Source organism: Balaenoptera borealis, assembly GCF_965194805.1.
Source record: "Balaenoptera borealis genome assembly, chromosome: 15".
Lineage (NCBI taxonomy): Eukaryota > Metazoa > Chordata > Mammalia > Artiodactyla > Balaenopteridae > Balaenoptera > Balaenoptera borealis.
Window position 1 is genome coordinate 28,754,996 of NC_138871.1, and position 64,587 is coordinate 28,819,582.

Consider the following 64,587-nt stretch of genomic DNA (forward strand, 5'->3'; position numbering starts at 1 on the left):
CTAACCAAATATATACAAGATCTATATGAGGGAAACTACAAAACTCTGGCAAAAGAAATCAAAAAGGAACTAATTAAATGGATAGATAGTCCATGTTCATGGTTAGAAAGACTCAATACTGTCAACGTCAGTTCCTCCCAACCTGGTGTATAGATTCAATACAATTCCAATCAAAATCCAAGCAAATTATTTTGTGGATATTGACAAACTGGTTCTAAAGTTTATATGAAGAGTCAAAGTACCCAGCATAGCCAGCACAAAATTGAAGAAGCCAAAGTGGGAGGACTGATACTACTTGACTTAAAGACTTACTATAAATATAAAGCTACAGCAATCAAGAGTGTGGTATTGGTGAAAGACTAGACAAACAGATCACTGTAACACAACAGAGTCCAGAAATAGACCCACATAAAGACAACTGATAATTGACAAAGGAACAAAGGCAACGTAATGGAGCAAAGACAGTCTTTTCAACAAATTATGCTGGAATAACTGGACATCCACGTGCAAAAAGTGAATCTAGACACAGATCTTACCCCTTTCACAAAACTTAACTCAAAATGGATCATAGATGTAAATGTAGAATGCAAAACTATAAAAACTATAAACACCTAGAAGATAATATAGGAGAAAACTTAGATCACCTTGGCTAGTGTGATCACTTTTTAGGTACAACACGAAAGGCAAAATCCCTGAAATAACTGATAAGCTGCACTCATCAAAATTAAAAACCTTTGTTCTGTGAAAGACAATGTCAAGAGAATGAGAAAACAAGCCACAGACTGGGAGAAGATATTTCTAATAGACATACCTGATAAGGACTGTTAACCAAAACATACAAAGAACTCTTAAAACTCAACAATATGAAAACAAACAACTTGGTTAGAAAATGGGCAACAGACCACCAAAGAAGATATACAACTGGAATAAGCATATGAAAAGATGCTGAGTATCATTTATCATTAGGGAACTGTAAAGTAAAACAATGAGACACTACTACCTACCTACTAGAATAGCCAAAATCCAAAACACTGACAACAAATGCTGCCGAGGATATGGAACAACAGGAACTCTCATTCACTGCTGAATGATGGTGGAAAAGCAAAATGGTACAGTCACTTTGTAAGACAATTTGGCAGTTTCTTATAAAACTAAACATATTATTAGCATACAATCTAGTAATCAAACTCCTTGGTACTGGCCCAAATGGATTGAAAAGATATGTCTACACAAAAATCTGCACATGGATGTTTAGAGCAGCTTTACTCATAACTGCCAAAACTTGAAAGCAACTAAAATATCCTTTAGTAGGTGAATGGATAAGATAAACTGTGGTACATCTAGGCAACGTAGTATTATTCAGCACTAAAAAGAAATGAGCTACCAAGTCATGAAAAGACACAGAGAAACTATATTGTATTATAATGGTGGATACATGCCATTATACGTTTGTCAAAAACCATAGAATGTACAATACCAAAAGTGAGCCCTAATGTAAACTCTGGCTTTGGATGTCAATGTAGATTCACTGTAACAAACATACTACACTCTGATGTGGGATACTGACAGTGGAGAAGGCTGTGCATGTGTGGGGGCAGGAGGTGGATGGGAAATCTCTGTACTATCTGATCAATTTTTCTTTGAACCTAAAACTGCTCTAAAAAATGGTCTGTTGAGGGAATTCCCCAGGGTGGTCCAGTGGTTAGGATTCCGTGCTTTCACTGCCAAAGGCACGGGTTCGATCCCTGGTTGGGGAATTAAGATCCCACAAGCTGCGGGGTGCAGCAAAAGAAAAAACAAACAAACAAACAACAACATAGTCTATTGAAAAACAACCAAAACAAAAAAAGCTCTGGTCCAGCATGCAAGGAGTTAGGAAGTCATCACTCCCATCCCCACAAAAAGAAAAAAAGCTGAACAAATTGAAAATCAACAACTCTTCTTACATCCGCCAGAGAACTGAAGTGAAGGGCAAACTACACAGTCCCCCAAATTAGAAAGACAAACAGATACAGAAAATCACAACTTAATGGAACAGAATCCCAGAGCAGACACCACCATGGGGACCTGTACTAGGGTAGGAAAGCCTTAAATTGTAATTGACAAATTGCTAGAGGCTCAGGGTAGACAACCCTGAGATTTAAAAATTCCTGGGAAACAATCTTAGAGGGGCTCCCACACTTTATGAGTTTTACCTCCAGGAACTGTACCAGGTTCCACAGTTAAGATCAGAGAAAAATTTCCTCTTGCTCTGGCAGGGGGAGGGCAAAAGTAGCCATTTTGAAATAAGCCTAGAGCATTCTGTTTTTAACAAGACCTGCCCTCAAAAGAAACTATTTTACCAGAGCCTGGGGTTTTACCAGAGACTAAGTGATGTAGGGGAAGGGAAATACCCAACTCCAGCCCCCTTCTAGCTTTCCTGTCTCACCTAAGGGGAAAACAATGAGAAACCCTAGTGAAGATCACAGCCCAGGGAAAGTCCTAATAATAGGACTATAAAACACTTACCCTCCACCCACACCTTACCACTACATCAACAGGGCTCCTGATAATGATGGTATATGAATGAAAGAACAGCACAACTCATACCTTACTTAAGAAGTCCTTAGAGGGACTTCCCTGGTGGCACAGTGGTTAAGAATCTGCCTGCCAACACAGAGGACACGGGTTCAAGCCCTGATCCAGGAAGATTCCACATGCCACGGAGCAACAAAACCCATGCACCACAACTACTGAGCCTGCACTCTGGAGTCTGCAAGCCGCAACTGCTGAGTCCATGTGCCACAACTAATGAAGCCCGCGTGCCTGGAGCCACCCCAACAAGAAGCCTGCACACCACAACAAAGAGCAGCCCCCACTTGCCGCAACTAGAGAAAGCCCGTGCACAGCAACAAAGACCCAACACAGCCAAAAATAAATAAATAAAAATAAATAAATTTATTTTTTAATTCCATACTAAAAAAAAAAAAAAGAAGTCCTTAGAGAAATCCAAAGACAACAGGGGGAACAAAAACAAGGTCACCAGAGGAAATTTTAGCCTTTGACACCTACAGCTACAGCAAACAATAAACACAAAACCACCTCTAACCAGATAAACTTAAAAAACTTCACATTAAAGGTCTATTTACTTCAGTTCCTTTCATATCATATTCATTCAGTACATGCCTGGCTTTCAACAAAAAAAACTACGACATACAAGACAAAAACAAAACTAGTTTGAAGACACAGAGCAAGCATCAGAACCAGAATCAGATAAGGCAGACATATTCGAGTTTCAGTTTGTAAAGATGAAGACGTTCTGGAGATGGATGGTAGTGAAGATTACAAAACAGTGTGAATGTACTTAATGCCACATAAAAATGGTTAAAATGGAGAAATTCCCTGGTGGTCCAGTGGTTAGGACTCAGTGCTTTCACTGCTGGGGCCATGGCTTCAATCCCTGGTCGAGGAGCTGAGATCCTGCAAGCCACGCAGCATGGCCAAAATAATAATTTTTTTAAAAGGTTAAAATGGTAAATTTTATGTTATGTATATTTTACCACAATTTTTAAAAAAAGAAAAAGAAATCAAGTTGGAAAAAAAGAAATGAGCTACCAAACCATGAAAACACATGGAGGAACCTTAAATGCATACTGCTAAGTGAAAGAAGCCATTCTAAAAAGGCTACATAGGGACTTTCCTGGTGGCACAGTGGTTAAGAATCCGCCTGCCAATGCAGGGGACACAGGTTCAAGCCCTGGTCTGGGAAGATCCCATATGCCGCAGAGCAACTAAGCCTGTGCACCACAACTACTGAGCCTGGGCTCTACAGCCCGCAAGCTACAACTACTGAGCCTGTGTGCTGCAATTACTGAAGCCCACGCACCTAGAGCCCATGCTCCGCAATAAGAGAAGCCACCGCAATGAGAAGCTCGCACACCAAAACGAAGATTAGCCCCGGCTCACCGCAAGCAGAAAAAAAGCCCACGCGCAGCAACAAAGACACAACACAGTCAAAAATAAATAAATTTATTTTAAAAATAAATAAATAATAAAAAAATAAAAAGGCTACATACTGTATGATTCAAACTATATGACTTTCTGGAAAAGGCAAAACTATGGAGACAGTAAAAATAGCAGCAGCTGCCAGGGTTTCAGAGGAAGAAAGGGAGGGATAAACAGGTAGAGCACAGGGATTTTTTTAGGCAGTGAAACTGTTCTGTGTGATACTGTAATAGTGGATATATGTCATTATATATTTGTCAAAACCCACAGAATGTACGAAAAGTGGACTCTGATAAAAACATGCACTTTAATTAATAATGTATCAATATCGGCTTACCGATTGTAACAAATGTGCCACCCTAATACAAGATGCTAATAATAGAGAAAACAGGGGAGGAAAAAGAGGTACATGAGAATTCTGTACTTTCTGCTAAACATAAATCTGCTCCCAAAAAAGTCTATTAATTAAACTGAAAAAAAAAGGACAGCTACCTGTGACAAGACCAACAAGGAAATATAAGATGTGAATACTCTGTAAACAAACTACATCTATGGATATTATAGAACACTCCATCTTAGAGTAGCAGAATACACCTTCTCAGCATACATGGAACAACTCCAGGACAGACCACATGTTAGGCCACAAAACAAGCCTCAAATTTTTTTTTAATTTTATTTTATTGAAGTATAGGTGATTTACAATGTTGTGTTAATTTCTGCTGTACAGCACAGTGACTCAGTTATAAACATAAGCCTCAAATTTTTTAAATAATTGAAATCATGGAAAGTATATTCTCCAACCAAAATGGAATGAAATTAGAAATCAATAACAGAAGGAAATTGAGGAAATTCACAAATACATGGAAATCAAGCAACAGACTCCTAAATAACCAACGGGTCAAAAAAAGAAATCACAAAGAGAATTTTCAAACATTTTGAGATAGACAACAGGCAGAAAACAACCCAAATGTCCATCAATTGATGAATGGATAAAAAAATGTAGTATATCCATACAATGGACTATTATTAAGTCATAGAAAGGAATGAAAAATTGATGTTATATACATGGATGTTTCCTAAAAACATTATGCTAAGTGAGAGTCCAGTCATAAGACCACATATTGGAATTCACTGGTGGTCCAGTGGTTAGGACTCAGTGCTCTCATTGCCAGGGCCCTGGGTTCGATCACTGCTGAGGGAACTAAGATCCTGAAAGCTGTACGGCATGCACCACATATTATATGATTCCATTTATATTAAAGGCCCAGAATAGGCAAATCTAAAGAGAGAGAAAGTAGATTAATGGTTGCTTAGCAGAATGGAAGCTAGAGGGGTGACAGCTAAAGTATACAGGGTTTCTTTTTGAGGTAATGAAAAAATTGTTCTAAAATTGTGGTGATGGCTGCACATATCCATTAATTTACTGAAACTACTGAATTGTGCATTAAAATTCAGGGTAAATTGTATGGTATTTGAATTATATCTCAACAAAACTGTTAAAAATGTTTTTAAATAAGCCAGGTAAGCATTCAGCACATTAAGTAAAATTAAATAAAATAAATCTAGGGAAATAGTAAAAGATGAGAACTGAAATTAATGAATTAAATGATGAAAAGCAATAGAATTAAACTTAGATTTAAGAGCTGTTTCCTTGGATGAAAACAATTAACAAAACAAATCCATAGCTAGTCGGATCAAGAGAAGAATAAAACATAATTATATAAAATCAGGAATGAGAAATGGAAATAACCACAGATGCAATAGAAAAAAATAAAGAATACTATGTAACACTCCATTATAATTAACTAGAAACCCTTGCTGAAATGATTTTCTAGAAAAATCATAAATTACAAAATTAACCCAAGAAAAGTGAGAGAGTATATACAGATTATAACCCTGAAAGGAATCCAGAGGCACAGTTTCACAAGTGATTATTTTTCAAACATGCAAGAAAATCTTACATTATTTAAACTGTTCCAAGACACAGAAAAATAAAAATCTTCCCAGTACCTTGCAGAAAAACGGCATAATTCTGATTCCAAACTTGACAAAGAAAGGTCAAGAAAACACTTTTTTAAAAACTTAAACCATTATCATTTATCAAATATCTCCAAATAAAATCCAGCACTTCCTTAAGAGAAAAACACACAATAACTGATAGTTTTTATCCTAGGAGCACAAGAAAGGATTAATACTAAGAATAAAATCTGTATTAACAGGTCAAAAAAGATTAAGAATTGTACAGTGTAGATAAATTTGGAGATAGGGAGCAGGAAGGTGTAGGGGTTCAGGCCTGTGTTCTCTCCTTCTATGAAATGGTAACCTGTTGATAGGAGAATGCTGAACATTGGGTGAAATCTAGAGGATAAGAGTGAAAAAGCCAAAGAAGCTGAAGGAGGAAACATAAAAAGATTTCCAAGCACTGTTGATGACCCATTTAAAAGTTGGAGACCAGACTTCCCTGGTGGTGCAGTGGTTAAGAATCTGCCTGCCAATGCAGGGGACGCAGGTTCGATCCCTGGTCCAGGAAGATCCCACATGCCATGGAGCAACTAAGCTCATGCACCACAACTACTGAGCCTACATGCTGCAACTACTGAAGCCCATGCACTCTAGGGCCTGCGTGCCACAACCACTGAGCCCGCGTGCTGCAACTACTGAAGCACGTGCGCCTAGAGCCCAGTGCTCCACAACAAGAGAAGCCACCGCAATGAGAAGCCCTCTCACTGCAATGAAGAGTAGCTCCCACTCGCCACAACTAGAGAAAGCCCGCACACAGCAATGAAGACTCAACGCAGCCAAAAAAAAAAAAAAGTTGGAGTCCAAGTAGTTAAAAGGTACAAACTTCCAGTTATAAGTAAGTACTAGGGATGCAATGCACAACATGATAAATATAATTAACACTGCTGTATGTTATATACGAAAATTGTTAAGAGTAAATCCTAAGAGTTCTCAACACCAGAAAAAAATATTTTTTCTTTTTCTTTAATTTTCTAGCTATATGAGATGACTTATTGTGATAACCGTTTCATGATGTATATAAGTCAAATCATTATGCTGTATACCTTAAACTTATACAGTGCTTTATGTCAATTATACTCAATAAAACTGGAAGAAAAGAAAATAAACAATAAAACTAAAAACTAAAAAAAAAAAAAAAGTTGAAGACCAAGAATTTCTATGATACCAATCCACAGAACTGAATTATTTTCCCTAGCACAGTTCAGAAATTGAGGTTTAGGAATTACAAGTAGAGGTGTTTGAAATGGTCCATGTTGAATGGTCTGCAGAACCAGCATAAGACCAATAAAGCAAAGGCTCACTTCCCTGAACTCAAAAATAATTGGTTGTAAGGCTGGTCATATTTTGCATTGAACTTAGAACAGTTCCACGCCTTAGCTCAGCTTCATTAATAGGACTTGCAAACTTAATCAACACCTTACAGATCCCCACTAGAACATCCTAATTGCCTACTAAGAGAGATACATGAGAGTGAATCAAATATTACAATTTTGTCATTTAACTTGAGACTAGACTGAATGAAATTAATGTTTCCTATCATTTGGTGTCTTCCTTTGAATACACTGAATTAAATACTACACAACAAACTCATCTTCAAAAATTTTATAGTTCAGGGCTTCCCTGGTGGCGCAGTGGTTAAGAATCTGCCTGCCAACACAAGGGACACGGGTTCGAGCCCTGGCCCGGGAAGATCCCACATGCCGCGGAGCAACTAAGCCCGTGCACCACAACGACTGAGCCTGAACTCTAGAGCCCGCAAGCCACAACAACTGAGCCCATGTGCCACAACTACTGAAGTCTGTGCGCCTACAGCCCATGCTTCGCAACAAGAGAAGCCACCGCAAAGAAAAGCCGGCGCACCGCAACGAAGAGTAGCCCCCGCTCACCGCAACTAGAGAAAGCCCACGTACAGCAACGAAGACCCAACACAGCCAAAAATAAATTACTTAATTAAAAAAAAATTTTATAGTTCATTAATTTCTAGCAAGAAACATATTAAAGTTTCTCCTTTAAACATTTTCCAACTTACACCAGTAAATCTTAATATGTTAGTGAACAAAAAATTATCTTAATACTCTTTATATCATCTTAAAACTGCCTTTAATACAGCACATCACCCACACCTTCATATACCCTCCAAGGTAAATAGGACAATATCTGATTTCTCTCAAAAACAGAAACAAAACACCTCTACGGAAAAAACACTCTGGGCTCTAAGAAGCGATATCTTCTATTACACATAGATAGATCACTGTTAGACAGGATAATAATTTTTTCACACTGGCTGTAATAAGAGGTAAAGTGGTTTAATTAAAATCTTCTAGGAATATTAAATTTATATATTAATAGTTATTCAAACAAGAAGTCATGGAACAAAATTAAAGTTAGGAGACCTCATCCACAAGTGTGGCTTTAATTATGGTCCATATGTAGATAACTTAACAACTTGAAATGTCCAGCCCAGACCCCTCCTCTGATCTCTAAAACCAAACCCATAATCTTAACACCCATCCCAACCATCCCATCACCCCACCCCATGGCCACCAACCCTACCATAAACCTGGCCATATTTCAACCATTTATCCAATAACCTGACACCTTCTTGCCCTTGTGTTCCACATCTAATCCATTATTAGTGTAATAATAATGTAAAATTAGTGTATCAGTGTGATTACTTTACCTCTTAAATCTCTCTCGAATCAGTCTACGTTTTTCTATATCCACCAACACTTCCCTATTCCAAAATATCATCATCATCATTTGCCTGGCAATACTGCAATGACCTCCTAATTAGCATCCCTGACTTATTATTGCAGCTCCCCACCCCAACCTGCTGTCAAAGCTGTTCTCTACTGTGCTACAAAGTGATCTTTCTGAAACAGAAATCTTATCCTATACCCCTTTGTTTAAAACATTTTCAATGACTTCCCGGGATAAAGCTTCCAAATTCCTTGCATAGCACACAAAGCCTTGAAGTGTCTGCTCAACCCATATTGGCTTTTGGTTCCTTGAAAATGCCACGCTCTCTCTTACCGACAGTACCTTTCCATGTGCCCTTTCCCTCAGCTGCAAAGCTCCTTCCTTTTCCCTTCACCTAGTTAACTGTAACCTGTCTTCAGATCTCAGCTTGTCATAACTTCCTCAGGGAAGCTTTCCCCAGCTTCGCTGACAAGATCAGATTCCCTTACTGAATGTTTTCAAAGCATGTTAGCACATATCAATTTTACTTTTATTTTTGTGACCCAACTGAATTTTGTCTGCCTCCCTCTCTAGACTGCGTACACTAGAAAAGCAGAGACAACAAATGTTTGGGTTCACCAAGGTTCCACAGCATCCAGCACAATGTGTGGCCCATGAAGAATGCTCAATAATACATGTTCAATGAATTCAGCACCGATTGGAATATTTACCAGGCAAAACAACAACTACTACTCTTTAATGATCAACAGTCTACAGCATCAATGTCCAGTAGAACTTTCTGTAGTGATGAAATTATTCTGTATCTGCACTGTCCAATTACATAGCCACTAGTCAAGTGCGACTACTGAGCACTGTTCGTACAACAGAGGCACTGAATTTTTAATTTTATTTAATTTCAACAAATTAAGATGTAAGGAGCCACACGCTGCTATGACTACTGTATTGACGGCACAGGTCTATATAGTCTTTCCTCTGTCTTTTCAATTGTTGTACCTTGTTGTTTTACTCTGCACAGTTGACATCTTGTCTAAGGAGCAGTCCTAGACAATAAACCTTAGGTTTCTTTTTGTCCCCACAATGTACCTTTCACAGAATAAAAATTTAATAAATGTCTGATGACTAGATACCCGAATTGTATAGCAAACCTTTCCTCTGTCCCTGAAAAGGAATCAACTAAATGCAGTTATTTTCAAAATGATCTTCAGGAGCCAACCATAAAATCAGCTCTTTCTAGTTTTCCAGACTGTTGGGAGCTGCAGCATAAGCCTCCTGCGTTTCTAAGCCCCTCCTACCGGCTGGGGACCCCTTTATTGCTACAAACGAGAGGTCAGAGAAGCACAATTGGCAAGAAGCCTCTAGAGACTAACTACTCAAAGGGTGCACAGAATCCACTCTGCTCCCTCAAGGGGAGTCCCGCCCTTTAGGCAAACTAATCTCCTAATTGTCTCCCCCACAAGATAGTCCCTGGGCAACCACTCTCTCCACTCCTACAACGCCCTTTTCCCCTCCCTCAGGGTATAAGGCCCACCTCCTCCCAAAAGCGTTTCTTAACCACAATATTGGCTCCTCTGAACATCTGGAGTAATTTAAAAAGCCCAGGGGAGAGAGGGAGGGTGGGGAGGAAACAAGAGAGATCTTTGCCTGAAAGAACAGGAGACTTGGAGTAGTCGGCCGGAAGCCTGGGCAAGAGTCGGAGCCTAGGAGACGAAATGGCCCTACAAGCCTTTAAAAGCACGCGTACTATTTGTCAGGCACCGTGACAGGCAGAGAGCAAGAGGCAGCCCGCAAGGGAGAGGAGGCAAAGCGCTCAGGGACCACCCGTCACCCTGCCCGACGACGGCCCATACCCCTCCCCGACCCGGCTCACCTTCCCCGGGCTGGTCAGCTCGCCCACCGAGTAGCGGTGCCTCGGGAGCGACGGCTGAGGCAAAGTCCCGGCGGGGTGCGCCTGCAGCCAGGCCTTGGCCTCCTCATCCTCCTCGTCGTCCGTACTCTCCCGACGCTGGCTCTCGTAGTTAAAATCCGCGTCCGGCTCCCGCCCCTCCTCTTCCTCCATCTCCTCCACCATCACCACCTCGTACTCGTCCAAGTTCTCCGCCTCCTCCTCCTCCTCCTCCACCTCCTCCTCGAGCTCTCCTGGCCAAGGCATGTCCTCTGGCTCCATATTGGCTTCTAGTTCTAGGAGGCTGAAGAGGAGGAAAGGGGAGGGGGGAGGGAAGGGAGGGGAAGAGAGCCTACTGGCGGTTGTGGCCGCGCGCAGGCGCGGAGACCGCCGACGCCTCGCGCCGGCGTCGCGCGGACTGCTCGGGGCGGGGAGTGTGCGTGCATGTTGCTAAGGGTGCCCGGCGGCGGCAGCGGGAAGGCCAGAGGGGCGGAGCTGCTGACAGGCGACGCCGACGCCTCGCCCCTGTCACGAGATGGGATCTTGCTCACAGTACTGTAAGCTCGCAATAAACCCGGACTGGGCCCCTGTCGGAAGCGGGGAGAATTTATAGTCCTCGGCTGGGCCGGGCCAAAATTGAATTTTGTCCCTGCACAGAGGGACGATCAGACCCTCGGACAAACCCAAAATAATCAAACCTGCAAATTATAAATTTTTAAACGTTGAGTGCCTAATGTATGACAGGCTGTATCATGGGCACTTGAACCTAACAGTGGAAAAGTGTCAGAGGCAGTAGAGGGTTAATTAAGAACTGGGCTCTGGTATCAGAAAGATGGGACTTTGAATCCAAACATGGCCACTTAACAGCAGTGAGACTAAGCCTCTATGAAATGCGGTAATAGGCCCTCGCATAGGATGGTTGTGATAATTAAGGGAGATAACCAATATGAAGAACTCAGTGGTAGGTATTATTTGTTGATTATTGTACAGTAACATTAAATGCTTACAGTTCTGTGAGACAAGTATTATTACCATTTTGTATTTGAAGAATCTAAGGCTCAGAAAAATAACTTGCCCAATGTCTCTTACCTCGTAAGGGGCTGGCAATGCCATCCCAGGCCTTCTGTAAGTCCAGTAGTTGCCCTCGCCCAGACCTATCAGCTAATAAAGGATAAAAGAGCAAATATTTATACTGATAGTACCTACATTTGGGGGTTAGTCAATGATTTCAAAATGCTTTAAAAACAAAGATTTCCCTATCACCTAAGAACCCCTATGAAATGAATGGCAAATTAAAGAACCTTGAGATCCTTTGCTATTATCTAAGGAGATAGCCACAATTAAAGTGGAGTCCAGCAAAAAATTCTTCACGGTATTACCCACAAAAGCAGAGATAAATTGGCAACCAACATTGGTGGCATAAATTAGGGGTATTGCCAAGGATGTAGGTCCTATCTGCCAATGACTCAATCCTGGCAAAACTATAAAGATAGAATATGGACTGGAGCCCAAAGCCTCAGTGCTCCTTTGAACACCTCGAAATGAACTATGAGTACATACAAATACAATTCTTTTTTATGGTAGATTGAAGATTTTCCCTGCTGGAGAGCTATGGCTGTAATGGTGGGAAAAAAATTGCTTGATTTTATATTTCTGACTTGAGAAATTCCAATGTACCTCTCCAGTAACAGGGTCACACATTTCACTGACACTATCATTAAGTAATTCTGTAAAGCTTTACCATTTACTTAGAAACCCCACTCTCCTTATCATCCACAAATGTCAGGAAAAATAAAGGGAACTAATGGAATTATAAAACTAATTATCAAAGCTCTCAGAAACCCTCAAACTTCCAAGGCCCAAAGAACTTCTATTTACCTTGATAGCAATAACATGAACCATTCTAGGATATACATATCTCCTTCTGAGTTAATAATAGGCTGCCTCATGTATTTGGGAATTACTTCCAATACTAGATTCTACCTTGATGCAAGCTAATATGACTAATTACTGCAGGGGGCCCACACAATAACTACTGCTTTATGAACAATAGGTAGGGGCTGCATTTCCAAAGCACCCACCTAAGCAACCTTTGCATGACCTCAAAGCTGGAGATTTGATCTTTCTGAAAAAACATCAGAAGAAAACTTCCCATGAACCTCAATGGAAAAGACCTTATTAGGCACTGCTAACAACTGACTCAGCAGTAAAATTCCAAGGCATTGATCTTGGGTTCACGTTTCCCAGCCAAAAATACATGCATCATTTTTGCCTGACTACTGGACGTCCATTCCTTTGGAAGACTGAAGATCCTTGGGAATTCTCCAGAAGCTGCTGATTATAGAAATGGACAGCTTGTGCCCATGACAACAGAAAAAGATTAATTTTCTGATTCTTCAGCATCCTTTACCCTACCACTAATCTTGCCTATTATTGTACTTTAACAACTAACAAAATGATTTCTCAGTATGATCTCCCTTATCTTCATCCTGTTACGTTTGACTCCCTGTGCTCTTCTGCTGCTTAAGAAAAAGAAGCCTCGTGGTGTATTTTTCTCAAACCATAGCTACTGCTCTTAATTAAACTATTGACAAAATTCAGTAGCTGCACTTTTAAACACTTCATAATGTAGATTTTCATCTGTAGGTCCCTTCTGGTTCTTAAGCTTTTCTCACGTGATTAATCCCAAAATTCAATCTTATAGAAATTGGACCTTGATCCACACCTCAACAAAATGTTTCTCTGAGGGTATCACAACCTTATCAGAAAAACCTAGCCCTTCAGGAATAGCAACTAATATTGGGGCTATCCTTGCTCCAATAGTCAGTTTGTTCTCTTCAGAAACACTGCAGCCCACTTTGCAGAAGCCTATTTTACTTAAACAAGAAATCTGCCCATCTTGAGGACAAAATACTGGCTTGCTCCTGATATACTTAATAATATTTATACTCCCAGTATAGTCTGTACCCCACTAGAGTACTACTTCTTACATAAACATCAGGCTTACACCCTCCTACTAACTTACCCTGTATATTGAATCTAATTGTTAGAGGTTTTCAGGAGCTTAAAATTACCATTCCTCCAGTGGCTCATATTTCTCTGAGAACAATACCCACAAACCAAAGAAAATGAGGCAAGCACAGACTCACAGACTACTTGGGAGAACTCCCAGGAGGGATAACTGACTTTCTCTGCATATGTACTCTGAATGAAATTCAGTCCCACAACAAAAGTAACACAACTGAAAAAGACGCTCCAAACTCTTTTCTCTGACTTTAGCAAACATTATAAATATCACAACTGGGCTTCCCTGGTGGCACAGTGGTTGAGAATCTGCCTGCCAATGCAGGGGACATGGGTTCGAGCCCTGGTCTGGGAAGATCCCACATGCCGCGGAGCAACTGGGCCCGTGAGCCACAACTACTGAGCCTGCGCATCTGGAGCCTGTGCTCCGCAACAAGAGAGGCCACGATAGTGAGAGGCCTGCGCACTGCGATGAAGAGGGGCCCCCACCTGCCGCAACTGGAGAAAGCCCTCGCACAGAAATGAAGACCCAACACAGCCATAAATAAATAATTAAAAAAAAAAAAAAAGGTCCTGTTCCTAAATTTTAAAAAATAAAAATAAATAAATATCACAACTTCTGCTTTAGAAGTTCAGCCAATTAAATTTGAGTTCATTAGCCAGAGTTTTCATGAACAATCACATAGGCCTTGATTTCTGTTTAGCTAGCCACAGGGGAGTTTGTGTTTAGCAATACTTATTGCTGCATCTGTATCCTTCAGGGTAGTAGAACATGAGTAGGCTAAAAGATGATAAAACCACCTAGCTTTCTAAAACAGACCCAGCTGGATTATTCTGGGGTATTTTTTCATTGCAGGGTTTTATAATCTGGGCCCCTGGCTTCCAGACGTACTGCAAAGGTGAATAATCATTTTGTTTCTGGTAATTGTTTTTTTGGCAGTTGGTCACTGTACCCTGTCCAGAGTACTAAATGTTACTACACAGTCATTGTCATGGCGTATGATTCAACAACTTATCCTACAGCTGGAGGACAAGGAAAGATTAACCCTAGTCCAACTACAGTCCATTCTCTGAGTCAGCAGGAACCCAGCAATAGTAAAAAAAAAAAAAAAATCTGAATATCACGGATTAACATTCCATGGCCTAACTTTGCCTTTGACCAAAAGTGTTGGGGTTGGGGGACTAAGAAAATAAACCTCTGGCATCTGGAAACTGGCCTGACACTAAGAACTAAGCCTCAGTGTTGCTAGGAGCTGGCCTGGCAGTCGGAGCTATGCCATGATATTTTCCTATCGAGCATAAGCAATCTCATAGAACACCAGCATCACACAGGGTCACTCTGTGACTGTGATGAATGGAGACAAAAAACAAGACCGCTTCATAGTCTTGTCTAAGCACAGACAGAAACAGTGTTACTGTGCAAACCATAAGCATACTAAACATCTCCCTCTTCCAACTAATTTGAGCGACTGCTGCCGCTTTATCAGTTATAGCTCTAGCATCGCTCCGTTCTTCCCTTCTTCTAGATAAGATTCATTAAGGTACTCAATCATAGAATTATCCCCCTTGATATCATCCAACTCAGTAAAGCCCTGCTTCTCTGAACCTTCCTCAAAATCACTTAACACAAGCCCAAATTCTGTAAGTCCTAACAACATCCTCTTACTGAGATACTCCACAATTTCCCATTATGTGTGCTCTCCCTTGTTGCAACAAATAATAAATCCAACTTTGCTTAACTATAGGAATGTTCCCAGTGATCACTGGCTGGAGAGCATTGACATATTAAACTAAAGGAACTATGTAAGTTCTATGCTAGTTTTAAATTTACTGTGAGTGGAGTGCATTTTCAGTTACTAGAATTCTGGTTTCTGCTCTGAAGCACAATACCTCCTGATCAAAGATTGATTGCTTTGTACGTTCAAGGCACTGTGCTAGGAAGTAGGAATGCCATCTCCTGGCACCAATCTTTCTATGGCTAAGCAAGCGCCCCTGTTGATATTTCCTTCTAGCAGTAGTAGTAGCTGGTGTTAAAGACGGCGCTGCCACAAGAGGACAGGACAGGAGCTGAGGATCCTTTTTCCCTGAGAGCACGGAGAAACCTGGCCACCCACTATAGTAAGATTAAACCCAGGCCTCATCATTCAGACTCTTCCTATTCCCTGGGTTCTCCATACTATTTCCCTGCTGTTATCTCTTTGGGGAGTTCAGCTTTTGCCCAAATCAGGATTCAGGCCTTCCTGTTTCTCTAGGAAGGAAGAAACTGGGCAAGGATGCACTCAATGCAGGAACAGAGAGCTTTAGTCACCAAAAGAGAGTGGTGACTCTGAGTACACTGCGCTTGGAGACATCAAAAACCACACACACATACACTTTTACCACCCATAATACATTGTAGTGGCTCCAGCTCTGGCAAAGAGTGCTGTGCAAATGTTGTTTACAGATTTATTTATTTATTTATTTATTTTTTGGCTGTGTTGGGTCCTCGTTGCTGTGCACGGGCTTTCTCTAGTTGTGGCGAGCGGCAGCTACTCTTTGTTGTGGCGCGCGGGCTTCTCATTGCAGTGGCTTCTTTTGTTGCGGAGCATGGGCTCTAGGCATGCGGGCTCGGTCATTGTGGCTCGTGGGCTCTAGAGCATAGGCTTCAGTACTTGTGGCGCACGGGTTTAGTCGCTCCACGGTATGTGGGATCTTCCCGGACCAGGGCTCGACCCCGTGTCCCCTGCATTGGCAGGCGGATTCTTAACCACTTAACCCTGTTTATAGATTAAGTACATAGATACATCAATGAATAATAAGTTTACCTTGCATACTGCCTGAGATTATGGCAAAGGGTCCTAGCTAAAAACGTTAAGCATAAATTAGGTACTGATACTGCACTCAGGAAAAAAAATTACTGTTATCTGTGATAGCCATCTATTGAGGCAGGGGCCCAAAGGATGGGAAAAGACAGGTGGAGAACGATGGGGAGGGTGAGACCTACCCATACACCTTGAACAGAGGGTCTGACGACTGAGACTTACAGTGAAGTTTCCTGGCTATCCCTTCCTATAGCAGGACTACACCTAAATGAGTGCATAGAAAGTTGAAGTTTGCCAATTCAAAATGGTATAGAGTCCCATACCACATATCTAATGTGCCCACAGAACTGAGAGGCTGCTCAGACTAGACCTGCCCACTCATGGGGCATGCCCACTCCTTCATCTAGGAGCCAGGAGATAGTGAAACAGGGGTAAGAGCTTCACGCCCTCCGTTCCCCCTCCCACATCCATTGTCGTTGCCTCACCCTCCTCCACCTCCTTTCTTCTTCCCCCTCTCCTTTTCTGGGTAAACAGAGATGAGGAAAGCAAAAAGCTGTCTATTAGGAAGGAAAGAAATCTTAATTGGGTTTTTGAAGTTCAAATGTAGAGCAAAAGGCAGATTTCAGTAAAAAGTGAAGGATCTGATCCACTAAAACCATAAAACACTAGATCACATGCAAACTACTACAAGGTCTTTGCACTTGCTGTCCCCCCAGATAACCCCTGTTGCTCACTCTTTTACTTTATTAAGGTTTCTGATCAAACGTCAGAGGTCTTCTCTGATCACCTGGTCTAAGACGGCATCCCTATCCCCCGCCTCCTCCTTCATTCTCTAACCCATCACTCTGCTTTATTTTTCTTCATACATTTATCATTAGCTGACATTGTATATGTTTATTTTCTATTTCTACCCACTAGAATATAAACTTCATGAAAGCAGAGACCCTATCTTTTTCACAACTTTAACACCTGGAATTATGCCTGCTATATAGTTGCCCTCAATATTTGTCCAGTGAATGAATAAATGAATGCTATTTTGGTAATCCTCTCACAAAAGGAATTTAAAAGGAGCAAGAGGCGTTCTCACCCATTCTAACATAGATGTCTGGAAAATCAGATGTGAGGGCTTCCAGACTTTGGTGGTGAGGTCCAGAGATGCCCAAGGCAGCTTTGATGCCCACTGAAGACCACAGGGCCTATCAGGCAATAGCAGAAGCAATTATAGAGTCTAGTGGAGGAACTAGTGCTCCAGAGGTGAACAACCTAGGAGAAACTACAGCCGTTTCCAGATGAGGCCAGTGTGACCATGGGAGAAGCTGTCCACTGCTGGAGTGGCAACAATGCCACCCATCACATGACAGCTAGCTGGGCTTCTTGGGAAAGTCATGAATGACAGACTGACAACTTCCAGAAAAATCTGGAGGCAGGGCCGATACTCATCTGATGTGCACAGGTACAGCCATATTGGCTGTTAAAATATTGAGATATTTCCATATTCATTGGTAATTAGCCAATGCCTCAAGCACCCTTTCCGTCTCCACTCCCATTACTTTCTGGTACCCCAGACCTACCTCCCTAGGATAGAAAAACTAAAGGGTTAATGCCTGTTATAGCTTGAGCCTCTGGTTTGATTGGCCTATGCCCTTGCCATTCCAGTTGTTAAATATTTTAATATCACCACTACCTGGAGGCAAGGGGGAGATGAGGCACTATTTGAAGAAAGAACAGAACCAATGAATTGGGAGATTACTATTAACTTGGGACTTATCTGAAGCCAGAGGCTGGTGAAGTTTTAGTTTGGAAAAACATTATGAATCTCCAGCTTGCCAGAGCTGTGCTAAGGGAAATCCATGGAAAAAGTCTCCGACGACCTTTGAGCCAGAACATGTGAAGCATGTGGGCCCTGTATGGCAGTGACAGGAGTCATTAAATTGAGCCTACTGCCTGTGAAAGATGAAACTCAGGGGGCTACTTCAAATTGCAGGGTCAGCTGGCTTTCTCCCATCAAAAGATTCACTTTTCAAACTGAAGCCTTTAAAGGTTCAGGCTTTTGTTTTTCAATGGGAAAAGAGTGTACATAGGCAGATTACCCCAGATAGTCAGGTTACAACCAGCTAATCAAGTTACATCCCTCTTTATCTACCTGTCAGGCCTGAGGCTGTGCCTTGTCACCTTGGCATCTCTGGGTCAGCCCCAAGTCTCCAATGGCATTTACTCAACAAATATTTATTGACCAACTACTAAATGCCAGTCACTTTGCCAGATACTAGAGCAACAGAGATTGAATGACACTTTCTCTGCCTTCAGAAGAGTTACAATCTATGGGGCGACGTAGCCAGGCTTGACCCTTAGAAATCAATGTCCAGTCTTGCTTGTATCTCATTTCCAAAGAATCACTGGACTCCACCATGGTGATATTTTTCATGAAGCCACTAATAAAATTATGAATTGAGGAACTTCAGTAATCCTTGTAATAGAGTTAACCATAGTATACTGTATACTTGAAAATTTGAGAGGGTAGATTTTATGTTATGTGGTTCTTACTACAATTTTTTTTTAGAGTCATTTTAATTGCTGTTGCTCTCAATAGTGTATGAACCAAGGCTGGGACTGGTCAATATGGCAGAGCTCTCATTGAGTCCTTCTGCTGTGATTGCATACTGTGACTTTCTCCAAAGATGACTCTTCAAGAATGTATAAAGTTAGGTATAAGTGAGGAAGTAATTAGATCTATCAGCTGGTGGCAAGCTATCCCAATGTCTACATCTGAAATGTTTAAGCCTGTCCAGCAGCTTTCACATTCCAAGCGGACAGTCTGAAAGACAAACTGATGTCACCTGAGTCTGAGCTTTTTAGAGAACAAACTGGAATCATCCTTCAACTACAGCACCCTTTAAACAAATGGTTGCATCCTTGAGTTATACAAATATGTCCCTATATCTTTTCACCCATTGTCCTTAGAAATAAAAACATATGATGTTGTGGAGGAGAGCCCTGGTAGAAAAAAGGAGATCCCCTAAGGAAGTTACAACAGTACTTCAGATGATGACTGAAAGAACGGAGGAGAGGAGAGAACAGATGCAAAAGCTATGTAGGGAGTGACATCAGTAGTACCTGGTGACTGGATGTGGGGAAGAGTGGTGGAAAGGAAAGAGTAAAGCTAAATCCCAGGTTTTGGTTTGGGCAACTGAGTTGATGATAGAAATATAGAAGTAGGAAGATGCAGGTCTGAAGGGAAAAGTCACGTGTTTAATTATGAGCACATTGAGTTTTAGTTGCCTGAGAGATACCCAGGAAGGATGTTCAGTTAGCAGCTGTATATACAGATCTAGGACTCAGGAAAGAGGGAGGTGTGGGTTTCTGACAAAGAGCATATATGTGTTAGAGGAAGTCATAACTCAGTACATGTGCCAAGGATGGAACCCTGAATAATACACACATCCCAAAAGAGGAAGAGGTGAACACAGACTAAGAAAGAACTACCAGAGAGATAGGAAGAAAACACAAAAAGAGTGGTATCATAGAATATGGGAAATCAAAGAGTTTCAAGGTGGGAGAAGCCAACAGGATCAAATGCTGCAGAAAGGTAAAATAAGACTGAAAAGGGTCTATTGAATTTGGCATTAAGAAATTTATTGGTAACTTGCATAAGAAATTATTTTGATGGGATAGTGAGTGGAAACTTGTCCAGCAGTTGAGAAATGGTTGGGGGTGAGGAAGGTGAGACATTGAGTATAGAAAGGAGGAAGTTGGCCATGAAAAGAAAGGAAATTGATTAGCTAGTAGTTAGGGCCGGAAAGGAACTATTGGAGTTTGGGTTTTTTTAATATTGGTATGCTGAGATGACTGACCCAAAGGAAAGAAAGACATTGAAGCTAGAACACAAAAAGGAAATTGATAAAAGCAGAGAGAATTTTGGGTGATTCAGGTGGAGGAATTACCCTCAGACAAGAGAAGTATGTGGCTTTCTCAGCCACATACAGAAGAAGAAAGATAGGTGCCAATAAATATCATTTACTCAGGAGAGTGGGGCAAGAAGTTTATTGAATTCATGTTTCCTGGTTTTTATTCATGTTAACCAAAGTGTGATCCACAGGCTACCTTCATCAGAATTACCTGAGGTATATATTTTATGAAGAATCCCAGCTCCCATCATGCAGAGAATAAGATTCAGGGAGTCTGGATTGGTGCTCAGGATCTGATCTTTAAACTATCACACATACCACCCCCAGGTAATGCTGATGCACGGTCATGGTAGAGAATCACTCCTTTCTTTTCTCAAGGACAATATTCCCCACCCACTATAGAAACCCATCCCTCTCCCTGCTACCCAGCAGCCAGGGAATGGACATGTGACCTAGATTCACACATTTGGTTGCTCTCATCTGTGACTTTGACTCTTAAGGGGGTAAGGCAGAAACAGTTCAGAACTTTACTACTCGAAGTATAGTCTGGGGACCAGTAGCATCACCCAGAGCTTGTTAGAAATGCAGAATCTCAGACCCCATCCAGACCTACTGAATCTGCATTTTAACAAGAGACCCAAGTGACTCGTAGGCACATTAAAGTTTGAAGAGCACTGGCTTGGAAGTAGTAGTAGTGAAGTCGAGAGTTCAGCAGTAGCAACAACCAATGGAACAAGCAGAGATATCCTCACCAACTTGTTCTTCTGGCATGACCTTAGTCATGGGTTCTACTCCCCTGCCTTCCTTGGTTCATGCCTTTCTTGGTCAGCTATTCACACAATGCTGTGTAACAAACAAACACAAGATCTTAGTGACCTATAATAAAAAGCACTGTTTCTTGCTTGTGTACCAAATGGTTGCCTGGGGATATCTGTGTCTTCAGTGAATGACTTGGCTGAGGTTACTTTTCTCCACAAGTTTTTCATTATTCTGGGACTGTCAGGTTACCCAATGCATGCTCCTTCCATGACGGAGGAAGGAAGCTCTCAGAGGTAAGTGGAAACACGAATCCTTTTTAAGGCTGCAGGAAACACGAATCCTTTTTAAGTGTGCAGTTCCTCCCACACTTCATTGGCCAAAGCAAATCACATGGGCCCATCCAAGTTCATGCTTCTCCCATGGAGGCTGATGGAGGAGAAGTAATAAATATTTACTGAATGATAAACCTAACATATGATACCACCCCTTTTCTAAGCCTGGCTTCCAGCTTTCCCACTGGTTCTAGGACCCCTGCAAAATCCCTCCAGGAGGTTCCTTTTCTGCTGCAGCTAGCCAGAGCCAGCTTCTGTTGCCTGAAACCAAAAACCCTCACTGACTGATCCACAGGAGGAAGTCTAAGCCAAATGGAGGAGAAGGTGGAGACCCAGGATGCAGCTGTCAGACTTGGAGAAGAAGCACTTGGAGACTAAGTGCACACGATGGTGAGATGGCATGAAGGGGTGAGTGGAGAAATAGGAGGTTTTGACTGGAGACCAAGTTATTGGTGTTTAGAAGGTCCAGGGTGTGGCTACAGGAGTTTAAAAGGCCTCAGGTGTGGCTACAGGAGTGAGTTCCTAAAACAGGTCTCCTTATACGCTTACTAAAAACCCCTAGGATGGAGACAAAAGCTGAATTAGAGAGAAGGTGGGCCAGATGCCACATTCTCCCTGCACACTAACCAGATGAGTGACAAGGAGGGCAATATGGACATCAAAGGGACAGGGGAAGGGAAGTCAATGGTTTTCTGAGTGCCAAGCACTGTGATGGGTATTTTACAATCATTGCCTCCTCTAATCTTCACAACAATTTGACAAAGCATTTTACAGATGAGGAATCCAAGGTCAATAAGTTAAATAATTTGCCCAAAATAACCCAGTCAGTAAGAGTGGGTGATGTATGGCTCCAAGCCCAGTCTGACTACACAGTCTATGCCTCTTCCTGTTTAACCATGTGGTGTAGAAGCTTCCAGTGGGGCAGTAGGAGCAAGCACAGCCCAACTCCTAGTCCAGTTGCAAGTGGAACATGGGAAACTGTCAACCTTCCCTGCAGAGGCTACAAGGACAGCCATGTCCTCAGGAGCAAACTGGGTATCAGTTAAGGGCGGAATGAGGTGAGTGGCTGTGGGGACGAGGGAAGGCTTTCAACAGTTGTGGGATAGGTTTTGGAGAAGGAGGTCAGCAGGAAGAAGAGCTAAAGAAGACTTGCAGAAATATGCAGAGGAAAGCCCTGCAGCAACAGGAAATGGGAGGAGCTTACCTGTGTGGATGTGGCTGAAATGAAGAAACTTAGAGGTATGGAACTAGTTTCCATCATAGAAAATTTTCTATAGGGGAACAAGAGGGATCTAGTTAAATCTTTAATCTGAGCATTTCATGTCTCTATTCAAAACCTCACAAGGGCTTTCAACATCACTCAGAATAAAATCCGAAGTCCTAACCAGGGCCTACAAGAGCCTACATGATCTGGCTCCTACCCGGATACCTCCAGATCTAAACTTCTGCCCATCCTTCTTGCTTACCCCACTCCAGCCACGCTGGCCTCCTCACTGTTCCACAATATGCAAAGCCCACTCCCACTTCAGGGCCCTTGCACCTGCTGTTCCCACTGCTGGAACACACTACCACAGAGTCTCTGCTCATTGTATCAGACAGGCCTTCTCTAGTAACCCAATACACCCACACCCTTACCTATGCTTTATTTTTCTTCTTATCACTACCCAAAATTTGTTTGTTATTGTCTTGTTTATTCCCCACCCCACCCCCCATTAGGATGCAAGCTCCATGAGAGAAGGAATTTTTTTGTCTGTTTTGCATGCCATTGTATGCCTAGTGCCTAAAACTGTCTGGCACAAAAAATGTGCTAGGTAAACATTGTTGAATGAAATGAATGGAGATTGAATTGAATTAGCCAGTCAAAAGTTTCTGAATAGAACCTCAGAATAAGTTTGGTTTCACTGAAGCTGATAAAGATGTCTGCCTACTAGAGAACCTTTAACTTCCTCTCCCACCTGGCTCCTGGGGGTATTAGGTGAGCAGAAAGTGAGGTGCATCTCAGGTGCTTGAGTGGGTGGAGGGGAAGCTGATTACAACCTGCAGTTGACTCCTGGTGGCAAACTCTCCCTTAGGAGGAGTCATTTCCACTGATGGCTAAGTTAATCCATTAATAGCTTCATTTTTATAATGCTTTTATAATCAAAAAAAGAAATTATAAAAGTCAATATATGGCATATGTAGAGAGAAGTTTTGTTTGATACATGTATACGTGTGTCTGTGTGTATATATATATAATAATTTTAGTAGATGATAGATCAGTGAGGACAACATAGACTACGCAAAAAGTTTCTATTCCTGTAAGTGCAAAATTACTGTCTCAACTCACTGATCCCCTTGAGGGTTGCTACCACATTACTGGATCACAACTGGTTGCTACTATCAGCATTTGGGTAGGTAACAGTGGTGGTAGGCAGATCAAATTTAGTGAAGAGAAGTACATATTGTTGAGTTCATACATAGTATCCATCCCCACCACTAGGACCACTTTGTTCAGGTGTCCATATGAGCACGCTCTGGACTGCATTCTAGGCACCTGCTACCCATAGAAATTTTCTGTTTCTCCACTGAGTTCCATGAGCTACTACTTTCCTCTCCTCCAGTATTAATTGAAATCTTACTGCCTTTTGCCTTATCTTGGTCTGATGATCGATTCCAAATACCCCATATTTCTTCAAGGGCCTTTCGCTTGGGACACACTCTCAGGTAACAATTTCTGTTCCAATTGGTGTTCTTTGATTATAAGCAATAGAAATGACTCTGGTCAACTTAATTAAAAGAGAAATTTATTGAAAAGATATAGTCTAGCTCACATACTACGTGAATCAGAACTACCCAGTCAACTCACAGAATCGTGAAAGGTAATAAATCGTTGTTTTAAGCCATTAAATTTTGAGGTGGTTTGTTACCCAGCAACAGATAACAAAGCATCCACCTTATATAAAATAGTAGAAGAAAGATACAGGGAAAATTAAGATGTATAGTTCTAAATAGATATTTATTCACATATATAATTACATATGTATATGCATAATGTGAGGAAAATAAGATGACTCCTAGTGTCCTCATTTCTGTAGCTGGGCACAAGCTACACAGCACTACTATGATTCTATAATGTCTATTTCATGTTCCCTTTCAGCAGACATCTCAACCAGCTGGGCTTTTTTACTCTTGGGGTGACCCAAACCACAATTTCTGAGGGGTCCTTCCCATATAGGGTTGCTGTAGTCTTTCACTGACTTTTATTACAGCATATGTCATTGTTAGGAAGTGTTCCAGAGGATCACTTGTGTTCCAGACATATTCTTCTCTCACTCAATGTTGTGGCAGTGTTCCTATTTCTCTTTGATAAAAGTATTTCCCTTTGGAAATCCCCAGCCAAACAGTTACCTCCTTTTTGTCCTGTTAATCCAGGTGCATAAGGAGCACAAAATGGTCAGGTGACAGTTTCGACTTTCGGTTCGGTGGAACCCTTGTTTTGTCCAGTGGTGGAAACACTAATTCCTTGGGTACTAAGACCTCTAAACCAACAGGGCCAAAAATTGAAGGAACAAGAAGCAAACATTTAGATTTAATATTGAAAAGTAACACTACCACTTTCACCCCTTTGGCTCTCAGATCCATGTATTCTGACTGTATGGGAAAGAGCACTGTATATTAGTTATTAGTTCAGAGCATGTATAGCACCCACCCCTTTCCCCTGACTGCCCCAGTTTTTTGCCTGCTGGTTCAATAACTGAGTCTTAATTGGCCAGTTAACCATTCTATAAGCTCAGCTGTTTCTGGTGGTGAGGTACATGATAAGACCACGAATTTCTGTCTGTACTAGCCCATTGCCTTCTCTGCTAGCTAGAAACAATGTTGTGCAGAATACCATGACCAGGAATAAGGCATCCAGTAATTTCAAGGATGGTGTTTGTAGCAGAAGCATGAGGCTAGAGGTGTGGGTTGAGCGATAGTTGGGTGTAAGATGCAAGTAGAGATCTAGATGAACTACTTCGAAACACATCAAAAAAAATTGGTGGATACATAGAGGAATGGACAGATAATGTGAAATAAAGCAAATATAGCAAATGTTAATTGTAGGATCTAGGTGGTGTGTATATGCATGCTCGCTGTACAAATCTTTCAATTTTTCTATATGTTTGAAAATTTTTATAAAATGTTGAAAAACAATAGTTTTGCCTGGAATATTGGCCCTGATTTATTTAACTGAATTCTGCCTCCCAGAGCTGTTAGAGCCCAATTTTGTACATATTACTTCTGCTTGATGATGAAGTACTGTTAGGCATACCCTACTTCAGGGCATGATATAACCAAATAACACTCGGTTCATGATGATAATTCAGCTTCCATGGTCATTTGGTGTACTATAGTCAATGTAATCTCTATCACCCTCTAGCAACCTACAGTCTCAAAAAGAAAATAGTGATTTTCCCAGTAGGATTTTGTTTTGCTCCAAAATCTTAAGGGGCTACACTGTGATTCTTAATCTAGACTTTCACAAGTTTTAGAGTGTCTCAATCTGCCACAAATACTTCAAGCACCTTTAGATATTTTGGGTCAAAACAGCTGGATGCCAGAGTAGCTTAGACAAGCTGAAGTTTTCTCTTACTCTGGATTTGATCCAAATCAAGTAACCCTTCCAAGTTATTTAATCAGTGGGTTGGAGTATGGATTACTCAGTAAATGTGGTATATGTTGCCTCAAAAACCCAGAATGATGCTATATATTGAATCTTAAAGGTAGGGATGCAAGGTGTTTTTTTATTTTGCAATTTATTTTTTAATTTGAAGATGACCTCTCAACATTCCCTGGGCCACTGGAGTCCCAGACTCCTTGAGTCTTTCCTTGAGGTGACACCTTGGAATTTTCTGTAGGATTTCCCAGCCACTCCCTAGTATGCATATATCTTATCAGGGAATTGAGGATACCTGCTTACTGCTCTGCAGTCTTAGCAGAATGAATGTCATCAATGTATTGAATCAATGCAATATCCAATAGGATGGTGAGATAATCATGTCCATATAGTCCAAATTATGACCCAATGCTGAACCGAAGTAGCTCTGAACCAAGTGAAGAGAGGTATACAACTGACCTTCCAGGTGAAAGCAATTGCTTCTCCTGTTCTCTGCTCTTCCGGAGATAGAAAAAAGGCAATTTCAAGATCAATAGCAGCCTACCAGATACCAGGGGCTGTACTGATTTTTCTCTGATAAAGAGATCACATTTGAATCAGCAGTTACAATCAAATTTATCATCTGATTAAGCTTATGGTAATCCAATAAAAATATCAAACACATCAAACAGGTGAGTGAAATGGAGATGTGATAAGAATCACCAATTATAAGTATTCCAAGTCTTTGATGGTGCCTAGTCACCTAAATTCCCCCAAGGGACTTGATATTGTCTTTAGTTTATAATTTTGGTAGGGAAGTAACTCTTAAGAACTTCCATTTGGGACTCCCCTGGTGGCGCAGTGGTTAAGAATCCGCCTGCCAATGCAGGGGACACGGGTTTGATCCCTGGTCCGAAAAGATCCCACATGCCGCGGAACAACTAAGCCCGTGCGCCACAACTACTGAGCCTGTGCTCTAGAGCCCGCAAGCCACAACTACTGAGCCCACATGCCACAACTACTGAAGCCCATGTGCCTAGAGCCTGTGCTCCACAACAAGAGAAGCCACCACAATGAGAAGTCCGCGACTGCAACTAATAGTAGCCCCCACTCGCCGCAACTAGAGAAAGCCTGCATGCAGCAACAAAGACCCAACCCAGGCAAAAATAATAAATTTTAAAAAAATTGTTTTTAAGGGACATTCCATTTGGTTCTTTCTACCATAATAGACGTTATTTCATGGGTCAGAGAGCAAAGTATATTTTTTTATCTGGAGCTAAATATCTCTACTCCAACTATAAACTCAAGAACTAGGAAAATAAACACAGATGGATTTAAAGACCCATTGGGCCCTTGTGAGAAGAATGATAACCAAACTCCATCACATAGCTCTCATAAGCCCCACACTGACTGGCAGACCACAGTGGAACTCAAGTTCCTTAAGGGATTAACTCTGGCTCTGAGCTAGTAACTAATAATTCCTGAGAGGTCTGGGTGTTTCTCTTTCCCTAGCTTCAGTTGCCACAGTAAGTAGGCATGAGTCCCTTTGGGAAAGACTAAGAAAAAGAGTTTTGTAGGTATCTAAGTTATCAAATGGTACTTCCACAAGGGTTCCTGATCTCTCCTTCATTCAAGGGGTCCTAGGACATTGAAATGATTCAGAAACGGAAAGAAGGTAAGAGGCCATGACTCTTCACTGCGATGGCTTATGTCAGGACTCTTTTCATACACCTAAAGTGTTTTTCCTGTTATTGCAATTTTAGTAGAACCTCAGTGGGCTCTTTGTTTTGGCCCTAAATACCCCATGTTAGGCATTATCAAAGTTTTCTGTGGGTCAAATTATCCTGATTACCACTCTAGCCTTGCTGCCTATTGTGGTAGCCATGCTCACCTTTTTCCGTTGGTTAAGTGCCAGGCTATAGCCTCTGCCATTCTGAGATATGATTATCTCCACTGAAATCAAGGAATGCATTTCAATAGCAGAATATCTCACCTCATCCACAGCTTACAGAGGACAGCTACTATGGTTCCTTTTAGAGATATGGGGCTCTCCGCAACAGTGTATTTTTCTATGCCATAATGAAGGGGATGTTCTCTGAGACTTCTTAAGTGATTTAATTAGGAGAGGGGTGAGTGAATGATAAATCCACATTTAATAAATCCACTCCAGAATACCAAAATACCAAAGTCTTCGGATTTCTCTATGTCATACTGAAGAGCTTCTGGTATCTAAACAACTTCATGTAGCATAAGCCACACCAGGTTTCAATCAACCAACTAAGCCGTTAGAGCCTCTAAAATTAATTTAGACCAACAGAATCATGTCCCTAATCTCTTGAACTCCATGTTCACATATATTATACATTTTGTGTTGAAATAAATTAGCAAAATTTTGCAATTCTCTTGCTAAGTGATTTTTGACTTTGTAATTGGTCCCCTGGGACATGGGACAAGATGACATATGTCTGAATGTAATGAGAGGGGATAGGAGGGGTGTGAAGAGAATGGGCATTCACTTGCAAGGAAACTATCTCAGGTAAAGTCATAAGAAAGGCTTTTCAACCAGGGCAGGAATAGGCACATCAGACAAAGGCAGGGAAGGGGGGCTTCTTCTGCTATGAAGAGAAGCTCAGTGGGGTTTAAGGTACTTGGTATCAGCCAGATCCTCCAGCTTTCCCATTCCAATCTCATAGTACCACCCTTTCGCAACTGATGCCCTAACTTTTGCCTAAAAGATTAGATAAGACTAAGGGTTCAGTTTATGTTAATCCAGAAACCCACTCAGCCATGTGGGACTACAGTGAAGAGATTCTTTTAGAGCAGTCAGTAAGAACTCTTTGATTCTCTAACTATGCCTCGAGGCAAGAATTTAACACCCATAGGCTTTCATTTTCTTTCTTTAAGCAGAGTTAGAAATAGCCAGTCCAAGCCACAACCTTTATATTTCTCTGCTCTTCACATGGTCTATCACAGCAACCACTTTGATCATTAAGGTATTGTCTTTTTTTTTTAATATTTATTTATTTATTTAGGCTGCACCAGGTCTTAGTTGTGGCATGCGGGATCCTTTAGTTATGGCATGCAGCCTTCTTAGTTGCAGCATGCATGTGGGATCTAGTTCCCCTACCAGGGATCAAACCTGGGCCCCCTGCATTGGGAGCGCAGAGCCTTACCCACTGGACCACCAGGGAAGTCCCACAGTATTGTCTTCAATATGTACTTTTCACTCCAGACAACCACAGATGATAGTTGAAGTAATTGTTCACCACTGTGTATGATGCAACATTCTAGCAACCCATTCTCTGATGTGAAACACCCAGGTCAAATGACCAATCCCACTTTCCCATTTCACGGAGGTAGTATTGTCTGCAGTCACAGCTGCTATTGGTCAGGATTATTTGCTTTAGCCAGCAGAATCTACTCTAGCATGTTTTAATAAAGAGAGATTTGCTATATAATATTGTCTTAAGAATTTCCAGGAAATTGGGGGTGATAACGCAGCCAGGAGAAACACCCAACCTCACCGTGGAAGGTCCCAGTGGACATTCTACTGCTACCACTACCTTTTATAGACATGTACGAGGCTGGAGAAAGACAGTAGAAAGGAACTCCAACACAGCTTCCCCCAAAAGAATCAAATGCTTCCACCACATGATATGCATAACCACTTTCACATAGCTCACTTCTAGCAACTAATCCTGCACAGGTGTATTAACTTGGATGAACTAATTGGAGTCTAGGATTTTGTTTTAGTTTTCCATCCCTGCTTCTATGGGAAAGCATGCTAGAAGAGGGATGCAACGGATATTGAATGACCCAATCTTCATTCCTGCAGCAATGAGAAACACCTTCTGCCCAGTAAATATACTCCTGATAGTCTACCTCATGGAAACAAAAGAACTCACATGTAAGGATTTATGGAAGGGTGTCTATTACAGATGCTTTTGTAGCAGCAAAAATCCATAAACAAAGTGAAGGCCCAACACTAAGAACATGGCTGAATTATTTACAGTCCATGCACATCTCTGAATGCTATAATTAAAAGGAAGGAAATAGAGTTCTATAAGGTGACTTGGAGCAATTTCCTTAGGATGTTGACAAAAAAGCAAGATAAAAAAAAAAGTACATATGATCTTGTTTCTGTCAAAAAAAATTAAAAGGAAACCATATATAATGCTTAATGTACATGATTATATGAATATAATAAAAACTGTAGAAAAACAGGCAGTGAGTTTAGAACATGGGTTATCAGAGGAGATATGGGGTGATATATGTGTGAGGGAAGGGAAGACTATACCAAGGAAGAAAGAAGAAAGGAAAGGAGACGTTTGAAAATTACATGATGGATTCCTGGAAGGTGGCAGTAGTAGCATCAGCATAGTTTTTCAACCTCTACAAATCTCCACATAACAACAGCAGAACAACTAGATAGCAAAACCAACATACATGAAAAATACTTACAACTAGGATTGCCAGATTTAACAAATAAAAATACAGGCTGCCCAGTTAAATTCAAATTTCGGTAAACAATAAATAATTTTTTAGTATAAGTATGTCCCAAATATTGCATGGAAATAGAAACTCTAGATCTAAATGGGGGAGGGGAACAGAACCAGAAAACCCCAGAAAGCAAACCACCGTATTTCTGAACACTACACAGAAACAACAGAAGAGGGAGCTCTATGAAATTAGAAAAACTTTCCTGAACTCCATCTTATTTCTTTATAAGTTCAGGAAAACTAATTTCACACAAAAATAAGGAACAGAATACGTAGTTTCAAAGTCAAATCTCACGCAAAATTATTATAAGAAAAAAGGGAATAAGAAGCATAAAACATCCCAAAGACAACAAAAGCATGCCAAAAAGACATGCCCACAAAAGTTGTAACATACTATTTCAAAATAAATATTAAGAAAATTATAGAAAACACAGAAAACTACATAAATCAGAAAAACTCAGAAATGAGGTGACCAAACTCAAGGAAGAATAAGAATCAAAAGGAAAAAAATCATTTCATAAATGAAAACTAAACAAGAAAGAACACAAGAGCAAGTAAATACAAGATAATATCTGAAGAGAAATAGAAAGTGAAAAAGAGGAAAAATTTTTTTAAATAAAAAAGAAATGAAGAGAGAGAAAGGTAAAGGAGATCAAACACACAGGGAATAGGAATTCCTAAAGGAGAAAACCAAAGCAAGGACATAGAACAAGTGCTACAACTTATAAATTAAAAAATAAAACAAATAACAACAACAACAACTCTTTCCTGAATATAGAAAAGATTTGAAACTGCACATGCAAAAGAGCATACCACGCAGTTGAGGTTATTGACCCAGAGGAAACAGTACCACACATTATTTAAATTATTGGACTTTAAAGAAAAAGAGAAAGTCTCAATGTCTAGAAAAAAGAGCATGTGATTTTTAAGGAAAAGGAAATTAGATTATCATCAGAATTTTTTTAGAAATAAAATTTTTTTAAATTAATTAATTAATTAATTTATGGCTGTGTTGGGTCTTCATTTCTGTGCGATGGCTTTCTCTAGTTGTGGCAAGCGGGGGCCACTCCTCATTGCGGTGTGCGGGCCTCTCACTATCGCAGCCTCTCTTGTTCCGGAGCACAGGCTCCAGACGCGCAGGCTCAGTAGTTGTGGCTCACGGGCCCAGTTGCTCCGCGGCATGTGGGATCTTCCCAGACCAGGGCTCGAACCCGTGTCCCCTGCATTGGCAGGCACATTCTCAACCACTGCGCCACCAGGGAAGCCCCAGAATTTTTAAACAATGCTTTACACCAGGAAAAAGAGAGAGAGAGAGAGAAAAGGAGTAACATAAGCTACTCAAGGAAAGAAAATGTGAAACAAGGGTTTTATATCCCCCCCAAATTACTTTCAGATATAAAGGACATAGAGAAACTATTATGAACATGTGAAGACCAGGGAATATTATTCTTATGAGCCCTTCCTGGAAAAATCTATCAGAGAAAGAGCTTCAGACCACCAAAATAACTAGAGAGTCACTGATATAAGGGCAGATGTTAGGCACTCAATATATAATTACCTGTAGAACTATGAATAAATGAGAGTTAAAAGATAGAGTATCATATATAATGAATATGTACTCTGACAATGTAAATATGTCAGTGTCTTCTTTATTTTTAATTTTTAAAAATAGCTTTATTGAGTTATAATTCATATGCTCTACAGTTCATCCATTTAAAGTATACAATTTAATGGCTTTTAACATATTTACAGAGTTGTGCAACCATCACCACAATCAAATTTAGAACATTTTCATTATCCCCAAAAGAAATCCCATACCTCTTTACTGTTATTTCCTAAACCTCCCAGCCAAACCCCCTAGCCCCAGGTAACTACTAATGTGCTTTCTGACTCTGTAGGTTTGTCTACTCTGGACATTTCATATAAATGGAATCATACATCATGTGATCCTTTGTGACTGACTACTTTGTAGTCAGATAGTACAGTTCACTCTTGAACAACACAGGTTTGAACTCTTTGAACTGTCCTCGGGTCCGCTTATATGTGGATTTTTTTTCAATAAATACTACGTAGTATTACTTGATCTGCAGTTGGTTGAATCCCCAGATGGTTGAATCCTCTGGAGCCGCAGGTCCGGAGGGCAGATTATGAAGTTATATATGGATTTTCTGCTGCTGGGGGTTCGGCACCCCAACCCCAGCAGTTGTTCAAGGGTCAACTATACAAGTTTTTGTGTGCACACTTTTTTGTGTGTTCTCATTTCTCTTAGGTAGATTCCTAGGAATGGAATTGCTGGGTCATATGGCAACTCTATGTTTAACTTTTTGAGGAACTGCCAGACTATTTTTCAAAGCAGTTTACACCATTTTATATTTCCACCAGCAATGTATAAGGATGCTGACTTCTCATCTTTTCGGATAATAGCCATCCCAGTAGGTGTGTAGTGATGTCTCATTGTGGTTCTCATTTACATTTCTCCAATGGTTAATGATGCTGAACATTTATTCATGTTCTTATTGTCCATTTGTACATCTTCCTTGGAGAAATGTCTATTCATATCCAATGCTTATTTTTAAATTGGATTATTTGTCCTTTTCAATATTGGATTGTAATAGTTCTTTATAAATTCTAACTACAAGTCCCTTATCAGATACATGATTTGCAAATATTTTCTCCCATTCTGTAGGTTGTCTTTTCACTTTCTTGATGGCATCCTTTGAAGTACAAAAGTTTTTAGTTTTTTTTAATATAAATGTATTTATTTACTTAATTTTGGCTGCGTTGCGTATTCATTGCTGCACGTGGGCTTTCTCTAGTTGTGGTAAGCGGGGGCTACTCTTCGTTGTGGTGCGCAGGCTTCTCATTGAGGTGGCTTCTCTTGTTGCAGAGCATGGGCTCTAGGTGTGCGGGCTTCAGTAGTTGTGGTGCAAGGGCTCAGTAGTTGTGGCTCACGGGCTTAGTTGCTCCGTGGCATGTGGAATATTCCCAGACCAGGGCTTGAACCTGTGACCCCTGCACTGGCAGGCAGATTCTTAACCACTGTGCCATCAGGGAAGTTCCCAAAAGTTTTTAGTTTTAATGATGTCAGTTTACCTATTTTTTCTTGCTTGTTCTCTTGATGTCATATCTAAGAAACTGTTGACTAATCCAAGGTCATAAAGATTTGCACCTATGTTATCTTTTGAGTTTGTTTTACCATTTTAGCTCTTACATTTTTATCTTTGATCCATGTTAATTTTTTTCTATGGCATAAAGAGGTTCAATTTCATTCTTTTGAATGTGGGATCCAGTTGTCCTGGTAGAACAACTCTTTTTTTTAATGGTGAGAGAGAACAGAGAAGGATTATGCAAATTTTAAGTGTTTTCAGCAATTATATTGGTGGTAGTAGTAGAATTGTTATTCTGACAGTCATATGTGTAATATGGGATAAAAATAATGAGTAATTTGTCATCCCCTATATCCTTGAGAACCAGGATTCTCAGCATAAAAGAAAGAAGGCTATCATAATAGAGAAGAGGTTAAACAAGTTCTATAGTCTTTCATTGGAATTATAAATACTAATATGAATTCATGAATTATTTAGCTCTGTCTGCTGAAAAAGCCTAAAGATAATAAGCAACTATGTAACAAGGAGCATCCCTTAGTATCTAGACTCTAGTCTTGAAATACCATTTCTCACTAAAAAAAATAAGGACTTCTGGGGAGTTCCCTGATGGTCCAGTAGTTAAGACGCGGTGCTTTCACTGCTGTGGCCTGGGTTCAATCCCTGGTTTGGGAAGTAAGATCCCAGAAGCCGTGAGGTGGGGGGAAAAAAAAAACAAATCAGGACTTCTGAAGAAATATCTCATCTCAAGTCTGGGGCAAGTAAATGTATAAGATGAACCTGGAGCATCTTGTAATGCCAGATTGCAAGGAAGCTACTGAAGACTATTAGGATTATGTCAAAAGGACTCAAGAGCCAATTTGAGGAGGTTCTCACTGGCCATAAGACTATTTGAGCTTCAATAATGATAATAATTGCAATGGATTGAAATTCATCAAATATGTCTAAATCTACAAGTTCATAATGATACTTTTAAAAACAAGAATTGGTCACCTTCAGAGAATAATAGGGAACCGATTTATTATCTTGAAACTGGTAAATAAAAGGAATAGGGCTTCCCTGGTGGCGCAGTGGTTGAGAGTCTGCGTGCCAGTGCAGGGGACGCGGGTTCGAGCCCTGGTCTGGGAGGATCCCACATGCCGCAGAGCAACTGGGCCCGTGAGCCACAATTACTGAGCCTGCGCGTCTGGAGCCTGTGCTCGGCAACGAGAGGCTGCGATAGTGGGAGGCCCACGCACCGCGATGAAGAGTGGCCCCCGCACCGCGATGAGGAGTGGCCTCTGCTTGCCACAACTAGAGAAAGCCCTTGCACAGAAATGAAGACCCAACACAGCCATACATACATACATACATAAAAAGAATGTAAGCAGACAAGAATATCATTAAAAAAATAAATTAAAAATAAAAAAATAAAAGGAATAAATATAACAATTATCCTACCTTTTCTATATGAATTTTACTACTGTATAACAAAAGAGTGGATGAGGGAAAGTGTGTTTTTATAGGAGTATTCCAATAAAAAATGAAACGACATTATAGCATCAGAATATCAACATTTGGCAAGCCTCTCCCAGTGAATAATAGATATAGGCATTATGCATCTGCTAAAAATCACAGAAAATGCCAACCAGACACCATGTGCCTCCTATAGTATTGCCATATAATACTTATAGTTTTGTCAAAGATATCAAACCTGTATCTCTGCATCCTCTCGACCAGCTGTCTATCTGTAGGAAATTCAGAGGACAGAGGAACACACTGAACTGCACCAAGAGTATTCAAGTAACAAACTCCAGACCCGGGGAGACTCTACAGATCAAAAGGCCTGAAAGCAAAAGAAAAGATCGAAGAGGAACCTACAGATTAAAAGATACTTAACATTATATAAAATTTTTTTTTCTTTTTTTTGGCCACGCCACGTGGCTTGCAGGATCTTAGTTTTCCAACCAGGGATTGAACCCGGGCCCTGGGCAGTGAAAGTGACAAGTCCTAACCCTGGACCACCAGGGAATTCCTTTTTTCTTTTTTTTTTTTTGAATATGTTTTTTTAAATGGGCAAGAGTAAACTGTGGTATCTAGGAATGCACATTTGGGTGATAAAATTATAAAAAAGGAAAACTCAGTGAACTGATACTATAAAAGTCAGGATAGTGGTTACTTATGGGAGGAAGGAATGTGTGATTGGGATGGGGTACATGGAAGGAGCTTCTGGAATGCCTGGCAAAGTTCTACTTTTTTTTGTCTGGATAGTGTTCACCTTAAAATAATTCATTAAGCCACACGTTTTATTTGTGTGGTGTTCTGTAATGGTGTTTTATTTTATAACAAAAAATGTATATATTTAAACTTCCTATACCCCAGTCACACCCCAGCCAATTATATTAAGTTCTCTGGAGGCGAGACCCAGGCATGAATGTTCTTTAAAGCTCCCAGGTGATCCAAAGTGCAGCCAAGTTTAAGAACCATTGTGTAAGAGGAATGGTATTTCACTGGCTCAGTATCAGGGGCCTGGGTTCAAGTCTTCACATAGCCACCAATACAGCTGTGTGACCTGAAGTAAGGGTTTTAACCTCTATGGGTCACAGTGACACATATGTTACATGGTGAAAACAGTTTATCTGCCCAAAGTTGGGATTGGCTAGGTTGAGTTTTTAAGTCTCTCTTAGTTCTAGAATCTGATAATCTAAAAAAAAAAAAAAAAAAAAAGAAATAAAATAGAGATTGTATTAGAACAGTTTAATTGTATAAAACTTTTAACAGTTGCATACATGATATGATCACATTTATGCATCCATATGAAAAGTTTGTGTGTGTATGTAGTTGTCCAGTGTCCTGGCAAGAAAAATAATTCATCATATATGATTTAATAAAAAGATGTAATGAAGGAGCTAGATACAGACATGTGGGCAGGATTACTGTACTTACAGACTCACAACAGTGAGAAGCTGTTACGCCTCCAAAGCCTGAAGACAAGAGGAGATGTCTTACAGGAGCCCTGAAGACAAGAGGAGATGTCTTACAGGAGCCCTGAAGACAAGAGGAGATGTCTTACAGGAGCCCATCAAGAGCTGGGAGATGGAGGAGCCACCTGACAGGAGCTATAGTTGTAGAAGGACACAGTCACACCCTGGATCCATTCATTTGTATGGCTATGTAGATGACTATACCACAATGCATTCATCCATTCAACTGTTGATGGACATTTGGGTTATTTGCAGATTTTTGTTCTCATAAATAATGTTTCTAAGAATATTCTTGTACATACTTTCTTAGTGAACTTCTGCATACATTTCTGTTGGGTATATACATAGGAATGGAATTGCAAGGTCATAACATATATGAATCTTCAGCATGTATTGCCAAACTGTTTTTCAAAGTGCATGTATCAGTTTACATTCTCAAACAGTATAGAAGACTTCCTCTTGCTCCATAGTCTCATCTACAGTTGCTGAAGGAGACAAAGTGACAGGACCTACACAAACAGATATGAACACTTACTATAAAACTAAGTAATTAAGACTGTGTGGTCTGGGTAAAAAGATGGATAAATGGAGAAGACTAGAGTCCAGGAACAGTTCTACACATAAATGGACACTGAATTAATGACAAAGGTAGCACTGTAGAGCAGAAAAAAAAAAAAAAAGATAGTCCTTTCAGTAGATGGTATTGAGTCAATGGAATATACCTACCTAAAAAATCAGACTTGACCACACCTCACACCATACCCAAGAATCATTCCCAGGTGGATTGCAGATCTAAATGCAAAAGGTGAAACAATAAAGATTTAGAAGAAAACATGGGAGAATATCTTCATGACCTTGGGGTAGGGCAAAAATTTCTTAAACAGGACACAAAGTGCTTAGCTAAGAAGGAAACGATTAATAAATTTGATTCCATTAAGATCAGGTATTGTTGCTCACCAAAGGACATCATAAAGAGTACAGAGTAGAGGGCGGAGTCAAAACGGCGTACTAGGAGGATACTGAATTTGCATCTCCTCACATCTAGGGCACCTACCAGGCACCGGTGGGGGACCACGGACACCTAAGGGGACAGGAGGAAACCCCAGTGACTGGGTAGGACGTGGGGCTTGAGGGGAGTGAAGGGGGAGGAGATGTGTAGGCGGGACGGGATTGGCACCCCTGAGGGGAGGCTGGGGGAGGGGAAGGGATCCCACGCCCGAAGGGGGAAATTGGGGAACCACTGGGAGGGCAGAGGATCAAAAGGGAGCGTGGCCACATTTCCCTTGCTCACTTGGGTCCCCCAGGAACCTGCTGAGATCCTGGGCCTGATCCTCTGCCCACTGAGGGCCCCTCCAGCAGCGTGGGTCCTGAGGGAGTGGGAGGGAGGGAAGGGTGAGCAAAAGTAAAGGCTGGACATCTGGGCCGGCACCTCTGAGGGGTGGCTGAGGGAGGGAAGGAGTTCCTACACCCAGTGGGACCCATCCACAGTTAGGGGTCCAGCGGAAATGGCGGGGGAGACCCTGGGGGAGATGGCGGTTTAGGGGTGCAAAGGAACAGAAGGGAATGGGGCCAGTGCTTTCCCTGTCCACTTAGGCACTGATAAGCCTTTTCGGCTCTGCCCTCAGAACCTCCCTCCTGCAGCACAGAGCCCAAGCCCTGTGCCTACATGCCCACCCAGGGTTCTACCTCTACACTCAGGCACCCCCTCCAACGAACTGGGCCTAAACCCCACCCACACACCCTCACTCAGGGCCCTACCGACAGGCTCTGGAATCCCACACTCCAGAGGCCCTCCTTTCCACTTGCTGCCTCTCCCCTTCTGCGCAGGTCCTAAGCAGAGGCCCTGCCCCATGCTTGAAAGTTGCCCCACATAGGCCCCACCCCACGCTCAAACGTCACCCCCGCACCCGCCTAGGTCCTGCCCCACCCTAAACCCTGCCCCTGCCTAAGTTCCACCTCACCTAAACTCTGCCCGCATAGCCAAAGCTATTTGTTTTTTTCCTTTTCTTTTTTCCTCTTTTAGATTGGGGTTCCTTGTTGATTCATTGTTGTTGATTCTTTTATATTTTTATTTTTCCTAATAAATCTTTTATTTTTCTAATTTTATTTTATTCTTTATACTTTGTTAGTGATCTCTCCTTTCGGCTTGTTGCCACCCCCCCCCCACCTTTTTTTTTTTCTTTTTTCTGCTGTGGTTTTATTTTACCTTGTTGCAGTTGTTTCAATTATAGCTTTATTTTTCCTAATCTATTTTTTATCTTTCTAATTTTATTTGTTTTTTATTCTTTGATATTGTACTGCTCCTTTTTTCTTTCTTTCTACCTTTTTTTTTTTTAACTGCACCACGAAGCTTACGGGATATTGGTTCCCAGGCCAGAGGTCAGGCCTGAGCTCCTGTGGTGGGAGTTCCAAGTCCAAACTGCTGGACTAACAGAGAACCTCAGACCCCAGGGAATATCAATCGGAGTGAGGCCTCCCAGAGGTCCTCATCTCAGCACCAAGACACAGCTCTATCTAAATTCTTGCAAACTCCAGTGCTGGATGTCTCAGGCCAAACATCAGTAAGACAGGAATACAGCACCACCCATCAAAAAAAAAAAAAAAAAAAGAAACGACAAAAAAATACGTTACAGACAAAGGAGCAAGGTAAAAACCTACAAGACCAAATAAATGAAGATGAAATAGGCAACCTACCTCAAAAAGAATTCACAATACTTATAGTAAAGATGATCCAAAATCTCGGAAACAGAATGGAGAAAATACAAGAAACATTTAACAAGGATCTAGAAGAACTAAAGAGCAAACAAACAGTGATGAACAGCACAATTACTGAAAGTAAAAATACTCTAGAAGGAATCAATAACAGAATAACTGAGGCAGAAGAATGGATAAGTGAGCTGGAAGATAAAATGGTGGAAATAACTGCCAGGGAGCAGAATAAAGAAAAAAGAATGAAAAGAATTGAGGACAGTTTCAGAGACCTCTGGGACAACATTAAATGCACCAACATTCGAATTATAGGGGTCGCAGAAGAAGAAGAGAAAAAGAAAGGGTCTGAGAAAATATTTGAAGAGATTATAGTTGAAAACTTCCCTAACATGGGAAAGGAAACAGTCAATCAAGTCCAGGAAGCACAGAGAGTACCATACAGGATAAACCCAAAGAGAAACAAGCTGAGACACATATTAATCAAACTATCAAAAATTAAATACAAAGAAAAAATATTAAAAGCAGCAAGGGAAAAGCAACAAGTAACATACAAGGGAATCTCCATAAGGTTAACAGCTGATTTTTCAGCAGAAACTCTGCAAGCCAGAAGGGAGTGGCAGGACATATTTAAAGTAATGAAAGGGAAAAAGCTACAACAAAGATTACTCTACCCGGCAAGGATCTCATTCAGATTCGATGGAGAAATTAAAACCTTTACAGATAAGCAAAACTTAAGAGAATTCAGCACCACCAAACCAGCTTTACAACAAACGCTAAAGGAACTTCTCTAGGCAGGAAACACAAGAGAAGGAAAAGACCTACAAAAAACAAACTCAAAACAATTTTAAAAATGGTAATAGGAGCATACATATTGATAATTACCTTGAATGTAAATGGATTAAATGCTCCAACCAAAAGACATGGCTGAATGGATATAAAAACAAGACCTGTACATATGCTGTCTCCAAGAGACCCACTTCAGACCCAGGGACACATACAGACTGAAAGTGAGGAGATGGAAAAACATATTCCATGCAAATGGAAATCAAAAGAAAGCTGAAGTAGCAATTCTCATATCAGACAAAATAGACTTTAAAATAAAGACTATTACAAGAGACAAAGAAGGACACTATATAATGATCAAGGGATCAATCCAAGAAGAAGCTATAACAGTTGTAAATATTTATGCACCCAACATAGGAGCACCTCAATACATAAGGCAAATGTTAACATCCATGAAAGGGGAAATTGACAGTAACACAATAATAGTAGGGGACTTTAACACCCCACTTTCACCAATGGACAAATCATCCAAAATGAAAATAAATAAAGAAACACAAGCTTTAAATGACACATTAAACAAGATGGACTTAATTGATATTTATAGGGCATTCCATCCAAAAACAACAGAATACACATTCTTCACAAGTGCTCATAGAACATTCTCCAGGATAGGTCATATCTTGGGTCACGAATCAAGCCTTGGTAAATTTAAGAAAATTGAAATCGTATCAAGTATCTTTTCTGATGACAATGCTATGAGACTAGATATCAGTTACAGGAAAAAAATCTGTAAAAAAATACAAACATATGGAGGCTAAACAATACACTGCTAAATAACCAAGAGATCACTGAAGAAATCAAAGAGGAAATCAAAAAATACCTAGAAACAAATGACAATGAAAACACGATGACCCAAAACCTATGGGATGCAGCAAAAGCAGTTGTAAGAGGGAAGTTTATAGCAATACAATCCTACCTCAAGAAACAAGAAACATCTCAAATAAACAACCTAAGCTTACACTTAAAGCAATTAGAGAAAGAAGAACAAAAAAAACCCAAAATTAGCAGAAGGAAAGAAATCATAAAGATCAGATCAGAAATAAATGGGACAAAAATGAAGGAAACAATAGCAAAGATCAATAAAACTAAAAGCTTGTTCTTTGAGAAGATAAACAAAATTGATAAACCATTAGCCAGACTCATCAAGAAAAAAAGGGAGAAGACACAAATCAATAGAATTAGAAATGAAAAAGGAGAAGTAGCCACTGACACTGCATACAAAGGATCGTGAGAGATTACTACAAGCAACTATATGCCAATAAAATGGACAACCTGGGAGAAATGGACAAATTCTTAGGAAAGCACAACCTTCCGAGACTGAACCAGAATGAAATAGAAAATATAAACAGACGAATCACAAGCACTGAAATTGAAACTGTAATTAAAAATCTTCCAACAAACAAAAGCCCAGGACCAGATGGCTTCACAGGCGAATTGTATCAAACATTTAGAGAAGAGCTAACACCTATCCTTCTCAAACTCTTCCAAAATATAGCAGAGGAAGGAACACTCCCAAACTCATTCTACGAGGCCACAATCACCCTGATACCAAAACCAGACAAAGATGCCACAAAAAAAGAAAACTACAGGCCAATATCTCTGATGAACATAGATGCAAAAATCCTCAACAAAACACTAGCAAACAGAATCCAACAGCACATTAAAAGGATCATACACCATGATCAAGTGGGGTTTATCCCAGGAATGCAGGGATTCTTCAATATATGCAAATCAATCAATGTGATACACCATATTAACAAACTGAAGGATAAAAACCATATGATCATCTCAATAGATGCAGAAAAAACTTTCGACAGAATTCAACACCAATTTATGAGAAAAACTCTCCAGAAAGCAGGCATAGAGGGAACCTACCTCAACATAATAAAGGCCATATATGACAAACCCACAGCCAACATCGTTCTCAATGGTGAAAAACCTGAAACCATTTCCTCCAAGATCAGGAAAAAGACAAGGTTGCCCACTCTCACCACCATTATTCAACTTTTGGAAGTTTTAGCCATGGCAATCAGAGAAGAAAAAGAAATAAAAGGAATCCAAATCAGAAAAGAAGAAGTAAAACTGTCACTGTTTGCAGAGGACATGATACTATACATAGAGAATCCTTAAGATGCTACCAGAAAACTACTAGAGTTAATCAATGAATTTGGTAGAGTAGCAGGATACAAAATTAATGCACAGAAATCTCTTGCATTCCTATACACTAATGATGAAAAATCTGAAAGAGAAATTAAGGAAACACTCCCATTTACCATTGCAACAAAAGGTATAAAATACCTAGGAATAAACCTACCTAAGGAGACAAAAGACCTGTATGCAGAAAACTATAAGACACTGAAGAAAGAAATTAAAGATGATACAAACAGATGGAGAGATATACTATGTTCTTGGATTGCAAGAATCAACATTGTGAAAATGATTATACTACCCAAAGCAATCTTCAGATTCAATGCAATCCCTATCAAACTACCACTGGCATTTTTCACAGAACTAGAACAAAAAATTTCACAATTCGTATGGAAACACATAAGACCCCGAATAGCCAAAGCAATCTTGAGAAAGAAAAATGGAGCTGCAGGAATCAGTCTCCTGGACTTCAGACTATACTACAAAGCTACAGTAATCAAGACAGTATGGTACTGGCACAAAAACAGAAATATAGATCAATGGAACAGGATAGAAAGCCCAGAGATAAACCCACACACATATGGTCACCTTATCTTTGATAAAGGAGGCAAGAATATACAATGGAGAAAAGACAGTCTCTTCAATAAGTGGTGCTGGGAAAACTGGACAGCTACATGTAAAAGAATGACATTAGAACACTCCCTAACACCATACACAAAAATAAACTCAAAATGGATTAAAGACCTAAATGTAAGGCTAGACACTATCAAACTCTTAGAGGAAAACATGGGCAGAACACTCTATGACATAAATCACAGCAAGATCCTTTTTGACCCACCTCCTAGAGAAATGGAAATAAAAACAAAAATAAACAAGTGGGATCTAATGAAACTAAAAAGCTTTTGCACAGCAAAGGAAACCATAAACGAGACAAAAAGACAACCCTCAGAATGGGAGAAAATATTTGCAAATGAAGCAACTGACAAAGGATTAATCTCCGAGATTTACAAGCAGCTCATGCAGCTCAATATCAAAAAAACAAACAACCCAATCCAAAAATGGGCAGAAGACCTAAATAGACATTTCCCCAAATAATATATACAGATTGCCAACAAACACATGAAAGAATGCTCAACATCATTAATCATTAGAGAAATGCAAATCAAAACTACAATGATGTATCACCTCACACTGGTCAGAATGGCCATCATCAAAAAATCTACAAACAATAAATGCTGGAGAGGGTGTGGAGAAAAGGGAACACTCTTGCACTGTTGGTGGGAATATAAATTGATACCGCCACTATGGAGAACAGTATGGAGGTTCCTTAAAAAACTAAAAATAGAGCTACCATACGACCCAGCAATCCCACTACTGGGCATATATCCTGAGAAAACCATAACTCAAAAAGAGTCATGTACCAAAATGTTCATTGCAGCTCAATTTACAATAGCCAGGACATGAAGCAACCTAAGTGTCCATCATCGGATGAATGAATAAAGAAGATGTGGCACATATATACAATGGAATATTACTCAGCCATAAAAAGAAACGAAATGGAGGTATTTGTAGTGAGGTGGATGGAGGTAGAGTCTGTCATACAGAGTGAAGTAAGTCAGAAAGAGAAAAACAAATACAGTATGCTAACACATATATATGGAATCTAAGGGAAAAAAAAAAGATCATGAAGAACCTAGTGGCAAGACAGGAATAAAGACACAGACCTACTAGAGAATGGACTTGAGGATATGGGGAGGGGGAGGGGTAAGATGTGACAGGGTGAGAGAGTGGCATGGACATATATACACTACCAAACGTAAAATAGATAGCTAGCGGGTAGCAGCCGCATAGCACAGGGAGATCAGCTCGTGCTTTGTGACCACCTAGAGGGGTGGGATAGGGAGGGTGGGAGGGAGGGAGATGCAAGAGGGAAGAGATATGGGAACATAAGTATATGTATAACTGATTCACCTTGTTATAAAGCAGAAACTAACACACCATTGTAAAGCAATTATACTCCAATAAAGATGTTAAAAAAAAAAAAGAGCTAAGCAAGACTCATGTTTTAGCAAAAAAAAAAAAAAAAATCTACAAACAATAAATGCTGGAGAGGGTGTGGAGAAAAGGGAACCCTCTTGCACTGTTGGTGGGAATGTAAATTGATACAGCCACTATGGAGAACAGTATGGAGGTTCCTTAGAAAACTAAAAATAAAACTACCATACAACCCAGCAATCCCACTACTGGACATATACCCTGAGAAAAACATAATTCAAAAAGAGTCATGTACCAAAGTGTTCACTGGAACTCTATTTACAATAGCCAGGACATGGAAGCAACCTAAGTGTCCATCGACAGATGAACGGATAAAGAAGATGTGGCACATATATACAATGGAATATTACTCAGCCACAGAAAGAAACAAAATTGAGTTATTTGTAGTGAGGTGGATGGACCTAGAGTCTGTCATACAGAGTGAAGTAAGTCAGAAAGAGAAAAACAAATACCATATGCTAACACACATATATATGGAATCTAAAAAAAAAGAAATGGTTCTGATGAACCTAGGGGCAGGACAGCAATAAAGACACAGACATAGAGAATGGACTTGAGGACATGGGGTGGGGGAAGGATAAGCTGGGACGAAGTGAGAGAGTAGCACTGACATATATACACTACCAAATGTAAAACAGATAGCTAGTGGGAAGCAGCTGCATGGCACAGCGAGATCAGCTCGGTGCTTTGTGACCACCTAGAGGGGTGGGATAAGGAGTGTGGGAGGGAAATGCAAGAGAGAGGGAATATGGGGATATACGTATGCATATAGCTGATTCACTTTGTTATACAGCAGAAACTAACACAACACTGTAAAACAATTATACTCCAATAAAGATGTTTAAAAAAAGAGTATAAGCCACATACTAACAAAGATATTTGTAACACATTGTCTTAGTTCAAGCTGCTATAACAAAAATACCACAGACTGGTGGCAAACAATAAACATTTATTTCTCAGTCTGGAGAGTGGGAAGTCTAAGATCAAGGCACCTGCAGATTCATTGTCTGGTGATGGTCTGCTGTATGGTTCATGTAGAGTCATCTCCTTTCTGTGTCCTCACATGGAAGAAGGGTGAGAGATCTCTCTGGGGTCTCTTTTATAGGGTACTAATCCCACTCATGACAGCTCTACCCTCATGACCTAATCACATCCCAGATGCCCTCCCTCCTAATACCATCACATTGTGGGCTAGGACTTTAACACGTGGATTTGGGGGGGACAAAAACATTCAGGCCATAGCACACATATAACTGACAAATGGCTCTTTTCCAGACTGCAGAAAGAACTCTTAGAATGAAAAAATTAACAACCAAATGGAAAAATCATCAAAAGACTTGAATGGACATTTCACAAAAGAGAATATCCAAATAGTCAATAAACATATTAAAAAGGGCACAACCTCATGCAAAATATTACAACAATGAGATATTACCTACCAGCATGGCTAAAATTAAAATAACTGACAATATAGTGTTGGAGAGAATATGGAGCAATGAGCTCTCTCACACATATAAATTGATACAATCCCTTTGGAAGTGAAAATAAATTGAAGTTGAAAATATACTATGATTCAGCAATTCTACTCCTACTCCTATACTCCAGAAATATATACATTTGTGTTCCAAAAGACATGTAGAAGAACACTTATGAACAATATTTTTCTTAATAGACAAGAATGGAAACAACCCAAGTGTCAATTAACAATAATATCAATCAATAAATTATGATAGGGAATTCCCTGGCAGTCCAGTGGTTAGAACTCTGTGCTTTCACTGCTGAGGGCCCGGGTTCGATCCCTAGTCAGGGAATGAAGATCCCACAAGCCACAGGGAGGGGCCAAAAACAAACATACAAACAAATAAATACATAAATAAAGGTATACTCATACAATGGAATAGTATAGAGCAATGAATATGAACAAACCAATGCTAAATCAATCTCATGACATCGAGTGAAAGAAGCCATACACAAAATAACATATATTGTAGGATTCCATGTATATAAAATGCAAAAGCAGGCAATAATAATCTATGGTACTTGAAATCAAAATAATGGTTAAGATTGAGGAATGGGAACAGGGTAGTGATTAGGAGGGACACAATGGGGGACTTCTGGGATGCTGGTATATTTCTATTTCTTGAGCTGGGAGGAGTTTCCTGGGTATATTTATTTTTCGATGGTTTATCAAGCTATGCACATATAATTCCTGCATTTTTGTATGTATGTTATACCTCAATTATCATTTTATTAATGAAAAATACATATATACAACAATGTTCCTCATTGCATTATCTATAATGTCATTGGATTCCTCAGTTATGGTATTAGTTAAATAAATTGAGGTACATCCACGTAATTAAATACTTCGTTGTCATTTAAAATAACGCCTATGGAAAACTTTCATAACATTTTACTAAGTGGAAAAAGCAGATTACAAAATAGTATATCCAGTGCAAGTCCATTTGTTTTTTAAAAATATATGTGGTGGGAATTCCCTGGTGGTGCAGTGGTTAAGACTCTGCGCTCCCAATGCAGGGGGCCCAGGTTCGATCCCTGGCCAGGGAACTAGATCCCACATGCATGCTGCTACTAAGAGTTTGCATGCCACAACTAAGAAGCCTGCCTCCTGCAACTAAGATCCAGTGCAACCAAATAAATAAATAAATATTTTAAAAAAATATATATATGTGGCATGTGTTTCTGGTTTGTGTGTGTGTGTGTGTGTGTTCATAAATTAAGTGGAAGGATTCACTCCAAAACATTAACTGGTGATTACAGGTTTCTTTCTTTTTTTGCCTTTCTGAATTATTTGATTTTTCTATCATAAACGTTCTACTTATATTTTGTTAAATGTTGAAAAAAAAGGAGAGGGAAAATCTATTCAGAACTTTGTTGGCAATCCACTAAATACTCTTTTATATATCCCCTGATTCTATCAAAGTAGTCTTTTATTCTCCCCATGGTATCTGAATCAGGCAGAAAGCAAAATTAACCCACTATACAAATCATTAAACTAAAAATCTGAAATGGCTTCAGTTAGAGCTTTCCTGTTGTGTGATCTTGTTTCTCTCATTTGATCTCTTTGAACCTAATATTCTGTTCCCAGTGTCCTGCTGGAACTTGGATTTAAAGTCATTCTGTTTCTCTGTATATTTTCTCAGTGTTTGGATCTTTTTCTGTCTACAAGAGACACAGCCACAAAATCTCCAGACATAAACCATGGTAGGTGGCTTATTAAAAAAAAAAAGTAATAATACTCATACTAAACCCCATATATGAAATGCCTATTATTGTCAGACACAGTGCTAAAAGCTTAACATTAATTAATCCTCACAACCCTAAAATGTAGTATCTTTATATCTATCTTACAGATGAAGAAACTAAAGCTCAAACAGGTTAAACAACTTGGCCAAGGTTACCTGGTTAGTAAAGGGCAAAGCCAGGATTCAAAAGCAGGGAAGAGCCATGGAGGAGGACAGACCCATAAAAGTGTCCAGGAGAGAGACTTGTGTAATAAGCACCTTGGCTGTACAAATCTTCATCACCCAAGCGTTCCTTCCTATGGAAGTCTGATATTGGAACAATGAGGGTGAAAATGTCAGGAACGAATTATCAGGAGAATCTGGCAATCTCACGAGACTCTGGCTGTCTGAAAGCAGAGGCCCCACTCCACATCAAAGGCCTCTTTTTGGTAAGTGTGCCCACCTCTTGGCTGGATAGAACAAGACCCTGGAAACTCTACCTTGAACTACCAGGCCCCCACTTCCCCAGATTTTTCCAGGGGAAGCACCTAGCAGACAGCGAGGACTGCGTAGAATACATGACTACTGAGATGTCAGTTTTGGGAATGCATCAGGGTATTATCCAGAGTTCTGTGGACATTCAAACTGAGAGTCATACAAGTTCAAACACATTCTAAAAGATCTATATTTTTATATCCCCCTCCCCCACATTTTGTGATTTTGAGGTCCTATTTTACATCTTCATGCTTATCCTTTTGCTCTTAATTGTAGTTACAATCACTTTTACAAAAAATTTTAATTGTTTTTTAATCTATGTACTGCCTTATTTAAGTGATCGTCAATCCCTTTATATATTTGCCTTTCCTACTGTTATTTTCCCTTCCCTATAAATACTTGCTCCTTTTCACTATGGACACTCAAGATGCTGACTATTAAGTGCCAAAAAATTTTCAAAGTTCTGCCCAAACATACAGGCATCATGGCAAAGCCAAAATGGCTAAGGTCATCTTCCAATCGTTGCTTTCCCAGCTATTAGTTGGAAGTACCCCCAGAGATGTAACCACATAAATGAAGACATTTTAATTGGGGTGGAAAGCTGGGAGTCAGAGGCCTAAGGTAGTGATTCTCAAACTTGAGCTTGTTTCAGAAGCACCTGGAGGGCTTGTTAAAACACAGTTTGCTAGAATCCATCTGCACAGTTTCTGATTCAGTAAATCTGGGGCAGGGCCCAATAATTTACATTTTAAACAAGTTCCCAGGTGATGCTGAGGCAGCTGGTCTAGGACCACACTTTGAGAACCACTGGCCTAAGGACTGGTACAATAGATCATAGCTGTATAGATTTTTAGATTGTAATGGCAGCCCTTTCCTTCATGGCCAGAGTGAGGAGGGAGATTTTAGGGGTGCTAAGCTGGTTCAGACAGGGTAGAGGAAAACCAAGACAGTGTGGTATCACAGAAACCAAGTAACAAGAGAATTTCAAAGAGGAATAAAGTGAGAAGTTACATAAGATAAGGAAAGGCAAGGGTCCGTTGGGTTTGGCATTCAGGAAGTCATCAGTGACCTCAGGGAACAGAGTTTCACTGGAGTGGTGGGGACAGAAGTATGGCTGCGGTGGTTTTGAGTGAAATAATTAACAATAGTACTTGTAGATGACTCTTTCAAATATCCTGGCTGTGAAATGATGAAGAGTTATAGGATAGTAAGATAGGGAGGATTTGACTTGAGCAAGTGCTTAAGGAAAAGCACCGTGAGTGAAGAAGAGGTTGAAGATACAGGGGAGAGAGTTGTAGGTCAGTGAACAAATTCCTGAGAAGTGAGAGAGATTCCAAGCCTGGTGGAGGGAGAAACCACTTTCCCTGAGGCAAGAGGGAAGGAGACAGGGACAGGTCAAGAGAGGCTTTAATTTGTAGGTGATTGGGAAAGAAGTTGAGAGAGTTCTTGCCTAATGGCCTCAATTTTCCCAATGGAATAGGCAAGTCCTTAGCTGAGAAGAAGATAATGGGGAAAGAGATTTGAGGAAAGAGCAAAGAGGTTGAATTAAGTGCTGGAGAGATGGAAAGGGGCATAACTTCTAATACAGAGAGGGATTGATGAGCAGGTATAAAGACCCAGATGAAATTGGAGACTTTGATTGGAAAGCACTCTTGTGTAAATTTCTTCAGCAGCAATATACTGAGCAATTGAATGCTTGGATTAACTGAGGTTTGGGGTTCTGTAGGTCAAGTACACTGGCGTGTCAAAGGTCAAAAAGATCTAGGGAAATAGAAAGGATAAAAGGTTATAGATTCAATAGGAAACAAGTGATGGCATGAGGATGCTGATTTCACTGGGAAAAAATGGAGTGGACAAGGGACCTACTGTCAGATTGTGGCCAAAATGGGAATATAGGGAGTCGCATCACAGAAGGGACCAGATTCTAAAGGCAGCACTTGGGGCATAAATTTCATGAGGTCAAACTTCCCCTTGGAAATTCCTTAAATTAGCCTTAAAGTATAGTTTGCACTGACAACCTGACATACTGTTTTTCAGTAAGTCAGCACTGGCCTAGAACTCTGTCTTTGGCTGAGCAGCATGTGAGTAGTTGGCATGTGTTCAGAGGCCATACTGACAAAAATAAGGAGTGTTTCTTTAACCCCTAGAATCACAGTGAGGGCAACGAGATGCTCCCACAATAAGAGGTACAAGGGAACTGAGGTTAACCTACAAAACAACAGTCATGGCTCTCACCTCATCCTCACTCTTCAACACACACTCATTGAAAGAAAAGGCCATGAAACAACTATGCTACTTATTTATTTATTTTTAAAAATTATTTATTTTGGCTGCACCAGTCTTAATTGTGGCACGTGGGATCTTCGTCGCGGCATGTTTTAGTTGCAGCATGCATGCGAGATCTAGTTCCCCGACCAGGAATCGAACCCCGGCCCCCTGCATTGGGAGCTCAGAGTCTTACCCACTGGACCACCATTGAAGTCCCACAACTGTGCTATTTAAATTGTTCTTTCTTTCTTTTTCTCATTTTTTTCCCAGGCTGTAGAACCAAATTTAAATTAGTTTAAAACATGAATGATGTGATTTCACTATTTTAGGAATAAGAGAAAGAGTGAGGTTAAATAATTAGAGACTGTGGTCTGTGTGAATCATGAAAGTAGGATTTCAAGGGTTCAGATGGTTGATAAAAAGCAAAGGACAAGTATCCAAATAGCTATCATTATCAATCAATATGCTGCCTCCAAAAATTTCAGTTTCAAGCATCTCTCTGACCACCACCCAAACTTCCAGTCTGCTAATTCTAGTACCCCACGCTAGGCAATTCTCCATTCCAGTGACTCTGCCTTTTCTCATTCTCCCTTCCCCTCTCTTAGTATCCTCTGTACCCAGACCCTTCCTAATGGTCTTTCACTACACACACTTATTTGCAAACAATCTTAATTCCTTGACCCTCTCTTCTTCCAACGCACTTGGCTGGTCAAGCTCAACAATCTGCCTATTTACGTACCTGAAGAGTTGAACAATACTGTTTCTCCCCAGTATTTCCTGTATTACTATCTGGACTGGTTTCACTTTATTTATTTTTTATTATTTTTAATTGAGGTACAGTTGATGTACAATATTATGTGTACAACAAAGTAACAATTATTAAAGGTTATGTTCCATTTATAGTTATAAAATATTGGCCATATTCCTTGTGTTGTACTATATATCCTTGTAGCTTATTTATTTTATACATAGTAGTTTGTACCTCTTAAGCCCTTACCCCATCTTGCCCCTCCCCACTCCTTTCTCCCCACCAGTAACCACTAGTTTGTTCTCTATATCTGAGAATCTGTTTCTTTTTTTGTTGTTGCTATATTCTCTACTTTGTTTTATTTTTTAGATTCCACATATGTGATATCATACAGTATTTGTCTTTCTCTGTCTGACTTATTTCCTCCAATTTAAAGTGGTTTCACTCTAAAGTCACGATTGAAAATTTAAAGTGGGATCGCAAATCCATACTGCTTGGCAGTCCTACATTTCTCTACTGAGATGAATGTGCAAGAGAAGTCTGTTTTAAAGCTTCTCCTATCTCTCCTCAAACCTCCAACACCCTTTCCACCCCCTTTCTCAGCTGAAGCCCTCATGTCAAATGTCACTAATCACAGTGACAGCCAGATAGGAACAGTCTCACCTTTCCGCCACCGGATCCGCTGCCTCTATCTATATCCATGCACTGTCTTTCTTCCTCTCACAGCGGATGGATTCCCAACCCTATCTAAGTTCAGTCCTTCCATTAATGCTTTGAATCCCATTGCCTTTTGCCTTAAGATCTTGTACCTGCAACCATTCCCTTGTTCTCTTACATCATTAATTTCTCCCTCTCTATTGTATTATTCCCACTGATTATAAGCATGTCCTAGGATCACCCATCATTGGAAAACCCACCTTTATCCATACATCTTCCTCCAAATATTGTCCCATATCTCTGTCTCTCTTTACAACAAAACTTAGCAATTTGCCTATGCTCACACTTCCTGGCCCTTCACCTTCTATTCCCTCCTCATCCCTCTTATTTCATTCCTACATTCCACTAAAACTGATTTTATCAAGGTCACCAGTGACCTCCATGCAGCCAAATGCAATGGCCACTTCTCTATTCTCATCTTATTCAACCTCTTAGCAACACTCAATACGTATAATCATTCCTTCCTTCTTGGTATCAGGATTCCACACTCTCCTAGTTTCTCTTTAACTTCTCTACTTTTTCTCTCTCCCTTGATTTCTCCCCATCCTCCTCTGTCCAACAGCTAAATGTTGGTATATTTTAGTGATCAATCTGGACCCTCTTCTCGTTTTTCTCTTCACTTTCTCTGTAGAGAGCTCACCCAGTTTCATGACTTTAATGTCATCTTCTGATGACTCCCCAAATTATATTATGATTCTGGCTCTTCTTTAAGTTCCAGGCTTATATGTCTAATTGCCTGCTTAACATTTCACTCTGATATCTAATAGGAAACTTAAATTTAACATGGCTGAAACATAACTTTTAAGACATGACTATGTCTCCAATCTCTTTCTCTCCAGTGCTTTCAGTTTCCAAAAATGCACCACCATCCCCAGTGTATTAGTTTTCTATTGCTACGTAACATATTACCACAAATGTACTGGCTTAAAACAATACACATTTATGATAAAAACTCTCCAGAAAACAGGCACAGAGGGAACATAGCTCACCATAATAAAGGTCATATATGACAAACTCACAGCTAACATCATACTCAACAGTGAAAGGCTGAAAGCATTTCATCTAAGATCAGGAACAAGACAAGGATGCCCAGTCTTGCACTTTTATTTAATACAGTTTTGGAAGTCCCAGTCACAGCAACCAGAGAAGAAAAAGAAATAAAAGGAATCTAAATTGAAAAGGAAGAAGTAAAACTGTCACTGCTTACAGATGACATGATACTATACATAGAAAATCCTAAAGACATTACCAGAAAACTATTAGAGCTTATCAATGAATTTGGTAAATTTGCAGGATACAAAATTAATATATAGAAATCTGTTGCATTTCTATACACTAACAACGAAATATCAAAAGGAGAAGTTAAGAGAACAATCCCATTAATCATCACATCAAAAAGAATAAAATACCTAGGAATAAACCTACATAAGGAGGCAAAAGACCTATACTCTGAAAACTATAAGACACTGATGAAAGAAACTGATGACAGTACAAACAGATGGAAAGATATACCATGTTCTTGGGTGGAAAAATCAATATTGTTCAAATGACCATACTACCCAAGACAATCTACAGATTCAGTGCAATCCCTATCAAAATACGAATGACATTTTTCACAGAACAAGAACAAATAATTTTAAAATTTGTATGGAAACACAAAAGACCCCAAATAGCCAAAATAATCTTGAGAAAGAACAGAGCTGGAGGAATCATGTTCCCCAACTTCAGACTATACTACAAAGCTACAGTAATCAAAACGGTATGGTACTGGCACAAAAACAGACACATAGATCAATGGAAGAGGATAGAAAGCCCAGAAATAAGCCCACACACTTATGGTCAATTAATCTATGACAAAGGAGGCAAGAATATAAAATGGAGAAAAGACAGTCTCTCAATAAGTGCTGGAAAACTGGACAACTACATGTAAAAGAATGAAATTAGAACATTCTCTAACACCATATACAAAAATAAACTCTACGTGGATTAAAGATCTAAATGTAAGACTGGATAGTATAAAACTCCTAGAGGAAAACACAGGCAGAACACTCTCTGACATAAATCACAGTAATATTTTTTGGATCTGTCTCCTAAAGCAAAGGAAACAAAAGCAAAAATAAACAAATGGGACCTAATTAAACTTAAAAGCTTTTGCACAGCAAAGGAAATCATCAACAAACTAAAAGACAATATACTGAGAAAATATTTGCAAATGATTGGATCAATAAGAGATTAATATCCAACATATGTAAACAGCTCATACAACTCAACATCCAAAAAACAAACAACCCAATTAAAAAATGGGCTGAAGAACTAAATATGTACTTTTCCAAAGAGGAAATGCAGATGTCCAACAGGCACATGAAAAGATGCTTGACATCGCTAATCATCAGGGAAATGCAAATCAGAACCACAATGAGATATCACCTCACACCTGTCTGAATGGCTGTCCTCAAAAAGAACACAAATAACCAATATTGGTGAGGATGTGGAGCAAAGGGAATCCTTGTACACTATTGGTGGGAATGTAAATTGATGCAGACACGCTGGAAAACAATATGGATGTTTCTCAAAAAAGTAAAAATAGAACTACCATATGACCCAGCAATTCCACTCCTGGGTATATATCCGAAAAAAGCAAAAACACTAATTTGAATCCCAATGTTCATAGCAGCATTATTTACAATTGCCAAGACATGTAGACAACCTAAGTGTCCATCAACAGATGAATCAATGAAGAAGATGTGGCATATATATACAATGGAACACTATTCAGCCATAAAAAAATAATGAAAATTTGTCATTTGCAGCAACATGGATGGGCTTGGAGGGCATTCTACTAAGTGAAATAAGTCAGACAGAGAAAGACAAATAGTGTATGATATCATTTATATGTGGAATCTTAAAAATACCAAAAAAAAAAAAAAAACTACTGAATATAACAAAAAAGAAGCAGGCTCACAGACGTAGAGAACAAACTAGTGATTACGAGTGGGGAGACAGAGGTAGGAAACATAGAGAGGTGATGGAGTGGGAGATACAAACTATTGGTGTAAGATAGCCTCAAGAATGTATTGTAGGGACTTCCCTGGTGGCGCAGTGATTAAGAATCCGCCTGAGTGCAGGGGACATGGGTTGGAGCCCTGGTCCGGGAAGATCCCACATGCCGCAGAGCAACTAAGCCCATGTGCCACAACTATTTGAGCCTGGGCTCTAGCTCCCGTGAGCCACAACTACTGAAGCCCATGCACCTAGAGCCCATGCTCTGCCACAAGAGAAGCCATTGCAATGAGAAGTCCGTGCGCTGCAATGAAGAGTACCCCCCGCTTGCCACAACTAGAGAAAGGCTGTGCACAGCAATGAAGACCCAATGCAGCCAAAAAATAAATAAACAAATGAATAAAAATTTTTAAAAAAGAATGTATTGTACATCATGGGGAATATAGCCAATATTTTGTAATATATGTAGATGGAAACTAACCTTTAAAAATTGTATAAATTTTTTCTTTAATTTTTAAAAAACACATTTATTACCACACATTTTCTGTAGCTCAGAAGTCTGGGCACACTTAGCTGGGTTCTCTGCCTCAAGGCCTCATCAGGCTACAATTCATGAGTCAGTTGAGGCTGTGGTCTCATTAGAGGTTTGACTGGGAAGGGATCCACTGCCAAGCTCCCTTAGATTGTTGGAAGAATTCATTTCCTTGCAGTTCCAAGAGGCCACCCACCGTCCCTTGCTATGTGGGCTTCTCCAGCACAGCCACTTATTCCATGGCAACTGGCTTCTTCAAAACCAGTGTGTGTGTGTGTGTGTGTGTGTGTGTGTGTGTGTGTGTGTGTGTGTGTGTGTGAGTCAGCTAGCAAAATGGAACTTCACACTATATTATATATTATATTATGCTATATTATGTAATTGCAAGTGTGATATTCCCATCATCTTTACCACATTATATTGGTTAGAAATAAGTCACAGGTCCTACCTGCACTGAAGGGAGGGGATTACCAAAATTGTGGACACCAGGAGGCAGAAATTATGGGAGCCACCTTAGAGTCTGTTCACCACATGGAGTGGGCTGTATCTATTCCTTTCTGTCTTCCTGATATCCAACAGGTAACTACTGATCAAATACACACACACACTCACACACACACACAATCACACTTACTTCCCAAGAGCAAATACTGATTTCTTGGAGATAGCACAGTCTAAATTTATATTGCAGAAGAAAAAATTTTTCCTTAGTGTCACATAAATTTAAGACAGCCCCTACCTGAGAGTACCTGAAATTATACAAAATTTGCGGGTTCCTCTTATTCATCTTACTCCTTCAACCTTTCTTCACTCCCTTCAAACCACTAGTGTTCTGGACTCATTATTAAACTACAGACCTTTTAATAACTATTGGTTAGCTACACAAAGAACTGTCTTTGGAATTGCCCTTTCTCTTAACCATCAGCCAAATTAAATGACTAGCCAAGGCCTATTTTCCCTCTACTCTCTGACAGTGAGAGAGAATGGGTGTTTCCTCTTCTAATTATGTAACCAATTCTCTCTTGATTGACATTTTAAATAATTTTGTTTCCCTTTCTTAATCTGTACTCTGTTCTGCCATAAGTGTTTTTCCTATTTCAATCTATCTCAAACTGTTCTGGGAAGTAGGTAAATTGTAAGGAATCAACTAAAAGTAAATAAACATATAGATTCACAACTTCCCTGAGTCTTAGATGCCCAGGCTGGATAAGAACTGAATGAGGTTGTGAAGGGGTTGATGGATAGTGAAAATCATTGAATTACAGTCTCACTGTGGTTAAGAATTGCTGGAATGGGTTACTAGAGCAAGTACACTGGAAGGATAAGAGGTATATTCAAAGAAAGGGATGCTTGAAATCAAGATATTGGAGATGTGCAGAAGCCAATGGTGACAGATGTTTGTTTGTTTGTTTGTTTTTGGCTGCATTGGGTCTTCGTAGCTGCGTGCAGGCTTTCTCTAGTTGCATCCAGCGGGGGCTACTCTTCGTTGTGGTGTGTAGGCTTCTCATTGTGGTGGCTTCTTTTGTTGCGTAGCACGGGCTCTAGGCATGCAGGCTTCAGTAGTTGTGGTTTGCGAGCTCTAGAGCACAGGCTCAGTAGTTGTGGCACATGGGCTTAGTTGCTTCGCAGAATGTAGGCTCTTCCTGGACCAGGTCTCGAACCCCTGTCCCCTGCATTGGCAGGGGGATTGCTAACAACTGTGCCACCAAGGAAGTCCTGTGACAGATGTTTAGATACTTGTCCTTTGACCTGTCATTGATTACTTTTATTGTACTTGCAGCAAAGGAAGTTTCCCAAACTTTTGTTTTGTTTTGTTTTTTAATTATTTATTTATTTATTTATTTATTTATGGCTGTGTTGGGTCTTCGTTTCTGTGCGAGGGCTTTCTCCAGTTGCGGCAAGCGGGGGTCACTCCTCATCGTGGTGTGCGGGCCTCTCACTATCGCGGCCCCTCCTGTTGCAGAGCACAGGCTCCAGACGCGCAGGCTCAGTAATTGTGGCTCACGGGCCCAGCTGCTCCGCGGCATGTGGGATCTTCCCAGACCAGGGCTCGAACCCGTGTCCCCTGCATTGGCAGGCAGATTCTCAACCACTGCGCCACCAGGGAAGTCCCTCCCAAACTTTTGTCTTACGGATTATCTTCATCATGTTCTGGATTCTCTGGTGACCAAGGCAAACTTTACCTGGGATGGGTGCTCCTAAGGAAAGCATCTTCAGAGAAAGTGTTTATGGGAGATCAGCAAACCTGACAGAGAGGGAGGAATTTGGATGCAAGCCTTATGGTCATGTAGTTGCTTTTCTCCCATAGCACCATGAAACTTTCCACTTCCCGCACATCAGCTCTGTAGTAGTGCTGGCACTGAAAATATTTAGAACCATTATCATGGTTTTATAGATACTCTTCATTGGATCCCTTGGACAATTGAGAAGAAAGCCAGGAGGAAAATTAGAGCTCTAATTATGGATTCACCTGCTGAGATAATGTTTTCCAGCACACTTTTCATGATTAAATCAGTGGCACACCATGGAAAGGAGATATTTCTGTTCTTGCTCTTTGAAAATTGCTTTTCTGTCAGCAAATTATCTGTCCCAACAGATCCTCTTTGAGTTTGGTAAAACTGCATCATGAGGAGTTTTTTATTTGAAAATTACTCAGCTTAAGAGAACATAAAAATAAACTTATGTTACTAATTGTAATCATGCTAATGAAGTTTGCATTTCTTCAGCAGGCGTAGGCACAGCAGGTAACAACCACTGGAACAAAAGATTTTTCTCTCCAAAATCTACCCCTCTTACCACGGAACAATCATTCCCCTTCCTTTAGTTCTGAGACCTCTATAGTCTGGATTGACTTGCCCCATTACTTCTTTGAAAGCAATGACTTATTATTATTTTGGGGGGGGTGGGGGGCTATGCAGCATGCAGAATCTTAGTTCCCTGACCAGGGCTTGAACCTGAACCCCCTGCAGTGGAAGAGTGGAGTCTTAACCACTGGACCACCAGGGAAGTCCCGACTTATTTTTATAAAAATGTAATGATGTTACTCATTTTTAAATATAAGTAATATATAAAAACAATAAATCACCTAAAATTGCACACATTTGGTGAATACCATTCTAGATACATTTCAGTGAATGTGAGCAGGTTTTAAATAACAGTTTTATGGAGATATAATTCACAGGCCATAATATTCATTTTTTCAAAGTGCACAAATCCAGTCAATATTAGTATTTTCACAGAATTTTGCAATCATCACCACTATCTAATTTTAGAGCATTTTTGTCACCCCAAAACCCAATACTCATTAGCAGTTACTTCCCATTTTCCCCTGTCCCTAGCCTCTGACAAACATTAATCTACTTTCTGTCTCTATGGATTTGCCTATTGTTGATGAAAATTCAATTAACTACCAAGTTAAGAAGAAAAAAGGGAATTTTATTCAAGCCAAACGGAGGATTATAACCTGGGAAGCAGATTCTCAGAAAGCTCTGAGAACTGTTCCACCTGTTAGAAGTCAAACGCATAGTCATATACATTTTTGAGGCAGGATCATACATCAAAATGAGATACTGATACTTTATGTAAAGTTCACCAAGGATACATGGTCCAGGTAAGCACATACAAAGTAAGCAGCAAGTCACATGACCCCCTACAGAGCTGGGAAAGAACACTATTCTTTTAAGAAGTTACATTGCTAGTGTCAGAAGAAAGAAAAAATTGATCTTTATAGTTAAGCAGGCACTTCCATCTTTGAGGAGCTCTGGTTAATGTGTAATGCAGATGTACCCTGCACATTTGGGAAGGAGGAGGCCCAAACAAATACACGGAGAGAATTTTATGTTTTTTTTTTCTTGTTCCTGCCTTAAAATATAAATTTTATTTCGTCATTTCCCCCCTTTTGATCAATTAATTTTTCAATAGAAAGCAAATCAAATATTTCATCCCCCTGATGCCAGGGTGGTTGCTTACCTTCCCTGGATCCATCATGTCCCTCGATGCCGGGTCTTAACAGCCTGGTTCTTTCTTTCCTTTTAGGGGGTTAGTCTAGTAGAATGCTTGGCAAGGAAGGATAGTAATTCTAGGTTGTCAAATAGGACTTATGCCAATTTTATCCTATATGTGCTTTGCACATGTTCATTATTTTATATAGAACTATAGATATGATCAATAGTTTCAGGTCATTTAGACATCATTATTTTAGTTGAATATACATCGAGGCACAATAGATTATTATTCTATAAATGATATAGAACACAAACAAAATAGCCCACAACAATAACAAAGTCAGAAGTCATGAATCCCCAGAACTGAACCACTCACCCAAGATGTCATTTAAACTAGAAAGGGGATCCTTCAATACAGAAATTTGGTTTTATATGTGAGTCATTAGATGGTTATATTAGAGGACTAATCTGATATAAAAGGACAACATTGTCTGGATTATAGCATACGTTTCCCCCTGCAAAGCAGTTTTAAAAATCAAGAACCATTTGGTTTTGCAACATCACTTTCTCATCATAGAAACTTCAGAACTGAATAGACCAATTGAATGTAGTAAATGAACATGGAGGTATATGCTGATGGGGAAACATTTTATAGATTATAGGAACATTTGAAAAGTTGGTGACAAGAATTATGAGGGGCTTATATTGGCCTTGTATTGACCAAGGAATTTGATGACAAATCCAACAATCAGTTAAATTGCCTCCAGTAGCTACAATTTGTGATAGTGTTACTAAACAATTTTCTTTCCATCCTAAACATTGGGACAAAAACATAGCTAAAAATAAAACAATAACTTTTTTTTTTTGAGATGCGTTTTAAATTTATTTATTTATTTATTTATTTTTGGCTGTGTTGGGTCTTCGTTTCTGTACGAGGGCTTTCTCTAGTTGCGGCGAGCGGGGGCCACTCTTCATCATGGTGCACGGGCCTCTCATTGTCACGGCCTCTCTTGTTGCGGAGCACAGGCTCCAGACACGCAGGCTCAGTAGTTGTGACTCACGGGCCCAGTTGCTCCAAGGCATGTGGGATCTTCCCAGACCAGGGCTCGAACCCATGTCCCCTGCATTGGCAGGCAGATTCTCAACCACTGCACCACCAGGGAAGCCCAACAATAACCTTTAATTTTGATAGAGAGACAGACATTTGGTAAACAGTACTATTGAACTGGTAAGATGGGTCTTACGAGCCTGTTCTGGACTCTTGGGTCAGCTGTCTGCTACTGTTGTCATCTTCTTGTCTTAGCCTGGTGATGCTTGGCTTAGGTGAAGCCAGGTGCTAGAAACAGGGGTCAAAGTGCATTCAGGGAGGGGTCTTTTTTAAATGAGAGATGTGGGACTTCCCTGGTGGTCCAGTGGTTAAGAATCCACCTTCTAATGCAGGGGACGCGGGTTCAATCACTGGTCAGGGAACTAAGATCCCACATGCTGCAGGGCAACTAAGCCTGCGTGCCGCAACTACTGAGCCCAAGCGCCACAACTAGAGAGAAACCCATGTGCTGCAATGAAGAGGCCACACTCTGGAACTAAGACCTGATGCAGCCAAATAAATAAATAAATATTTTTTTAAAAGAAAGAAAGAAAGAAACACCCTTGCTAAGTGCTAATGGAATGAAAGGCATAACTGGGGTGAGTACTGTTCGGTTTTTAAAAAATAAAATAAAATAAAATGAGGTATGTGAACCCATGAATTAATGTCTTTCAGTTGGGCTGTGCATGGATTAGCTAATACTATTGTGGACATATCATATAAATGGAATCATACAATATGTGATATTTTGTGACTGGCTTCCTTTCACTTAGCATAATGTTTTCAAAGTTCACCCCTGTTATAGAAATACTTCATTCCTTTTTGTTGCCAAACAATAATTCCAATGTATAATATACCGCATTTTGTTTACCCATTTGTCAGTTGATGGACATTTGGGCTGTTTCCACTTTTTAGCTATCATGCATAGTGCTGCTATAAATATTCATTTATAGGTTTTATGTGGAAACATGTTTTCATTTTTCTCGGGTAGAAGCTACAAGTGGAATTGCTGGGTCATATGATAACTCTGTGTTTAATTTTTTTAATTGTGGTAAATATACATAAAATGTACCATTTTAATCATTTTAAGGGTACAGTTCAGAGTTAACCTGGTACCACTTCATATAAAATATAGAAAACTTGCAGCTATATAGGTCCACTTAGAACCCCCTCACCACTGATCTATATGATATAGTTATCATATGTATAACATCTACATCCATTGAAAACTCCACCATAGAGGAAAAAGGGTAGTTGTTTATTTTTACATACCTATTTATCATTTATGTGGTTCTTCATTTCTGAAGATCCAAATTTCCCTCTGGTAACATTCCTTTCAACCTGAAGAATTTCTTTAGCATTTCTTGTAGATCAGGCAATGAATTATCTTAGTTTCCCTTTGCCTGAAAATGCCTTTATTTCACCTTCATTCCTATAGAACATTTTTGCTGGCTCTATAATTCTGGGTTAGTGACTTCATTGTGTTCTTGCCTCTGTAATTTCTGATGAAAAACCTGTAAACATATCATTGTTCCCTGTGTGTAATGTTTTGTTTTCTTTAGCTAGTTTCAAAGATTTTCCTTAATTTTTGGTTCTAAGCACTTTGATTATGAAGATTCTAAGTTTGGTTTTCTTTAAGTCTATCCTGCTTAGGGTTTGCTAAGCTTCTTGAATTTGTAAATTTACGCCCGTCACCAAATTTAGGACATTTGGAATCATTATTTCTTCAAATATTCTCTACTGTACCAACCTTTTTTTCTTCTCCTTTTAGAACTGCAATCACACATATATTAGATCTTTTGATACTTTTTCACAGATTCCCTGAAGTTCTATTCATTTTTTTTCAACCTATGTTCCAAGAACAATCTCTGGTCTTCTGATTGGATAATTTCTGTTGATCTATCTTTAATTTCACTTATTCTTTCCTCTGTCATCTCTATTCTGATACTGAGCACTTCCAGGGAGTTTCTCATTCAGAGATTGTATTTTTCAGCTGTGCACTTTTCATTTGGTTCGTTTTTATAGTTTCTATTTCTTTGCTGAGAATAACTCTCTTTTCTTTCACATAAGCATATTTTTCTTTACCTCATTGTTATAATAGTTATATAATATAATTGTTTTTATATATGCATGTATACAGATTATTATAATCTTATTTTATATACTTATATATTTGTTATAATAGCTTCTTTTGAATTTCTGTCTGATAATTCTACCATCTGGGTTATCTTGGGTTTGGCAACTGTATTTTCCCTCAAGAATTATTTACATTTCCTGGCTCTTTTTTTTTTTTTTAATTTTATTTATTTATTTATTTTTGGCTGTGTTGGTGGTTTTTTTGTTGTTGTTGTTGCTGTGCACGGGTTTTCTCTAGTTGCAGCGAGTGGGGGCTACTCTTTGTTGCGGTGCACGGGCTTCTCATTGCAGTGGCTTTTCTTGTTGCGGAGCATGGGCTCTAGGCATGCGGGCTTCAGTAGTTGTGGCTTGCGAGCGCTAGAGAGCAGGCTCAGTAGTTGTGGCACACAGGCTTAGTTGCTCCACAACATGTGGGATCTTCCCAGACCAGGGCTCGAACCTGTGTCCCTTGCATTGGCAGGTGGATTCCCAGCCACTGGGCCACCAGGGAAGTCCCCCTGGTTCTTTATTATCTTGAGGAATTTTGTATTGTATCTTGAAGTTGTGAATGTCATGTTGGATAGACTCTGGATTCTATTAAAGTCCTCTGGAGAATGTTTATGTTTTTGTTTTAGCAATCAACCTTTTTGCCTCACCTTCTCTGGTAGTTCAAATCACAGTTCAGTTCTCTAAGCCTCTGCAATGTTGCTTTGGCTCTGACCTGTTCAGGTGCAAAACAGAGATTATTCTGAAAGTTGTTCGGGTGGTTCAAATTCTGCTTTAGTTCTCCAAGCCTTCGCCACCTTTGTTTGCATCTGTTCTGCATATGTGCTCTTCAGTGGTTAGACACAAATATTTGATCATGTGGTTCAAACCTTGGCATCTGTCCGTGCATTCATAGCTCAGGGCTTGTGCTAAGACTTATGTGGGTTCATATATAGAATTAATGGATTTCCTTCTTTGGGTCTCTCCATACAGGATTCTACTCCATAGTATCGGGCATGCAGGGACTCTTTTCCTGGTTTCTTTGGCCCTAAACACTGGGTTTCTGATCACATTTTAGCTGTAGGTGCCTCTATACTTCTCCACAACCAGGGCTCAGCCACAGAGCAAGGTCAAAAGGGAAAAGAGGGGAAACAAAGGGCAGCTCACCCCATGGTGGTTGCCTCTCCAATTTTTTACTTTCCTCCACAATCTGCTTGCATTTTTAATTAAAAAATTTTTTTTCAATTTTCAGAGTCCTCAGGTAGTGGATTTTTGTGTTTTGTCTAGTGATCTTAGTCGCAATCAGCAGGAGAGATGGGCTGTGCATACCACCATGGTAGAATTCAAACCTTGTCATCATGTTTTAAACTTTGAATATTGATATAAAACTTGTGTTTTTTCAGTCTAGATTCTAACATCACTGCTTACCGGCTACGAGACCTTGGGAAAATTACTTGATTTATATGAACCTGAGTTTCTCCATCTATAAAATGGGATTATACTGCCTACTTTAGAGACTTGTTGTGAGTATTATTTGAAATAATATATGTATAGTGCTTGGCTTATGGTAGTTGCTCTATAAATGTGAGATCCTTTCCCCTAGACTGGGATAGTAAATAAGTTCAACCCTCAAGCCAAATCTGTTTTTGAAAGAATTCTCAGGAACAATTTCATTTGCTATGGATAGTAATATCTATTTCAAAGTCTTTAATAGTAGCTTGTATGTTTTAGTCATTGAGTACAACAAAGACAAATATGTACAATAAATTTTAAAATTAAGTACATTTTGATTGATAAGATTTTTTAAAATTAATTAATTTATTTATTTTTGGCTGTGTTAGGTCTTCATTGCTGTGCTCGGGCTTTCTCTAGTTGTGGCGAGCGGGGGCTACTCTTCGTTGCGATGTGTGGGCTTCTCATTGCTGTGGCTTCTCTTGTTGTGGAGCACGGGCTCTAGGCACGTGGGCTTCAGTAGTTGTGGCACGCAGGCTCAGTAGTTGTGGCTCGTGGGCTCTAGAGCGCAGCCTCAGTAGTTGTGGCGCACGGGCTTAGTTGCTCCGCATCATGTGGGATCTTCCCAGACCAGGGATCGAACCCATGTCTCCT

The 64,587-nt window shown here is 40.0% G+C and overlaps 1 protein-coding gene and 1 long non-coding RNA gene across 13 annotated transcripts in view; both read right to left on the minus strand.

Moving 5' to 3' along the window:
• The window catches only part of ALMS1 (ALMS1 centrosome and basal body associated protein), a 142,251-nt gene extending 131,274 nt beyond the window's left edge, over positions 1 to 10,977 (minus strand). For 2 of the 12 annotated variants that reach the window (XR_014234725.1, XR_014234726.1), the window contains exon 1: positions 10,574 to 10,963. Coding sequence is in view for 6 of the 12 variants with exons in the window: in XM_082356619.1 (XP_082212745.1) it covers positions 5,222 to 5,263; positions 10,574 to 10,870 (339 nt within the window). In the remaining 6 variants the exon portion in view is untranslated. Of the gene's footprint in view, positions 5,264 to 10,573 lie in introns of all 12 variants that reach the window. The other 10 variants (XR_014234727.1, XR_014234728.1, XR_014234729.1 and 7 more) reach the window with 6 other exon arrangements.
• Positions 10,978 to 29,932: 18,955 nt separating this feature from the next.
• Positions 29,933 to 54,947, minus strand: LOC309611811. Its single transcript, XR_014234757.1, has 2 exons — positions 37,317 to 54,947; positions 29,933 to 35,452 (listed from the first exon to the last, which is right to left on the minus strand). It is a non-coding gene; the product is annotated as an uncharacterized lncRNA (long non-coding RNA).
• Between the last annotated feature and the right edge of the window lie 9,640 nt (positions 54,948 to 64,587).